Source organism: Rhinolophus ferrumequinum, chromosome 14 (assembly GCF_004115265.2).
Source record: "Rhinolophus ferrumequinum isolate MPI-CBG mRhiFer1 chromosome 14, mRhiFer1_v1.p, whole genome shotgun sequence".
In the NCBI taxonomy this organism is placed as follows: Eukaryota; Metazoa; Chordata; class Mammalia; order Chiroptera; family Rhinolophidae; genus Rhinolophus; species Rhinolophus ferrumequinum.
In genome coordinates, this window is record NC_046297.1 from 36768743 (window position 1) to 36840831 (window position 72089).

Genomic DNA, 72089 nt, shown 5'->3' on the forward strand with positions numbered 1-72089 from the left:
AAGCATTTGGGGAAAGTCTGAAAACAAATTTATGTATCAACCCACGTATAGCTACATACCCCATGCAATCCTGTAAAATAGGGCACAAAATGGTGTCATAAACATAAATACATATAAGACGTTGAATTTCTATAAAGAGATTGCATATTTTGAATCTTCTCTTCAAGAACTATTTTAAACAATATGTATTACAAGGGGGTAGTATGTTGGCTGGTAGACATTTTGTTAAAACACGAGAAAAATCAGCATTTTGAAAGTGACTGCTCAGCATCACAGTACTTATTGGATACAAAGACCTTTTTAGTTCATATTTTATTTAGTTCATATCAGATCTAAGAAAAGAAGGGAAAGTTAATTCAAAGTCATAGACTGATACTATCTTCTTTGGTCCAAGAAAAGAAGGATGCTAAGTTTACTGACATCAATATACAGGGTCTGGACGGATACTACATCAACATGGCTTGTTCTTACGGCACTTGGGCCTGCTCCTTTAAATACCCATGTTCTGTTACACATGCATGCACACACACTTATGGCATGTTTCTCCTCCTCGATATAAACCAATAAATTCTCTGTTCAACTGGATGGTTGGAACTTTTTTGTTGACATTTTAAAGAAATTATCAAAATTCTTCAAATTAATCCCAATATGAATATTTACTATACAAAAAAAGTAACTAATACGGAGTAAAGCTATTAATTATTTATTTCATTTTTAGGTAGGACAAGGGTTGGAGAGTACAATACAGTTCAAATAAAGTAGCTACCTGGCTTGACACAAAATAGGTACTTTCTAAAGGCAGAAAATTATTATAAATATTTAAAACAAATGGCAAAACATCTTGCAAGTTTTATAGATTTGCATTTAAAATTACAGTTCATAAGAAATCATGCTTTTCTTCTACATTAATACTAAAGTAATTGCATTTTGGCTTAAATTACAACTGGTAATTATTCATTGGTATATGAACATAATATTATTTCTATATTTAGATTAAAATTGTACAATATTAGAAAGCTTAAAAAATAAATTGCCAACAAAAATATGAATTCATATACATTTCTGACATTAAGGAATTACTATAATTACTATGTATGGAATGCCAAACATGGCAATATATCCAAGTTACAGGATAGTTACGGTGAAATAATAAAATATATTTTCAAATTAATGACTTAGTAAATTTGTTCATTTTAATAAAAGAAAACATCTCCATTATGACAAATTCCATGGGGTTCTGAATGTGCAGTTCTTGTTGCTGTGCCCTTTTTTTGGAACAGGTGACTTTAATCCAATCCCCGTTTCTGGATACAACTACACTGTGATAAAATTTTAGGGGAGTAAACATTGTTATTGAAAATAAGATCTGTAAACATATTCTTCATACAAAAATGTGAGCCTGTTCTGTTGCAATGCTAGACTTACCAAAGTAAGTTTTACACATGTGCAAATGTGTCATGGCTAGGAAAAGGATTTTAATGATCAGATTTTTCTTCTTTGCTTAAGTAGGGTGGTTGGAATGGATTCAGCATAAGACTAAGCAGATCATAAGTTTGCTCCAATTACTCCTTTTCAGTATGTCTTGTGTCACACATTTGAACTACATATTAGATACATGCAGTAAAAAGAGCTTTTGGCAGACTGGAAAGCCCCCAGAATCTCTCCATTGTGGCTCGGAGCTGGTAATTTTAAGGTAACTGATTTCTGGAATGTGCTGCTATTATAGAGTTCCTCAAGTCTCAGTGATGTCAAGAAGGAGCCCAACAGGTTGGTTCAGTTATGCTTTATTTCTTTTCATGCACTCATCTAATAAACAGTATGTAGATCTGATTCTAGCAGAAAAATCAACAGGCTGCCTGAGAAAATATATTACTTGCTGTTTCCTTTACTTGATTGGAGTTTTAAGCATTAAAGACTAGAAAGTACTGGAAAATCCAACAATGACTTTGTATTAGGCATTTCCTTGTGATTTTAGGTGCATCCCTCCCCCACTCCCAAAATTTATACATAAATGGTATTTGTTAAATTGCAAACTAAATAACTTGATATCTAAATGAACAAAAGGAGAAATAAGCTACAATTTGGTCATACTTATTATTGAACATAAAATTGCTTTCAGTTGGTGATGTCAGATATAGGCAGTGTTTTCATTTTACAATATACCTGTACTCCTGAAAACCCTTCAGTTAGTCACTGCTTACATAGTTTCTGCCATGTTTAAATTATGATATTTGGCATAACAGCTCTGATTAGAGGGTGATGTATATACCCCTCAATGACCTCTATGCACTGGCCGACTTTATCCCCTTTAAATGCTATAAATGAGGAATGTTTATGCTAAGTGTTATCAGCAGTCAGTAATACTACAGTGCTAGTCAAAGGCTATATATTTGTATGAAACTCCAAAATTAAACTTCCATTTAACAGGAAATAGGATGGTAAAGAAGAATTTGGATAACTCGTTACATTACTTACAAAGTAAATGTCCATGCATCAAAAGGGAATAATTCCAAAATGTTAAAGCTCATTATCTTCTCAAGTCCTTTGGTCTTCAAAAATTTGAAGAGTCATTAAATGAAACTTCCTGTTTTTTTCCAAAGGGCATGATACTGCTATGTACCTTTACCTAAATATTACAATGATTAATGGACTGCTCTCATGGATGCATTGTCTAAATGTGAAAAGTCTGCATTCTTAATGTTTACCACAAATCCAATGCAGTTGATGATCAGTCTGAAGGTCAGTCAGTTCTTCAATAGTTCTCCAGCTACACTGGCAGGCATATGCCCGTGTGCCTTTCTTCTTTACCAACTTAATTTTTAATTTGTGGAATTCTGGCATGTTGTTCCTATTAGTGAAAATATGAATGTTTTAGAATAGTGGCTTTGTGCAGTGCTTAATGACAAAAAAAAAAAAAAGTTCTAATTGTTTTATTTTCCTATCTTTACAACATCTGAACACTAAACAACCTTGATCCCCTCTCACAAACAATAAAAGAGATGCTTCTGAGTTCTTTCTGATGGTATTTCCTCGGTATCCAGTCTTTTTTAATGTTAATTCTCTAGGTCTGTTTATTAAGGCTGTTTAGAACACAAGAGCTAAAAGGCTGAAGAATTATTGATTTGTCTTATCAGAGGTGACATAATAGAGAACAGAGTGGAAAGGATGGTGGTTCATCTCCTAACTCAGATATTCACTATACCATATTCTAAAAGCCTGTATTATTGGCAAATGGAGGGCATATAAGAGATATAAAAATAATACGCTTCGATAGATTAACTATAGAATTTTTACATTAATAGAGAAAAAGTGCCTTTTATTTCTATATGTTGAACTGAAACTATAGCTTTCATTTGTTTCAATGTTTATTTACTTATAGTATCAGCAACAAATAAATGCCTATCCTACATTAAATGACAATAATGTTAAAATAACTGAATCAATGAGCAGGACCATCACAAAAATTATAACTATCTGACTTGATGCATTTATTAAAAACTAGAGAAGTTAAAGTTTAATAGAAAGTCAATTATGATTTTCATGATAATCCATGTACTGAATTCATGTAACTATTCCATGGCAGAAAATGAAACAATTCAAAATGAAATGATGAAAAAATTGCAAAGTAAAATGACGAAATACAGTATAAATATTTAAAAAGATATATATAGTCCTATTGTTACTTTTTATCACTGCAATAGAAGGCAGGCTATAAAGTGCCCTCTGGTGGCCAATGGACACCACATTCAGTATCATATTGTACAAAACCCAGGTACAATTTAGAAAGTTAGAACCTAACAAAACCTGAGAGATTTTCTAGGCCAACTGTCTGATTTCGGGAAAATGAGACTTTGACCAGTTAAGTGACTTAGCTAAGGTTACAGGGAAGAAATGAATCATCCAAGTTTTATCAGAAAGAAAAAAACTCCACAAAAACTAAAGTGTTTTAATGAAAACTAAATTGTTAGATGAAGGAAAAATGATCTTTATTCAACCTGCAATATATTTTGACAAAATTTACCATCTGATACCTGATTAAATAATGAGAGATTTTAAGAGTAGGAATCATGAACAGCCAAGGAACTAATTAATACATTTCAAATGCTTTTTAAGCAGCACATATCTTAGAAGCTTAGAAAATAAAATAATTTCATTATTTCCCATAAAAAAAAGATTTAATAGAAAAATAAAAGCATTTAATTTAGCTATTATGGCAGGATATAGATTAGTCAAATATAGATTATGCATCTTTTAGAAAGTTCTAGAACTTGTGAAAGTTAGGATACACTTATTTCCCCCATTTATAAAATAAGGACAATAAAACAAACAACAGCATGGCGTTTCACTGTATAATGTGCAGACTGAAAACAAATGGCTCCCCATGTTCTGCTGGGCATTCAATGGCACTCTGCAAACCTTTTAACTCGCTTTCAGTCACCTACTTCTGGTTTCCCTCTGTGATTTTTTCCCTTCCCTCCTCAAGTGTTTCATCTACCCTCCACTCATTTACTTTCAGCAGACCACATCCTCACTCAAAAAGCCAGGCCATCAGAAGTGAAAGGCCTTCCATCTCCTAGCTTTCTCTAAGAAAGCATCAATATCTTACCTCCTTTCACCCAGTTACAGAGGATGAAACTCTTCTTCCTATCCAAGGGCTCACTTTCCATCAGAACTCCAGGCCCCAAAGCCTCCAGGACCTCGTTACTCACACACTTCCCCTCCCATATTTCCCTTACCCCTGACAACAATAAACATCAGTGTACCTCCTATCTTAACTAAATGATCCCTTAACTCTGCATTCACTGACAGGCTTCCAAGTTGCCGGATTCCTGGGTCATATCATCCAATCTCATGGTTTCAACTACCACGTTACAGATTACATTTCCTACCAGAACTTAAGAGCCAGTTTTAGCAGCTCCCATAAATGAACATGAGTATAGCCTCTTCCTTCAAATCTGTTCATCAGTTCCCTCTATCAAAGGGACAATACCGTTGCCCATCAATGTAAACACAAAACCCAGGATACAGCCTAGACGATGTCTGTCTCTCACCTTTCACAGCCAGGACTACCTCTAAAATATTACTCAAATCCATCTACTCCTCTCTACCCTCCTCACTGCCATAATTCAGGTCCTCATTTGTTCCCACTGGATTATCATAACATCCTTCAATAATCCCCATGATAAAAAAATCACCTCTATTCAGATTGCTGTCTTGGTTAAAAAATAAAAATAAAAGCCTTCAGTGGTTATCCACAACCTGAAAAATGAAGTCCAAATTCCTCAGTATGTCTTTCCTGGCTCTGCACTTTTAATCTTTGTCTCCTACTTAATTCACCTCTTGCCATCTTCTGCCTTTGTATCCAACACTTTCCAACAGCACACACTACTTGTAAGTCCTCAAACATGCCACGTGTTTCACTTGTGTCTTTAAAAATACTTCCTAAAAGAATACCAGTGACCATCTTATTTGCCAGGCAACTCCTAGTTATTATTCAAGAGTCTGAGGCCTCCCCTCATACCTCAGGGTGAGTGTATACACCTTGTCCTGTGATACTCCTCTTTCTTTAACTTACCTCCACTGTCACATTTATCACATTATATTATCACATGATGTTGCTCCCTCTCAAAACTGCATTACTTGAGAGTAGAAACTGGGTCCTATTCAGCTTGTGAGCCCAATATCTAAGAATGCCACAGATTAATGTGCTGAATAATGTCTGTTTGATTAAAGGAAACACTAATAAGCTCTACAAAATAAAAAATATCACATTAATGATTTCTATCCTATGATTGTAACAGCCTTTTTATTGGTCCATTCTCTTACTTCCCAAGTATTTCTAAGTATCTTGAGGGCTGAAACAATATTTTCTACTGATATAATTACTTGTTATTATTGCTTTAAAAATATTGTATTTAGTATACTATAGAAAGACACATAATAAATGTTATTTATTTTTAATAGTATAATAAATCTTCTAATTCTCAGTTTTATCTAAAAGTAACATAATATTTTTTTTAAAATCAGGCTACCACTGAAATCAAATGATGTCCTTGATAACTCTTAGACACTGCAAGTTCCTCATTACCACTAAATCACCAGTGAGTTTACTTAATGCCTGTGCTCACCCCAGTTTTGATATTACATGCATTCTATTATCCTATACTAGTTTTCTAAAAATTGATGGCTTATTTTAGTGACATATGGGGGTTATTAATCACTTATTAGATTAACTAGAAGACAGTGTCTAGCAGAGGATTTAGAAAAGTCAGAAAAGGCAAAACAGACCTGAAACTAACAGCTGACTTTTTTCAACTATGGAATTAAAATGGGCTAACCTGACCTGGAATTTTGGGACTGTACTAGACTTTATTTTGAATGGGGACTGTGAAACCTCTTGAATTTTAATTTTTCCATGTATTTGTACATTTCAATTTTTGTGAGGTGCGTGTATGTGCGTGTATGTGTGTGTGTGTGTGTGTAGAAGATTCAAAGTTTTCATAAGATTTTTAAAGTAGTTCTTGATGTGAAAAAGTTTAAAAACTATTACATTAGAGGAGACTCCCAGGGATTTACACGAGAAATGGCTGCTAGAAGAGATGTGGAAGAAAGACTCACCCTTTTCTTTATGCTACTGGAGATGCTACAATATATTCTGATTACTTGTGTCTGAAATATAGTCTTTGTTTAGGCACAGGTTTAGGGATCCAAAAATGCACGATATATGCACAATTAATTTCTAGCTCTAAATTTTTATTTAAAAATGTGAATGCATCATTTTATTTTTATAACTTATAATACTTAAAAAAATTAGTAGGTATTCAGAAAATGTGTAAGAATGTACAAATTGTAAAAGTATGAGTAAGACGATCCTGACCACAAGGAGGGAGGCAGACATATAAACCAACCTAAGATTTTCAATCTTATATTACAGTGAGTATTAAAATAGGTATGAAGTACTGTGGACACATTGGAAAGAATGAATTTACTTCCAAGTTGAGAATGGTGAGGAAATTATGGAAGATGCATAATAAATTGTTCCCTGAGGGACAGGTCGGGTTTTAGGTAGATAAAATGGTGAAAAGGTGTCCCAGAAGGTAGACAGCTTGCACAAAGTCACAGGGAATGGGAATGGGAGTATTAATTTTGATGTAGCTAAAAACCTGTGATGGTGAAAAGTATATTGTGGAAAGACAAAGCTGGACAATAAATAGATAGGGGCTGGATTGTGGAGGGTAAAAATGCCATACTAAGAAATTTGCACATGATTCTGTAAGCAGAAGGGTTTTAGGCAGGAGATGAGATACTTATAGTTTGCTTAATTCTCAGCAAGGAAGGGTGGCCTGAAAGAAGAGACTGTGGGCAAAAACTCAGTGAGGAAGCTATTTCTGTACTGTTGTCCAGAAGTAACATGTCCTTACCCAGGCTGACAGCAGACAGAACGAAAGGGGGCGATGGATGAGACAAATATCGGAGAGGTAGAGGCCACACATTTTGCATTTTGGCCAAGTCCACCAAGAGACATTATAGCAAGACGAGAAATATAAAGTTGTACTTGGTACATTTTTCACAGAGTGAAATTCTTTAGAAACATACCTGAAAAATAGATAATCGCATGATTTGTCCCACATATAGTCATTGTAGCTTACCACCCAGAAATCACACGATATACAACGCAGAGGTCACATGCTCTGTTCAGAGAAAAAGAACTGTACATTAAAGATTATCAGTATGTTTAATTATAAAAATATGGTGATTTATTCATAGGATATACTACATATTACATATTACAGAGCAAACAACAGAAAAGTAAAGATTAATCTGACTATAAATTTTCATAATAAAGGACTGATTATATGTCTGAACTTTCATGTTAAATTTCTGCACAAACCCATTTTACTACTATCTTACACACTGATACATATACAAGGTTGGACAATTAAGTTTGTGAACTCATCCTAGAAAAAGTGCTACATAACTCATTGCTGAATATCACTATGGTCACCTTCGAAGTATCCCCTTGGGAAGCTATGTACCGATGCCAGCAACCTAGTTCACCCTTCAAAGCAACTTTGGAACTCTTTTTCTGGGATGGCCATCAGAGCTGTTGTCGCATTACCCTTGATGTCCTGAATGCCATCAAAATGTCTTTCTTTCAATATTTCCTTTCTCTTCGGGTGAAAAAAAAAGAAGTTATTGGGGGCCAGATCAGGTGAGTAGGGAGGGTGTTCCAATATATTATTGTTTACTGGCTAAAAACTCCATCACAGACAGTGAGTGCTATGAGCTAGTGCATTCTCATGATGGCAAGAGCCATGAATTGTCGGCAAAAAGTTCAGGTCGTCTAACTTTTTCACGCAGCATTTTTAGTATTTCCAAATAGTAACTTGCCTAACTGTCCAGTGGTACAAACTCATAATGAATAATCCCTCTGGTACCAAAAAAGGTTAGCAACATCGTTGCACAAGTTCTCGAATTTAATTGTCGTATGCACACATGTACATTGGACCAATATAAAAGAAACACAATAAATGTATAGTTCTTTTAGTTTAATGGTTTTCAAATTGTTCCTGAGGAGATCTTCACTTAAGCTAACTTCTTTAAGTTGCTTCCCTTCCTATTGAAATTTTCAAAGATGCCGCTATCACAGAATTTGCCACGTTATATTGAAATGAATGTCTCCCCTTTAAGTAACTTAAGTGCTGGTACACTATCTTATTTGTTTCTGTTTCCCCACTATCTGGCATTTCACTCACTTAAAAAAATATTTACTGAAAGCCTACTCTGTGCTAGTGAGATTTCTGTCCTTATGGAGCTTCAAATTCTAATGAGAAAAGAATAAATACTCATCACAACGTTAGAAGATGAAAAGTGCTTCAAATGAAATAAGGAGTAAATAAAATTTGGAGTACTAGAAGGAGTGGGTTGCAATTCTAAATAGTGGCCTGCATAGTCCTCTCTGAGAAGGTATATCTGAGCAGTTTAAATGGAAGTGGTAGCTGGTAAAGGCAGTGGGGTTAAGAAAAGGTTTTATTTAAGAAAGGAGGGAAAAAAGCATGTTTATATATTGATGGAAAAGATGTAGTGACAGGCAAAATGCTGATGCTGCAGGAAAGAAAGAGGGCAGAATTGCTAGAGTTATGCTTAGCGTGTAACGGGTACTTAATGAATATCTGAGGAACTGAAATGCCAAGTAATTCTCAAAACTCATATACGACATAGGGACTTTAAGAGTAAAATGATACTATATGGCAATAATTATGAATTGCTGCTACAATTTGATTTGCATAATAATTGTGATTACTTTAAAGAAACCTCTATTGTTTGAAGTATTTAAAACTAGAATCAATATAGATATATTTGATCATCTAAACATTAAAAGGAAATAAGAGTTTTTAAGATACGCAAACCAAAGTGAAAAGACCAGTAACAGAGTGGAAGAAAACATCACAACAAATAAATAAAAAACTTAAAACATATTTTCAATCTCACTAATGCAGGTATTATAGTAGTTAAGAGTGTAGACTCAGAACATAGATTGCCTAGCTTCAACGGATTCCACTATTTACTAACTGTGTAACTGTAGTCCAGTAACTCAAGTTCTCTGACTCAGTTTCCCTATATGTAAAATGGGGATACTAACGATACTTACACATCTCATAGAATAATTATTATGAGGACCTAATGAGTTAATATTGGTGAAGTGTTTATAATTGTGCCTAGCTCCTAGTGTTTGTTAAAAGGTAAAATATAAATAATTAAAATTTATAGCAACCACGAAAATAAATTTTTTTACCAATTAAGTTAGCAAAAATTAGCACTCTTAGACATTTCTGGAAGGTATATGAATTGCTATAACCTTTGGGGGAAAATCTTGGCATTATTTTAAAGTTAAAATTATCCCTAGCTGTTCCATTAGCAATCCTATTTTGGGGAAGCATATAAATAAAAGTACCAAATAAGCATATATTTCAAGAATTTCTACTGCAATATTGTTGAAGTGACAAAAACAAGATACCAGTTGGATATCTACCAAAAAGCGAAAAGACTGAGTAATATACAGTACATTTATACTATGGAATATTAGGCAGCTGATAAAGAGAATTAATTTACCCACTGACCTAGCGGATGGCCAAAGCAAGGTGCACTGTAACATATATAGCATGTTTCTATTTTGTAAAAGCAACCAAAAAAAAAAAAAAATCCTATATGGTGTTTATAAGGTAAGAACATGGAGAAAAACACGGAAGGTTACTGCATACTCATGTACTATGCAGCTCACACTGGTTGTCTCACGAATGGTGGGAATGGAGGGGAGGGAAGGAGATTATCTTTCTCTTTATACATTTTTCAAGTTTGCTTTTATTTTTTTCAATAAGGATATAATCTTTTGACAATTAAAAAATAATAAAATAAAACCCACACTTAGATTTTTTTTTTACCACGTATTTCCCTTAAAATTCAGATATGGTAACTTGAAAATTGCAATATTTTTTTTGGCCTAAAGTTTCCTTTGAGAATGCTTTCTAATTGTAAAATTATTATTAATCATAACAATAACTAAACATTCAAATCTATATGTTTCGTAAGCAATTCCATATTTTCTTTCAAACGGTTAGCAATTTATGATGTATCATATACATATGGAAATTCAACACAATTATATTCGTACACATTTGTACTTGAATTTGAATGTACAAATCAGGAAATGCAAAATGATGGTTCCCAAAGCTGCCATAACTTGCTTTCTCATGCATATGTAGGTTATTAATGATTGCACAGAGTGTAACTTTAATGCCTTAATACATATGTGCAATTGGCTGAATTTATTGCTGTTGTGGAACAATAAGTTTGAATTTTCCTGACATTTTGTATGTGTAAAATCTCAACCATGTTAAATACAGCCTTTTAATTTAATTTAAAATTTAGTAGTTTATTCAAATCTATTCACACTCACCACATTTTCCTACAAACACTGTCCTTTGAGAAAATAAAACTAACTTACAGCTAAGAAATCACTCTGCTGCTACGATTCACTCTCTTAGATCATAATTAGTACCAGTCTATAGAATAATCCAGTCTTAGAAGTAGTTAAAAAATAATTAGGAGAGTAAAATTCAATTTGGCTTGAAAATAACACCTTGGTTTTATCTATACCTTATTAATTGCCAACACGCTTCTTACTACTCTTTTTGCCTTTCCACCAGCTGGGCAAAAGACTCAAATCTTTATACTCTAAAGTCATTCAGCATTACTCCCAAATCAGAACTCCACCCGGGAATCAAACAAAAACACACGGAAAACAAGCAGAATAGACTCAATTTCCATTGTGCCCTGGTCATGTAAATCATGCTTATGTTCAGGGTTTTAAAACTATTTTCTCTTCCATAACTATGTACTATATAGAGCATAGCCGAAATTCATGATTCCAATAAAGATAAACTGTCAGATATCTTTCTCCAAAATGGAGGGCATAGAATATGAAGGTGGTCACCACCAGCTTTGTCCCCTTGTTCGGCTAATAAATGGAATCTTTACTATTTTAAAGATGTTTATGGTGGGAATGCCCAAAATCCAGCCCAATATAGTCTGTGCCCAGACCCTACCCTGAGGTTCTCAGCTAACTCCTGTCAGATCTACACAGTGACTAGGGTAATCTTAATGTTTGGACAGTTGGAAAATAACAGCAGCTGCAGCAGCAAAAACAGCAAAGATTTTCCCCTACATTAGATTTTCTAATACATTATTATATGGCCTTCTGCAAATTGGTATGCTAGAAGGAATAATGGAGTAGGAATCAAGTTCCACATTTGAGTCCTTGCTTTGTTAATAATATCGTGACCTTGGGTAAGGCACATTACTTGGGAATCATTCTTAACAGCATTCTCTCCTACCTTCCATAGCCATTTAATTCACTGAATTCTGTCAATTCTAGATTCTAAATAGCTCAAATGTAACACCTTTTCCCTACAGCCACTGCCTCTACTCAGATCACAGCTATTATCATCATCTCTTTGCTGGACCACTGTAATTACTGCCCGCTGATTCATCTCTCTGGGTCCTCTCCTGTCTTGTCCCTCCAACTTCCAATCTATTTTCCATTTAGCAGCCAAAATGACTTTCTTTAGAAACACAAATATGATTAGGTCACTCCATTTGCTAAAAACAAACAAATAAACCACCAGTGGCTTCCATTGCATATATGACATACTTTTTCTAAAATCCTCCAGAGAGCTATAGGACTTCAAACCAAACGTCCCTTGACTACCTCTCTGGCCCCATCCAGAGCCATTCTTTCCCCCACTCATTATGCTCCAGCTTACCCGAATGGTCTCTGCTTCTCCAACACTCTTTCCCAGCGAAGGATCACCTCATATGGCATGCCCTCTGACTCCAATGGTCCCCTCTCATTGCTTAACTCCTACTCACTTTTCATATTGTAGTCTGATTAAATGTTACTTGCTGAGGGAAGCATTCTCTAACCCTTAACATGAGCTTGGGTGCCAATTATCTATGTTTATAACACTTTCCCTTCACATTACATATTATGTGGAAATTAAATACTTATTTGTAGAATTATCTGTTTAGTCTCTCTCCTCAGACTAAAAGCTCATTGAGGGCAGGTAAGCGTTCAGATATTTGTTCACCACAATGTGTTTGTTCACTCAAAACTTAGGACCCAGCAAGCAGGTGCTTAATTCACATGTGTTTGATGAGTTTAACAACCAGTGCCTCAATTTCCTCATTTACAAAATGGAATTAAAAATTCTTGCTTTATCTCCATCTTGTTTTTGCTTTTTTTTTCCTGTGAAGCAGGTGAACCAATATGCGTATATAAAAAGTGCTCTAGACCGTATAAAGTACTTCACACATAAAATGTTTTAAATGTACATGAACAGGTATGTGCTTATCTTTCTGTGGGTGTAGATCTGTGTCTAAAAAATGGCAGCTGATGACTAGTATCTTTGTAATGGGTGAGGAAGAAGAAATCTGTGAATGCAAACATTTACTTGTGCACATATATGCAAATGGTATATGTTTTCTGCTTTTGTAGCTGTGCAGAAGGTAGGAATGGGGTTTGATGGATTTTGGCATTCTCATTGGTCAATATTATGTAACAGGACCCTCAAGCTGAAAAACAGGCCATTCTTTTGTCCACTGAAATTTCACCTGGAACAAGACTCTGCTATTCTGGAACCAAATCAAAGAACATGTAAAAAACTATATAAAGAAAATCTTAATGAAATATTTACTTTTTGGAAGTAAAACAATATATTATCTTAAAGACCATTTTTAAAATCAAAAGATACCTGTAAGTAAACACTAACATACAAATTCTGAGATAAAATGAAAAAGTAGTAGCAGGATATAGGATTCCTACTGCTGAAATATAACATAATCATTTCCTTGGAAATGGAAATGACTATGACAGTCAGTTCCACTGAGTTGACACAAATAGTCAGGATTGACAGTAAGCAGACTGTATTCTTCTTAAAGGGCAGTTAGTACTTCTAATTCTCTGTATAGGCAGTCCTCAATGCATGATGACTGAAGCACTATCAATTCTCACAACCCATATAGCAGGCAGCACCCAATGGACTGCTACTGTGTTTCCCCGAAAATAAGACCTAGCCAGACAATCAACTCTAATGCGTCTTTTGGAGCAAAAATTAATATAAGACCTGGTATTATATTATATATTAGACTTGGTCTCATATTATAATAAAATATAAATTTTATTATATTAATTTTTGCTCCAAAAGACGCAGTAGAGCTGATTGTGGGGCTAGGTCTTATTTTCGGGGAAACACGGTTTTAGCCTGTCTGCTGCCTGGTGTTCCTGGTACAGGCTTCCCCAGACCCCATTTCCTTTTGTTCTTACAGTCCTTCTTTCCAGGTTTCCTAGAATCTAGACCAGCACAACATCAACTCTTCAACAATGTCTTTTTTAGATCCCACTTCTATTATTCAATATAACAGTTATCCCTCCTGAAATGTGGTCAACATGTAATCATATCTTAGTCTTTTCTTTCCTAAAAAATTATCAGAAATAGAAAGTGTTTTAAGAATAACTAGACAAAAAACAATAATCTAGGTAAGTAGGCCTCTGCAAAGATAGAATCAAATGTACCAGGACAACAGAAAGATTTGCTTAAAACCAATCTGTTTCCCCATATTATGACAATGACATACAATATGCTAGGAGTACGAGGCCAATATGGGCTTTGGATAGGTACCATCAGGACCAAAGGACTGCCTTAAAGAGGTACTGCGTGAGACAGTGAGTATAAGAAAGGGTGGGGAAGGGATAAAGAAAGGAGGGTTTCTGGTTTTTAAATACGTAAAATCAAGCGACTATGCTTGAAAACTTTTTGGGTACTGCAGATCTGCAGCTTTTCATGCTGTTTGGCCAAGTTAGTGTGGGTACATATCATGTAGCTGCATGGCCACATTGCTTTACCTGTCTTAGCCACTGGCTTCCACTACCTGGAAGGAAAAATGACAAAGTAGAAGCTCATTCTCCTGGTGTCCTGTGGAAGCCAAGCTGGGACTGGAGTGATCCAGGCACTTCAAGTGGGGCTTAGAAAAGGGCATCAACATAATGAACAACATGTACTCAACATCATAGCTTTAAATAGCTATCATCCAAGAGTAACAAACATTTCCGTAAAGTGTTCTTGGGTTGGCTAATAAAATACTCCTCATTATGAAACAGATTAATGACAAAATGATAAGAACTATGTTGTAACAGGGTATCAATTTGGAAAAACCTAATCAGAAGGTATATTTCTGATATCCTACCTCTGTGAAGTAGTTGTTCCAACCCCACACGGAACAGTGCTTCCACCAAGGTATACTGGGCTGCAACTAGACATGTTCAACAGATGGGAGAAAAATGAAATTATAAGAAAGAAATATGAGAAGTTAATTTGGCCTCGTTGACTCGATAGTCTTGTAATCAAATTGTATATTTTCCTGAGCAAGGCAACTATTTTAAAGAGGTATTTATTCCAGGATCACTGTTTTATTGGACATAACCTGTACATTTAGGAACACTCAAGGAGTTAAAATGAGTCACAGAAAAATCTGCTTGCCAAATAATGTAAGGGACAAAGTAAATACTAAAGAATATAACAGAACATTAATTTTGAGAAACTGTTCACATTTACCTTTTTTTTTTTCCACATGGCAGAAAATTATTTACAATAGCAATAATCTCCCGTTCAAGTTCCTTTACACTAAGAGGTCACAGACCATAAGAACACTAAAGATATTGCTATTGGTCTTTCTCCTGAGTCAACCAGTGCTTTGTTGTAAAATGTCACTGTTGTTTAAGTGGTAATAAAATCAACTAGACTATGCTCACAGTGTTTGCTCACTAGTGTGTATAACTCACCAGAGCAATGTCAGCTTACCTTTTACCAAGGTCTTGAATGGAAGCTCTGACAGATGTGTTACCTGAAGATTTAGATTTTAATTTCTGTTAAAAAAACAAAAGGCCAAGAGTAACTTAGACAATTGTAACATGAAAACTAATATTCTTTATTTTATAATAATATTTTTTAAATGACGTAAACAAAAATTCTGTATCATTTTAAAGTTTCTGAAATAAAAACAATGATCAAAACGTTTTAAAGGCAAAAGGGAAGTAGACCTCCCTGAGGTATTTGCAAATTATTCTTTTAGTATAGGAAATTGATATACTGCTATTATTAGCATGCTAAGATTTAGAGTCACTTTATAACTCTTCAGTTAATACTAGAGTTTAACGATTTAATATGAAGGACCTTCTATTTAAACTTCATACTGGAAAAATTCAATTGAGGAGGAAAAAAACCTGACTCATTTTTAAAGGCTGTGAATTGTACTCACCTGAACTAAAAATAAACTAACCAAACTCCTGGGTAACTTCAGGAATATTAATTTTGATCAAATGGAAAGGTATCAACCAATAGGCATTCAAGGAAAATGTACAGCTACATAGTCACAACCATACAGTAGTTCCTATATGGTTACATAACATGATCATCATAACAGGCATTTATTAAGTGTTAACTGGTATATGGTACCAAACAATATAAACCAACCCACATACTAGGACCACCGCCAAAGAGGGGAAGTGAGATGGAGAAAAGGCAATTTAAACTATGCAGAGACATTCCTTCATTCTTCCTAGTAGGTGAGGAAATTTAAGGAGGCAAAAATATTTCATTTTACTATTTCTCTTAACTCTTTTATTTGATATTAAGCAGAACTGGAAAAACTTTTGGTGCATGTCTGAAAAAGAATAATTGCATGATTTTCTATTTTTCGGAGCATGTTTCATGTACCATCCAGGTTCACACTTATGACTCGAAGCTAGCATATTGTGATATTTATTGTGTTTCTGGGCTTTCCCGTGTGGGTCTGAGAGCAGTTCAGAAACATAACAGAGTGGGTGAGCATCAGGGGAAGGAGCAGTACTCTTAGCATGATGTGGCCTCTGAGGACAAGGTGGGCATGGACCAGCCATTCACAGACACGTTTCCTCATCCAATCAATGTTTTACAAAGACCTGTTCTCCTTCAGAAGTTTATTTGGGTTGCTTTCCCTCTTGCAGGCTGGAAAATTAGATATAACTGAAAAAAGGAGCATATAGAAGAAGTACACAAAAGTTTATTTCTTCATGATACTACTTCTATTTCAAATTTGTGTATCTAAAAGTCAAGCCAGAGAAGTATTTCCTTCTGCTGAAATATTTTAAGATGAACAGTGCCCCACATACAGATATGCATCCTGTAGTACTTAATAATTACTCAGATGATCAATGAATCGCATCATATAGTTGCTCTATTAAATTAGCATTACTAGTCAGCATTTATGACGCATTCTTTTCCGCAGAGTATTCAACACCATTGCCATTGTGTTGACAGGTTAAGCAACTAGGCTATCAGCTTATTAATTTATCTCAGATGAATTAAATACAATTAAATGTAGAGACAAAAAAGATATTAAGATCTGTATTACTAATTTTATTTTTCATCTGTCTCACAAAAATATAAGTGGCCCACATCCATATCCTTAACACCACCACTGCCTCGTGATTTTCATTCCACTGTCGTGTTTTAATTTTCCCCTACCTTTAAAGAAACCTTTGGTATTATATTTATTTCTTAGATTTTTTTCTTTCTTTGTGGTCCTTGTAACTTAGACTCCCATGTGGTCTTTCTTTTAAACATAACAATATATTTTGCAATCACCAAAATGGTAAAAATTAAAGTATATAAATTCTCAGACACTGCTGGTAAGAATATAAATGATACAGCACTTTGAAAACACTTTGGCAATGGGTAGAAAAGTTTAAAATGAGCACACCTTATTAAACCTTAGCAATTCCTCTTCAAGGTTTTATAAATCCTAGAGAAACTCCTGTAGATGGGCAAAGAAGACATCTAAAGATACCTGAAGAAGCATTGTTTGTAAGAGCAATAACTGGGCACAACCTAAATGTCCATCACCAGAGTGGATAATAAACTGTGGTAGAGTTACATGAGCTATTATACATCAATGAAAATTGTTTATGTTTACATACATATGTAATAAAAGTATAAAAGTATGGATAGAAAGAACAGTGATTACCTCTGGGAAGAAAGGCAGTAGAGTAGGATTTGGGGAGTTCTTAAACCATGATTTTTATGTCTTTAAAAAAATCCAGAGAAGCAAATATGGCAAAATTAATATATATGTTCAATATGAGTGGTAAATATGTAGGGGGCTGTTATATTATTTTATGAGCTTTTATAAAGTTGATACAGATACATAAGCATTTAAAAATTAAAATATTAACAATTTTCTCACGGTTCATGGAATAACAGCAATGGCATTGCATCTGAAATGCTAAGCACATTCCTATAATGAAAACTGTTTTCGGTCTTTTAGAAAAGTGTTCTTAGAGTCTACAAATAAATACAGACCAACTTCAACTATGAGTTGACATTTGTTCTAACAGTTTTTTAATTTCGCATTCTTGCTGAGAAATGAATAACCAAACACATGGTGAGAATTTCTAATATTTCTTCTACAACTCTAAGTGGAATAATTTATTTAAATGATTATATTTCTCAGAATGCAAAGGACTATAGATACTTGTGCATTTTATAAGTTTTCAGACTATTCTAAACATGTCTTGCAATAATGAAAAAAATTATCGCACATTTATAACACTTGACTTACAAAGGGTTTTTTATCAAAGTTGGGCTCTTCAAATATTTCATTAATAAGACTGTCAAGATCATCTTCTTTTTAAACGTTTCTGTTGATCTGAAAAACAAACAAAACAGCTGAAGCTTAAGAGCAGATAAAGTCAGGCAGTATCAGAAGAGTTTTGTTTAAATAAAGTATATTATTACAGTTGGTAATAGAATGATAAACGTGATGTTAATTAATTTTTTCCTGCTATGGACATAACCTAAGTTTGCTGAGAGAAAATATAGTTTATCAATTACAAATTCACACATGTACTTTATCATTACATACTTAAGATGTTTAAAGCAATACATTATATTCAAGAGAAAGCTGGGCATGTACTTTTTTAACATCAACCACTATAAAAAGAATATAAAATATGTACAATTTTAAGTAGAACCTGAGAATTATAAACAAAGATAATTTTAATGTCTTTCTAATTTTTTCCCTAAGAGTTTCATTGTTAAGTTACACTAAATCTTTTTACTAGAGGAGCCAAATATACTCAAGTGATCAATACAAACAAAGAAAGAGCAATTATTTGTTTGATAATATTTTCACTACCTTTCTAACTTCTGCAGGTAAAGCCATCACAGGATTATTGATACAAACTGTTACTGCATGGAACTTCTATTTAATAGCTAACATTTACCGAATACTTACAATATAGATGAAGAAACAGAGACAGAGAGATTCAGAAACTCATTCAAGTTCATACAACTAGTGAGAGAAGCTTGGAATTGAATCTAAGGCAGTCTGTACACTCAACACATTACACTCTTTAGAGTTTATGTTACAGATGCTGTAAATCAACTTCATAACTTTATTGGACCATTTGATTATATGGCCCTTGTTATTGCTTGGAGTAAGATAATTAATCTGATGTAAGAAAATCCAGAGACTGCTGCCTTAGAGTGAATGCTTGATTCCATCTATTTGCAGGGTTTGCCTCTTCAGTTGTTCCCTTTTATCCTTAACGTCTTCCACTCTGTACTGACTTCTTCCCTTGATTTATAAGCATGCTTAAGACTTTGCTTTTCGAAGAAACACTCCAAAAAGACCCTCTTGAATCTGTCACCCTCTCTTACTTACTACTGAAGAGCAGTCTATATTCATTATTTCTACTTCCTTACAAGTATATTGGATTTAGCATCAGCTGGTAACCTGGATGAAGGTTTCTCAACCTTGGAACTACTGACATTTAGGGCCAGATAATTCTTTGGAACGTGTGTGGGGAAGAGGAGAGGGCCACTGTGCACTGTAGGGTGTTTTACTGTGTCCCTGATTTCTACCCACTAGATGCCAGTAACACATCCTTCCCTAGATGTGACAATCCAAAATGTCAAGACATTGCCAAATGCCTCCTGAGTGGTAAAATCATCACTGGTTGAGAACTACTGACCTAGTTTAAATTAGTTAACCTCTTTGAACCTCAAACATTTTATCTGTAAAAAGGAGATCTAGACAACTCTTTAAAACTTCTTGCAGGTGTAATATTTTATTTCTGGACTCTACATCCCTCAACTATAGTGAAACTCTTCTCTCAAAGATCACTACTGACCTAATCACCACACTCAATGGTCTTTCTGATTTCCAATCCTTTTTAATCTTTCAGAAGCATCTGACATTGTTGGATACTAACTCCTTTTATGACAGCAGGTTGCTAAGATGTCTTGAAATTTTCTCCTCCTTTGGTTTTCATGATATACTCTCTGGGTTCTGCTCTCATATAATTTCACAATTTCAAGAATCAGATGCATTCAAACTTTACCAACATAATCGGTACCTTTAGGGATCCATACTGTCAGCCTGCATAAGATTTTGGTCTGTTATTAGATCACACAATTTCACGGTGACTACACTTGTCTATGCTTTGCTAGAGAAATGACAAAAAAAAGCCATCATTTCATTAAGAACTTATTGAAATTTTAAAGAACAGGGTAATATATTTTTATTTTTCTGGTCTTTTGATACTGTAATATAAGAATCTTAATCGAAGGTTAATAAACATGTATTGGTTCTATCTGTACCTTTGCTTCTTATAGTCTAATCTTGATTTAATATATAGTTTTTTCAAAATAAAAGGTATATTCTAAAAAAAAGAAATACAAACACTTGAAACCCACAATTAAATGTGAAAGGTACATATAAAAACTTAAATCAAGATCTACAATGTTCTGATGGAATTGGAAATATGACCTTGGGCAAGTTAAGTCTTTCTTAAGTCTTGGTTTAGGTCAATGAAATGGGATGGCAGTGTTCACCTCACAGGGTTGCGGAGATTAAATGAAATACCATATATAAAGCATGTAGCACATACAAAAGACTCAATAAATGTTAGCTATTATTATAGCTATTACCTAGGAGGTTATGGTATTATCTGTAAACATTCCCATCTGTATCATCCTGAACCACTTTATTACTATTGCACTTCAAACTGCATCAGTCTTTTTAAAAATTAATCCCATATTTCTCTTTATTATTTTGAACACTTCAAAAAATTGCATATGTTTTGACCACTTACATTAGCAATTGTTCCTGGTATCCAGATGTAACATGGTCATTTATTATTTGCAGAACTATCACTTTAAGAGACAATTTCAGTATGTTAACTCTTATAAGGAAAAGATACAGGCTACATCACTATACAATAATCAGCAGGCAGTCTCCTGTTAATAAATTCATAACATAAATAGGTTTCTAACTTTTAAATATCAGTTTTGGCTCAGGACAAAATTTTAATATTTGACATTATATACCAGGTAGGGGCTGTATTTGGTATTCGGTTTAGGGTCTTTGTAGCTGTTTTTTGCATAATTTATCTTTACAACTACAGTACCAAATGAAAACTTTTAACACATGACTGGTTTGCTACAACTTTTATAAATGTATTACCGAAAAATCTGATGTAGTAAGGTGGGATGGGGTGCTAGAAGCATTATGGATGGATTTTAGTAGTACAATAACAGGCTATGGAGAGAGGCATAAAAGGACCTGTGCTTGAAGAGGATCCATCTTAGCAGCCCTTTCCATTTTAAGCTGCCTGATGGAAGATATCCCAACCCTCTGCACTAGTAGTTCTAAGATGAACAGGCTCTGGAAGGCTCTTTGATAAACTGTCTCCATTCCTTAAAGGAACGAATAAAAGAGTAATAGAAATCTCAAGGTAACATTGCTGTGGGACTGGGATAGTAGGAATGCCGGAATGAGTATCTAAGGGTGTCCAGCATAAAGATAATAATCTACAAATTAATGAGTGTTATTTGCATAAATATCCCATCAAATGAGCATTAGCCCATTAAAAGTAGTCACTGTAGTTGGCTCTACATTTATTTTTCAGAATGCTGCCCAGTACTCAATTAATTTTTAGAACTTGTTTCTGAACTTTAGAATCTTTTCAATCTATTTTTGTTCTGAGGGTGAATTTTTGTAAACAAATAAACGTCATTAGAGGTAAGTCTGGTAGATTGGGTAACAACAAAGTTGAGTAATATTTCTGGGAAATCATACACATGCGCACCAAAACAAAGACTACAGATGCAGCCATAAATTAACAAGAACGCCTTTCTTGGGTTGTTCCAAAGCTACCTCTGTGTAATTCTACAAACGTTTCCAACAGGTTCTAGAAAGTTACTATAGAGGGTCCCAAATTATCACTTTGAAAGGCAATTTTCATTATGACGCAAAATTCTGTTTGTTTTTGGGATTGTGGGGAGAATTATAATTACAGTATCAAAAAAATGACAAATTCGAAAGGTAATTTTTCGGATCAAAACCCAAAAGACTTAAGAAATTTCCCCAAATTCTTTGAGCTAAAGAAAAACAAAATCAGCTAATGATGACAATAGAACGGAATCGTTTACTTCAAAAGTTGGTCCAAGGATTACTCTATTTCGGGAATGGGGTCAGAGGCAATAGGTTGAGGTTCTCTGTACCGGTACTTCACAGGGGGTACAGAACCGCCCTCGCGGCTCAGGAGAGCGCGCCTAAACGGCACCGCTGTCTCCTCACCTCCTTCAGGACCCTCTAGGCTCTGTCTGGTTGAGGCCTTCAGGTTCTCAGAGGCGGGTCAGCTTTCCGGGACTTGCCCGGGGGCGGAGTCGGGCCTCGGTCAGAGATACACCAGAATCCTCGTGGACACGGAGTTGAGGTGTGGGCGGCCCCGGGACTCGGGAACTGAGGGTCTGGGCCCTAACAGGGAGAAGAGCTGGAGATTTCCGACGGAGGGTAGGCTTTAGGGCTTGGAGCAGGCTTTACCAGAACAGCCCACCCCTCCCGTCCGTTAACCTGAGATTCTCTTTCGCCTCGGCTCGGTTCCAGTCGTTGCTGAGGATGCCGCCGCCGCCGCTGCTGCAGCCTCTGGACCGCTCGACCTTGCCTAGGCAGAATGGGTCTGGTCTGCAAAGCTTGGACTCGACCTCATCCAAGAGCTCGTCCAAACCCTTCGCCATCTTGAGTCGTTACGTTCCCCTCCCCTCCAGTTACCAGGGGCAACGCGAGAACCCGCCGCGCGCGCCCTCAGCTACGTCCACCGGTGCGCATGCGCGCTCCTTCCCGAGGCGTCCGCGAGGACTGCGCTGACAGCACTCGTGCAAAAGGGTGCTGTGGGTCGGCGAGGTCTCGTGGCGCAGGGGTCCTCGCAGGGCCGGAGGTCGGAGCTGTTCCTTCCTGAGCGACGTCAGGACACTTGGCTTTTCGTCGTTCCAGGTTGCCTGACGCATTTTGGTCCCATCTTCCCCTTCTGGTTGTAACTACAATCACACTACTCCTTAGCTCCTTTATCCACTCCTCTTCCGGCTCCATTGGGGTCCTTTTGTATTCTAGCCGTTTATATAAACTCCTTAAATGATCTGTGGGAAAGTTGAGAACTCTCTCCAAAATGAAAACAAGTATCTGCAAAAGCCTTAACTTCTCGTAGTCGGCAGGATTCGAACCTGCGCGGGGAGACCCCAATGGATTTCTAGTCCATCGCCTTAACCACTCGGCCACGACTACTCCTGATGATGGTTTTCACAGTAAAATCTATATAGACTATATACACAAGTGTCTACAGTAACATACTATGGATCGGGAGAAAAATATTGCAACGTTGTCAGATAAGAGAATAATTTCAGATTTTTGAAAGGACTCAGAGCATATCACGTCCAACTTTTTTTTTCCATCAGAAAAACTGATATAGTCAAAATTTTGAAGTTAGAATTAGAAAACAGAAGAAAGGGAGTAAAATCCAGTACTACTGTACACCTGCTTGTGTTTTGAAGGAATTATTTCCTGGAGGGAATCTGGAACCTTGAGGCGCCTGATCAGCCTTGGGTTTCCTTGCGTTGATCCCAGCTCCATTCCCCGTCTTGGCTCTTAGACGAACAGCTCCCAGAATTCTTTTTTTGTTTTCATCCGCTGGGCACTATAATGCTATTACCAACCAATTTAAATTTATTATGCAGGGTCATACTGTCCCACCGTTCCATAAGAGCTCGGCTTTGAAAAGTGTAATGCGTGATAAAAATGTAAGGTGTTGTCATCTAATGGCATTCCTATAGATGCTATGCACGGTGTAACCTGAACTTTGAATACTTCTAAAGTGGGATAGCAAAGAGTTTGGTACTTTTGGAAATTGGAGACAGTTTGACCCAGATGATTTAGTAACTTCATTTATTTGGTTTGTTTTTGGTCAAAATATTTTTAATGTCCCTGAAGAGCAGCGTGCTGTGTTGTGCTGGAGCGAATGTTACCTGTTCGTTAGAGCTCACCTTTAAATTTTCACGAATTTTGGGAACCAGCTGTTAAATTCAACCATTATTAAAAATTAAATTATATAAACTTTAAAATTAAATTAACTATATTAAAAACAAAAATAATACTCAAAAATCATTATGGTCTAGTTATGTCACTACATTTTACTATAACTTACACTGTTGATGTTATTTACATCTATTGTATCTAAAACACTATACAATGGGTTGTTCTTAACTTCCCATTCAGTGATGTCACTTGGGTAGCTTGAAATCAGCCTTTGTGGATGTATTTACACCAGAGAAATTGTGAATGCTACAAAATATGGCTTTTTCTCCCTAAGAGTTGCATATGAAACATTTACCAGCACATCACTAATGTTACCATCAGACCAACCTTGAATATTCCCTGCAAGGTAACACTCCTTATCTGTAGGGCTCCTCTGTTTATTCTCCCCGCAGCTTTGTTTTAATGATTAAAATCCTGGCATGTTGTATTTCTCACTCAATTAAAACTTTTTTTTTTTTCCTCCAAGTTGCCTCGCAGGGTGATTGTATTTGGAATTGTCCTCCAGCCGAGAGACAGGAATAAGCTATTTGATATCGAAGTTGCCTTTGCAACATGGTTCCAGGGGGAGCAATGCATCATTGCCATCCAGTTTAACTGGCTTAAATTAATGATTTGATTTTTCTTTAGAAAAGATGAAATCTAAGATGGTATGTGCCAGTGTAAGTGACTGTTGAACAACACAGGGGTTTAGGGGTGCAGACCTCTGTGCAGTCAAAATCCTCTGTAAATTTTGACTTACCTAAAACTTAGTTGTTCTTTCGTATCCGCAGAGGATTACTTCCAGGACCCCCTATAGATACCCAAATCAGTGGATGCTCAAGTCCCCCAATATAAAATGGTGTAGGTAGAGTAATGCATACAGGTGGCCAATTGCAACTGCAACTCCCAACCATGGATGGAAACAGTACAGGTATTTCTTGAAAAAAATCCCTGCTTAAGTGGGCCAGTTAAGTTCAAACCACGTTGTTTAAGGGTAAACTGTAGTTGAAAGAATCAATTTGCATGTAGATTTGCATAAAGTGAAAAGATAAAAAAGGAAATGTTTCTAGTTGTGTGTTTTGTTTGTATGAATATTAGAAAAAAAATGGAGCTTATTTCCTTCTTCTTCCACTCCCATTCCCATTTTAAGAAAATACCATATATACATCATCCAGAGGTTGGTGTTTTCAGAATTTTGTTTATAGCTCATCGAACTCTCCATTGGTCTCTTGACTTTAGTCGTGTTGTATTTCTGCTGTGTGTTAGAGAGAGAAAAGTCTGTGCCTACAAAGAAAATGCCACATATCACATATGTGTATGGCTGTGTGATAAACTGTAAAACTGATAGCTAGTGCACTATTAAAAATCTCCAGATGTCAGGAGTAATACCAGTTGTGCTTTGGTAGACTCTAAACAATGGAAGTGTAAGTATGTGATATGTATACAGAAGATTCTGCATTCATGAAAATCACATTAGAAATAATTTTTAAAACTATATTACAGTACTCCCCCAAATTATCTGTGGGGATATGTTCCAAGACCCCTAATGGATTCTTGAAACTGCAGATAGTACTGAACCTTATATATACTATATTTTTTGCTATGCATACATATCTATGATTTCGGACAACTAAGTTCATGAACTTGTTGCAACGATGTTGCTAACCTTTCGATATCAGAGGGATTATTCATTATGAATTTGTACCAACTAGACAAATAGTTAACCAAGTTTACTATTTGGAAGTGCTGAAAAGGCTGGATGAAAAGTTAGACGACCTGAACTTTCCGCCAACAAGTCATGGCTCTTGCATCATGACAATGCACCAGCTCACATGGCACTGTCTGTGAGGGAGTTTTTAGCCAGTAAACAAGTAACTGTATTGGAACACCCTCCCTACTCACCTGATCTAGCCTCCAATGACTTGTTTCTTTACCTGAAGATATAGGAAATATTGAAAGAAAGACATTTTGATGACATTCAGGACATCAAGGGTAATAGATGATAGCTCTGATGGCTATTCCAGAAAAAGTTTTAAAATTGCTTTGAAGGGTGGACTAGGTGTTGGCATCAGTGCATAGCTTCCCAAGGGGAGTACTTCAAAGGTGACTATAGTGATATTCAGCAATGAGTTATGTAGCACTTTTCTCGGATGAGTTCACAAATTTAATTGTCCAACCTCATATGATAAAGTTTAATTTATAAATTAGGCACAGCAAGAGATTAACAACAATAATAAATTAGTTATAATTATAACAATATACTGTAATAAAAGTTATGTGACTATGATCTCTCTCTATTTCTCAAAATATCTTATTGTACTGTACTCACCCTTCTTCTTGTGAAGATATGAGGTGATAAAATGCCTTGCTGAGTTGAGAACTTTCACGTTTTCACATAGAGGAAGCACTTTATGGCTTCTTTTTACTTGAATACAAGCACTGCTATACCACGACAGTCAAAGTCAATTGATAACTGAGACAGCTGCTAAGTGACTACTGGTGGGTAGTGTTTACAGTGTGGATATGCTGGACAAAGGGATGATTCACATCCTGGGTGGACAGAGCCAGTTGGCCTGAGGTTTCATCACACTACTCAGAACAGTGTGCAGTTTAAACCTTATGAATTATTATTTATTTCTGGAATTTTCCATTTAATAGTTTTGGACCACGGTTGACTGCAGGTAATGAAACCATGGAAAGTGAAACTGGATAAGGGGAAACTACTGTATATATTCCTTTGGTATTTTCTTTTTGTTTTCCAAAGTGAGGAATCTTTATCTCCATAGTTGTTAATATGTGTAGACGATAATGTGAGTCTTTGTCGCCTGTCTTTACCAGTCTTGGAAAGCATGCGGAGCATCAGATGTTTCATAAAGGAGTTTAACCAAAGTGTTTTCAAATGATACAATTATTAAACATGATAAAAAGGGTCATGTTATGTACTATTACATTTACTTAGTATTCCAAGGAAGTATTTTAGAGAAAGCGTATCCAAAATAAGAAACAAAGCCCTGTTGGCTCTTCCAAGTAACTGAAGAATGCTTCGAGCCTGCCTTCTTGCTAGCACCATTCTAAATGAGTTAGAGGTGGTGATACAGCTGGTTTTATTGTTCCTTAGAGCTCCAGGCCAACCCCTTTAGTTAGAAGGCGTTTTATAATCCTTCTTGCTCGTCACAGAATGAATTACAAGGCCTCTTTGAATTCTCAGGTACTTGGGTTTAATTTTCCGGACCCTGCTTTTCTCCACACACATCACGCAGACCCTCTAAATAAACAGGCACTGCTGAGTTGTGACAGTGGTGTGAGGGGAGACATCCTCCCAGAACAGTTGCCAGCCTCCCAGCAGCTGATGCTATGGAAGAAATGGAACAGCATTGAGGCAGCTCTGGTTCTTTTAAGTAGTTCCTGAGTGAGGCCCCAATGTCATGTAGGTAAATTCAGTCCAGAACATGCAGAATCTTTATTGGAATTTGTACATTCATCTCTCACAGCTGTGGAGAGTTTAGACTAATCACAACTCTCACTGGGATATTATCATCTTCATAATTTGAAAAAGGATCAGGAGCCTGCAGGCTTGGAACATCTTGAGAAAACTCTGGCCCTGAAATATATCATCACACGTGGGGGACACCACTTGCGGCATCATCGCAGAGAGCTTAAAAATGCTGAAATCCAGTATTTCTCTGGCATGATTTCAAATAGTCTGAGAAACCTGAGAACATTTTTCTTTTTTTTTTAACTGCAAAACAGATTCTTTCTTCTTCCATCAACCCTGTTGCTGTCAATGTGTCCAATGTTAGGTGCCAGAAATGAGCATAGCCTTTTAATGATAACAATGCCAAGGTTAACACAGTCGCCAGGGGTTCTCTCAAGAATCTGTTAGGGTGTATTTTGATCCGCAGACACGTTCCAAAGGCGTGCACCTCCTTAGTCTTTCTAGCCTCAGTACATTTCTCTTCAGCAGCCTGGATAAAATCTGTCACTTTTGCTAGAACTTCTCATGCTTTGGGGCCCCTTGGACACGATTTTTCATTGACCCCATGTGTCCATATGGTAGGGATAGGTTCAAAGTTGGTATTTGGGAAGCAGCCTCTCACAGCACAGAGGCCTAGTGAACTATAGTCATTTGTTCAAAAGGCCAGTATTCACAGATGTGCTATCTGAGTGTAATACAATTTTTGACCCCACCCAAATGGATATTTTCACCATCCACATAGCAACCAACAAACAGATAAGCTTGAGGAGACAAGTGCTAGTGTATGTCTCTCAAACCAGTCAAACCTCTGAGGAGTCAGTAATCCAGCTCTTTTTTGAGGCTTTGTCATTAAAATGTTCCTTTCATTTCTACAGTTCTGTGAATATAGTTCCCTCTTCCCTTTTCCTTTTCTCATATTATTTTTTGCTTCATGATTTTACCTTCAGAAAGTTAAACCTGATTCAAGGAAAAAAAAGAATCATTTTGGGGACTATGGTGTGTGTGTGTGTGTGTGTGTGTGTGTGTGTGTGTGTGTGTGTGTAGGAATTTCAGCTAAGTATTATAATAAAAGCAAAGTGAGGACCAAATTGGCAGAAGCAATTGGAAATGTCTCACAATCTTGGGCTTAGGCTCAGTGCCTATCAGTCTTCCATTCCCTCGATTGGCCATGTTGCCTCATAGGGAAGAATCCAGGGTTTTAAGTAGATAAGTTTGCTCTATTTCCTTGGTCACATTTCCATACGTCAACCACTTTTTATGGCTTTAAAAATGATACCTCTAGATTTCTGAAATCTGAAAGCTCTCGACCTACACAAAAAGCTCATGGAAGTCCCTAAGGATAAAGCCAACAGAGCTATCTTTCTTACAATGAACTTCCCAAGGAATATATAGGGGATGGAAAGGACTTTAGTGATTATGTATAACTCTTTTTCATTTTACAGATGAAGCAATCATGGCTAGAGAAGTGAAACAATTTAGAAATTCTTTGATTATTAAGAGATTTTCATTGCAACCATTCATTACATTGTCTTACTTCATTATCATGTTGGTTATTCTTGATAAGATTATTTCTAATGGCCATAAGTTTGATGATATAAATTTAATGTCAGATTGCCACATTTTGGAATCCTTTCGTGACTGGATTGACATACCAATTAAAAGGTAGCTCATCTCATCAAGTTTTTAAAATCTCTGTCTATATCACTGTAATGTTCCCATAGCCCTAGTGATTATGTCTAGACCTCATATTACATATAAACATGATTGAACAATAGAGTGAATGTTTTAAAAAAAATTTATTATAGTAAAAGACACATTTGGTATGAATCCCCCTCAAAATACTCCCCCTCGCTTTGAGCACACTTATCCCATCATTCTTGCCACTTTCTGAAGCAGTTCTGGAAGTCCTTTTTCATGAATGTCTTTAATTGTGCTTTCTTAACTGCCTCGATGTCCTGAATCATTCTGACTTTGGGGAAGAGCCAGAAGTCGCACGGTGCCAGATCTGTTGAATAAGGTGGATGAGGACACACCGTAATGTTTTTATTTGACAGAAATTGTCGTATACCAGAAGCGATGTATGACACGGAGCGTTGTCATGATAGAGGATGATTTATGGCACACTTTAAAACACACCTTCTCTCAACCATAGCTCACACCCGACTGACTGCACTGAATAAGTTGAAACTTGTCACACACTGTTACTAAGGTTTGATGTGCTACTTCCTGTATTGAAGATCCTTGCCTTTCCGTTGTTTGGTACTCAGCAGTAGCATTTACCATATTTTGTGGTCCCAAATGGAAAGGCTCCAGGTTACACATCACTTCTGGTATGGCAATTTCTGTCAAATAAAAATTATGTGTCCTCATCTACCTTATTCACCATATCTGGCACCGTGTGACTTCTGGCTCTTTCCCAAAGTCAAAATGACCATTAAAGGTAAACATTTTGAATCGATTCAGGACATTGAGGCAGCTATGACAGCACAACTGAAGACACTCATGAAAGAGGAGTTCCAGAACTGCTTCAGAAATTGGCAAGAATGGTGGAATAAATGTGTTTGAAGTGAGGGGGAATAATTTGAGGGGAATGAATGGCAATGTGTGTTTTACTGTGATACTTTTTTTTTTAAATTTCAACATTCACTGTAATTTTTGATCACAGTCATATAACGACAGGGACTGTTACTGATGTATATTTGTTTCTTCTATAGTGCCTAGGAAGAGAGGGAGAAGTATATCTTTTGAGAATATCTACATTGAAATTCTATTGTGATACTACTATTGGGGGCAGAGAACCCCCATTGTATTGTAACAGTGAGGCTGATTCTATGACCTGTGAGTTGGAAGCCTGTAGAGATGGTAAGTTCTAACTAATATGGGTGCAGTATGGTTTTTCAAGCAAAAGAAGCTCTTGGCTGAAGGAGAATGAGTTTCCCTGAGCACGCAGGGAGGTCTCAGTTCTGGGAGAGGCTGTGGGGCTACAGAAGAGGGCCAGAGCAGCATGTGAGCTCCAGAATAACAAGGCCTGGGTTCATTTCTGGGTTCATGCCCTCAGTGCTGGCATGTGACTGGCTTGTGAATGAATGCCCAGATTCCTTCCATAACAGGAGAAGCATATTTTCTGGCCTTTTGTTTTTTTATTCTGAAACCAACATCATCTCAGACTATAGGCAGCCAGGTCCTACAAGACATTATCATTTACTGGCAGAATGTCACTGATTGCTTTGTCAGTTCCTGTTTGCCCTACTTGCTGTGGGTACTGAAATATTCTACCTACAGGATGAACCCCACCAGCCCCGAGGTTAACCCAGGATTTTCTCATTCTTCTCCATCATGGTTGGATCTGGATCGATCTGGATGGCCTAAGTCTGGTATCCAATGAACAAAGAGCAACATTGCTGTCTTCACCATGAACCCCAAGGATGGACTTCAACTCTACCTTTAGATTGAACTCCACTTCTGTTCTTGGGCTGAAACTGTGTCCAAACCCCCAAATCTTGTCCAGGCTGAAGTAGTTTCCTAAGGCTGCCAATAATAAATTGCCATAAACTTGGTGTCTTAAAATAACAGAAATGGATTCTTTCAGTTCTGGAGGCCAGAAATCTGAAATGAAGATGTAGGCAGGACCACACTCCTTCTGAAGGCTCCAAGGGACCTCCTTGCCTCTTTCAACTTCTAGTGACTATTAACATTCCTTGGCTTGTAGTCTCATCACTCTAATCTCTGCCTCCGTCTTCACATTCGCTTCTCCTCTGTATGTCATCTCAGTGTGTTCATCTTATAAGGATAAATGTGATTGCGCTTCGGGCCCACCTAGATTATCTAGGATAAATGTTTCTTTTCAAGATCCTTAACTTAATCACATGGGCAAAGGCCCTTTCCCCAAATGATGTAACAGTCCAGGGATTTGACATGGATATCTTTTCATAGGGTAATATCTTAGCTTGTCACTAGGGCCCTGACAAACTCTGGGCCTGTGCTGGTCCCTCTTCCTGGGAGATCAGCTCCTTTGTTTCTCTTGGTTCTGGCTAAGGATATGTTTTAACATGATGAGTCTGTCTGGAATCAAATTCTGTCACCCACTTGACTATGAGTATCTCCATAGCTCACACATTCTTACTGACTTCCCAGGCCTCCATTTCCAGCCACTTGGGTATAAGTGTCAGGCTGTAACTGTAGTGGTTTCCATCCTCTTGTCAGCCTGGCCTTGAGGTCTCAGCATCCCTCATGGCAATGATTGTGTTGTCAGGTATAGTGTTCTTGTATCTATAATACAATTTATTGGATACCTACCATATTCTGAGCTCTTTATGTAACTTATTTAATGTCACAGCTGAAGAAATTGGGACAGAGACAAACTTGCTTGCATAAGGTCATACAACGTGAGTTTTGAAATTGGGTCTAACTGTAAAACTCATATTCATTTTACCATGCCATTCTATATTTTATATGTTTTCAATATTTATCTGAAGGTTATCTTCTCTCTTCCATCTCATTAAAACAAAACGAAACAAAACACAAACAAAACAAAAAAACTGAGGTGGGGGTAGGAACTGGCTTTAATTTGACTTTCTAATTATTTGTAAGGACTTGGCAGACAAATGTACTCAACTGATAACTTAATTCTTAAATTCTTGTCTGTGGAAGATCTTTCCAGCCCAGGATCTTTGAGTGCATATAAGTTTACACTAATCTTGCCAGTTTGTATTATTTTATAGTTATTGCAATTCCCCACTATGTGCAGAATCTGTCTATACTCTTAATATTCTCATTCTCCAGCAACCATCCTTCATTCAGAGAAGAAGGGATGCAAGTGTGAAGGAAAATGCCAAGTTCAGTCAGCCAGGAAAAGTTTAAAAGTTATATTCCAAGGAAGAAGTCATGCAATGAATTTACACACTGGCCTCTGATTGAAATCTAGACCAATATCCATGCTTCTAAGTATAGTTAGACTAAAAACCTTAGAACCAACAGCGATTTGTCACTTGGCCTTGCTAGCTTTGGTTTTATTTTTAGCTGTTACTGTATTATGGTCTTGGATGAGACATTGACCCTTCTTGTTTTTCAGTCTCCTTATGTGTAACTGTGGCTAGTAAATACTTATGTTTTCCACACTTTCTATAGTATAATAAACTAAAATAAATTTTTAAAAAGATAGCTTTCTTAATCTAAAAGAAACATAATTTAATGAAAGGCAATGCACTAATGGTGGTGAGCACATGGCTTTAGAACTCATAGGGCCCGAGTTTCAAACTCACTTCCCCTATTTACTAGCTTGAGTTTCAAACTAGTGGTTGGAGGCATTATTTATCTTCTCTGACTGTCAGTTTCTCCATCTATTAAAAAAATAGGTTAGTAATACAGTACATATCTTGCAGGAATGTTGTGAGGGCTGAATGAGAGCCCAAGCTGGCGGCAGCCAAAGTATGGAGCTACTGAGAGAGCCAGACTGGCCTCTAATGATGACCCTGAGAGCAAAAGACCATCCTTGCTTCCTCGCACCTCTCTGGGCTTGTCTAAAATTTTCTCTCCAAAGTAAGGATGCTGCTTTGTAACAGATAGACTACTGGACCAAGCAGAGAGGAGTTAATTTCATTACTTTAAAACAAACCCAAACATCAAAGATGACTTTGTCTGATCCCTGAGGAGGGGATGCAAGATGGAAGTTAAGCCTCCTGATAATAAGGAAGTAGGTAGGCAAGTCACAAAGGGCACGTGAGGGATCCTTCTTGAGGGCAGAGAGAACAGGTGAATGATGTTCCAGTGTAGATTAAGTCAGAGAAAACATACCTGTTGCACAAAACCCTTTTTGTTGAATCCTACCACCCCAGTTCACACTGTTGTCCCTTATGGAAATCTGTAAATATCCTCCAACTGGTTTCCCTGCCCCCTGTATACATACATTCCTGGCAATCTTCTTAGAGCTCAGGCTTTCAGGTTTTTTGTCCATGACTCACAGTGAGAAATACATTTTAGAAGACAGGACAGTATACACATATGTGTCTCTACTATTTCTCTCACTCACTCTCCCCCCCCTTATCTATCTATCTATCTATCTATCTATCTATCTATCTATCTATCTATCATCTATCTACCTGTATGTTATCTATGTAAAGTGAAACAAAAGTTTTATGAAATTGTATTTTAATGTATGTGAGATGCATTCTGATGTTTTCTGTTTTATTCTATTCTATCCTTTTATTTGAAAAAAAAAGTGCTGGTCAAAACCTACTTAAATAGATTCCATGACCCATTTAAATAGATTCCAGGAGGAGGAGGAGGAGAAGGAGGAGTGACACACAGTTTGAAGTATTCTGTTCTTAAAGCATTGCTCTGATTTTGTCCTTAGTTTCTTAGTAAATCTCTGACGGCCTTCCTTTGCCTTCCACATGAAGTTCAAATTCCTTAGTTGGAAGGCTCCTAGTTCCCCCTCAGATCCATTTCCTTGGCAAGAGGCAGCAATAGTGGGGGCTTTGGAGTCAGACAGGTCAAAATTGAAGGCTGTTCTGTGGCACTTACCAGTGCTGTGGCCTTGGACAAGTTAACTTAATTTTTTAGATCCCTGCATTCTCACCTGGATGGGAGAAACATTTTTCTGAGGATGCAGGAGTCCAGTTCTTTTCTGTTGCCTTTCAGAGGAGACAATTCCTTCTAGCCCTTCCAAACAGTCTTGTCACCCTATCTTCCAATTAACCACATATGAATAATATTCCTGGTTGCTTGTCTGCAACTGCTGGGAGTACTTGTCTTCTTAAACTTCATTTCAGCCAGAAACTTATTTTTTGACATCCTCTTGTTTGACATCTTGTTTTGGATGCTGAATTTTGAACAAAATAATTCAAGATGGTGATGTAGAGAGAAGCTGATTGCTGGCTCTTCCCAAAATCTGCCTTTAGGGACCACATATTGAGCATTTAAAATTTAAACACTGTAGCAGCAGCCTAACTTGAGATTTCAGTCCTAAGACAGACAGACCCTCACCATTACTGAGATGGATGGTGTAATAATTAAACTACTATTTAGTGCAATCACTTTTACCTGAAGGTTCCAAAGCCTTGAGAACATCTGGTGGCAATTTGTAGTTAACACAACGTTATTTTGCATTTATTAAGTGTTGATAGTGCACTAAATGTTGTAGAGAATACAATCCCTGTTCAGAGGTCAAGGGAGAGGGCAAATATGTCCACCTCCCTCCCGCCAAAAAGATAAAGCTTTTATAATAGTTAAGGAGTTTTCCTTAAAACCCCTTCTATCTAAGTTAGTTGAAACTTTATGATTTTGTAAAAAGCTGTCATTTTTATAAAACTTCTGCAGTTTGCAAAATGTTTTTACATGGATTATCTAATTTAATCTTCGCTTTAGCCTTGCTGCATTGTGATTTAGTCAGCAACAAGCAACAGAAAACCTGACTCAAAATGCATTCAATAATAAGGAAAGTTACACTTGTCTTAACTCTAAACCCTGGAGTGCAGTGGTCGTGGCTATTAATCCAGCAGGTTGGTGAGGACTCAGGTAATTCTCTCTCTTTCTACTCCATCATCTAGAGCATCAGCTCCAGCGAAGGCTATTGCCCCTCATGGTAGTAAGAATTTTGTCAGTAGCACTGGGACTACCCACATCATTATTCATGTCTAGTTCAAAAGAGAATAATCTCTCACCTAATCATGGAAGAGAAGTCCTTCTCTTCTTCTGATTAGTCATTTTAGGTAATGTATCCACCCCATGGGGGTGAAGTGGTGACCTACATTGACCTACTGGCTTGGGTTCCTGAACTAATTACTGGCTAGGAAGGGTGTGATTACTGTGTTTGGCATAGACCTATTAGGATCCACTCCTGGAGATGGGCATGGAGCTAGTTCCTCTGGGTCACATGAAGGGGATGGAAGAAAGAACAAAGTCAGGAAATAAGAAGAGGGAAATGGGTGCTGGTAGCATTCAACAGGGTTTACTCCAAATATTTGGTGCTAATTTACAGAGGAAAACCCAGGGCTTATGGAAGCTGAATGACTGCCAATGATCTTACAGTTAAGTGGATGGCCAAAAGTAGACTTCTAATTACAAATCTGTTGTCTACCTTAGCAGTAGAACCAACCCACGACAACAAAAAGCAGAGGTTTGTCTGCAGTACCTCCCTTTCCTCCTCCTCCCACATCCTCTTTCCTTTACATTTTAGTAAAAAAGTACTTACTGCCATTGTTGTGTCATCCCAGTCATAGATAGTGAATGCTCTCAGCTAGGAATGCCTGAGGTCTTTCCAGGACCTACCAGTATTACTCATAGGGAGCCAGCCCTCACAGACATTTACCCAAGCTGGGGCAATGTTGTGGCTGGATCAGCCCTTGTGATTATTATTATTATTGCAGGATGCACTCCAGCAAAATCATCAGGGAACTTTGAAGATCAAGATTTATTACTCATGCATCCTGGAGGGTACATGGCACACCTAAAGGCCACACAGTGAAGTTGAGGGGAGAAGGAGAGGCGGAGTGAGAGAAAGAGAGGGAGAGAGAGAAGAAGAGAATAGAGAGAGAGAGAGAGAGAGAGAGAGAGAGAGAGAGAGAGAGAGAGAGAGCGACCTAGGGCTGTGCCTTTGTTAGGATCAAAGGGTGGCATGTATTAGGTTGGTGCAAAAGTAACTGCAGTTTTTTGCAATAATTTTTAACCTTTTAAACTGCAATTATGTTTGCCTAACCTAATATGTTTAGGGTTTTGCAGGTTCACTCTTTATTGGCTAAGTTAAAGCGTAAAAGTGGAAATTAGGGTGTGGAAAAGGGAGATGTGGTCAATTGTTTAGGTTATCTAGGGCTTTCTGAAAGAAGGGACTTCATGGATGGGGGCAGCCTAATTCCTTATCTGGTTGTTTTGCTGGTAGCTGTGATTTACAGCTGGCAATATGTTTATTCAAGATGGATGACTTTTGAAATGGATGCCTCAACAATCAAAAGCTTAATGTGAGGCATTTACACTACAGGCATGAAGATAATCAGTTTCCTCACTGTCATGAACCCAAGAAACTTGGGCATATTATTTTGTTTTCTTGGGCTTTCATTTTTCAACGAGGGCCTTAGAACTGTTATGGCACTTGCTAAGAACTCAAAGTTTCCTGAATTTCACAGCTTTCCATTTCCCCTGGAGCCTCTGTTTATCTGTGGTTTTAGACTCTTTTGCTAAATACACATGGTAAGATACGTATTTGTATAATGACCCAATGCATATGTGTGCACACATACTCCTGAATTAAAAGTTTCATTGAATAATATTTATCCTTAGTACAGAATGTAATGCACTCTTCTACTATAGTCTGCTATAGTCTATTTTATATTTTATTCTATCTCAATTTATTTTATTTTTAAATTCTATCCTATCTTATTTTATTTTTAAAAATTCTGGAAGAAAATGGACTACATTGATTTCCTGACCCTTCCATGGATCTCAACCCCTATTAAAGCTTTCAGGGTCGAACTTCAACTAAATTTTTGGGCCCTAGTTGGCAAGTCTGCATTTGCCCAATCTCCTCATCCACTACCTTACACACAGTAAAATCTTATATTTCAAACAATCTTACATTTCATCAATCTTACACTTCATCTCTTGGGATCCTGGCTTCTGCTTTTTCCTGTGACAATTGGTTAGTAAGATACACTAACATTTAGCTCACCACTGTGCTAACAATCTTTATTCTGCCCAGCCCTCCCTGGCCCAAGCTTTTATGAAATTCAGTGGTTAGATCTGGTTAAGTCCTTATAGGGCCGTTAGTCACAGTTGGGTCTCTTTTTTTTTGGTAGCACTATGGCTTATTAAGCTCTGCCTTAGTACAGGCATTGGGGCTTTCCCATGGTGCTCTTGATATATAAAACCCAGATGTTCTGCCAGTGCTTTTTGAGCAACGACACCAGGAAATTGACAGCTAAGTGGATGTTGTACACAAGCCCATCAGCTGTCATTTTCACGTGGCCAACTGCCACTGCTGGACACAGCACATTCTTTACCTGGAACTTGATGGTGGATTTCACTTCACTGACTTTGGCCACCCTGTTCACATTGTGGGTCAGCCAGGAAGGGAACTTGTCAGGCTTTTTCAGGCCTGGGCCCAGGATTTATGGGATCTGCTTGATCAAGAGACTCTGAAGCCCAAAAGCCATCTACTTCTTGGCCGGCTTTTTGACCAGTTTCTTATTCTTGTTGAATTTCTTCAGTGCCTCAATGTCCATGTGGGAGACATCCACAGCCTGGGCTTCGAATGCTGCTGGTTCCCCAGAACACATACGAAGAACTTGGGGTGGGGTGTGGCTTTAAGCCTGATGGTGCCCGAGAAGCATTTGTCCTTCTGAGGGTCATAGTTCTTCAAGTTGATTGGCAGCTCTACCATCTCCAAAACCTTCCAGCGCTTGCACTGGTTTCCCTGCAGGACTTCCCGCACTGCCTCATAGAGGGTGTCGGGGAAGTCTGCTGCTCATGTTGCCTCGCGCTTGGAAAACCAGAAAAGCGGGTCTCTCTTGACTTTTGATAGCCATAAATAATAAATAAGACTGAAAGTATTCTTTTTTGGAACAGAGATAAAAGACTAGACTAGATCATTAAAAAAGTGAGCCACTTCTTTCCTCAGATTTCTGTACAATCAGATTCTCTCATCTCTTTCTATCTGTCCCCCTCCATTCCGGCCTCTTCTGCATCTTTTCCTCTGCTCAGAGTGAGGTGCTAAACCTCGTTACCATGAATGTTTGATGTTTGCTCTGCCTATAGAACTGTAGCTCTGCCCAGAATTCCTGCAGAAATGCTAGATTCATGCAGGTTCACCAGCGACTTTCACTCTCAGAAATCAAGTCCAGTCTAGCTATTTGTAAGTACATAAATCATTTTAGGGAAGGTGAAAGTTCATCTGGCCCAATATTTCTCCTCTGTTTTTGGTTTATCTTAATTCCATTTTGCTATTTTTTCACCACACCCTCAATCTTCTCTGTCTCCAAAAGAAGCATAACTGCCCCTCCTCAACTTTTATAAACTCTGTTAGCACCACTTTCTTCAATAACTAATTCCATATGTTGCATACATGAGCTCCATCAGGATCCTTTCTCCCCTCTCTGCTCTCTCATTTTTGCATGGCATCACTCAGTGTTTGAATCATTACAAATAAAAGGAGAAAACACTCTCCAATTCCACACCAGCAGTACCTTCTGTATGGTGTGTTCCGTGTGTTTCATCATTTAAAAGGTTTTGTGGAAGTTTTTCTAACCCAGTGAGAAACACTGCAGTGGGAAGTTATATACTGTTAGGAAGCTGCATTAAGGTGTTTGCCATGCCTCACAGGCACGGAACTCTGTGGATGTGGTCAGCCTGTAGAAGCTGTGCCAAGGTTCATGAAAGGAAGAGTGATGCATGGTGAGTATTTTTTCACAGTACCAATTTCTTCCTCCCTGCCCCTGCCCAATATTTAAAGATGTAATTGGATTTGCTCCACAGGTTCAAATGACTGCCTCTTTCTAAACACTGGCCTTATATGTGCTGACATCCATTGTTGGAGGCACTTGTAAGCCAAAGGCGACTCGATAGATCCTATGTCTCTCATTGACCCCATAGTGCATTATTTAAGGGGGTTCTTTTGTTGACTCCATAATATAGTATTCAAGTAATAAGCTGATGCCAGTCTGCCTAAATAAAATATCCAAGCTCTGCTACTTATTCACTGTGGATCTTGGGGAAGTTATTTAAACTTTCTGTGCCCAGTTTCCTCATCTGTAAAATGGAGTTCATAAACTACTCTCCTGAGAATTAAATCAGTTCATGCATGAGAGTGCCTAGCACATAAGTAACAACCCAATATATACAGGCTATTATTATTTGGCATTTCTGTGTTCTAGCTCCATTCTCCAAAACCCTACCCTAGGAACACTTCCATGAATGGATAGTTAGTAGAGTTCTACTAGATCACATTGGTCCTTGGAACTGTATTCTTTCCTTTTTCCTTTTTTTAAATTTTTATCTCTGGTTTTACTTTGCAAACTTCTGAGATCTTACATTTATAAATAGTATGGACATAAGATTTTTGCATTTGGAGCTCTTCTAAGGGGCATGGTGACTCCCAGCAGAGAAAACAAGAGATTTTCAGACATGTCTGTGTCTCCCCAGGGAAACAGCAGTGTCACTTCCCCACTTGACTTCAAGGAATGAGTAGGAACCAGTCCCATCCAGTTTTTCCTGCCTAATTATCCCTATTACCTTCTCTGTCTCAGCTATTCCTTTGGTATTTATTAATTATTCTGTAACAGGCCTTTAAGGTATGTCTTTTCTTTATGCAATTTAGCTAAAATCACATTGTGGGGCAACACTAATTCTAATGATACTGGCAGGTGCTATTGCTTGACTTTCTAAGCTCTTTCTATACCTAATTTTTAGTTTGTATTGGTAATTTCATGAATGGTGTAATTACTTTCTTATATCTTTCCCTGGGTTAACAGCCATTTTTATTTTTTAGGCAAGTGAGCTTCAGATAAAGGCTGTTGTTTGACAGTACTGAACACAAAGTTAACTGAATCTTTTACTAAATTGGCAACTTAATTGAATGAATTAATTCATTTATTAGTTCCTTCAGTCAACTTTCTTGAATAGTTGGTCAGTTATCATATAGATAGAGCCTGCAACAGTTTCACTTCCCCCCAACCCCATGCAAACACATAAATTGCTGTGGTTCTCTTTAAGCAGTGCTTGTTCTCAAAACCCTGCACTGGAGATGTTTTCAGGTAACATTACATAGGTTGTCTTTGCATGTCTTCCATGTGTGAATCAGTCCAGAAGAATAACAGATTTGTACGAACTACCAGGTTGTTTCTGTCTTGAATCACTTACCAAATGGCTTTGACCTTGAAGGGTAAACTCAGCATTGGTTTGTGTCCTTTCTTTATCACCAAGTGGATCAACCACCTATTCTATAGGGACTTGGGGGCAAGAGAACTCTCAGTGGCTGGCTTATTTCTCAGCCTTGGTCTAGTGTGGCAGTGCTTGTCAGTAACTCAGTTCTTATAGTTACAGGGTCTGTCTCTTAGTTTTATAGGCCTCAAAATTTATTTTATTAATTTCCAGGCAGTAATAATAACTAGTACATAATCCTTAAAGTGTGGAGGCATAGCTCTAAGTACTTTAGATATGTTACTCTACTTAATGCTTTCAACAGCCCTATGACATAAGTTCTATTATTACATCCACTTTATAGATGAGGAAATAAAAATGTCTCAGAAGGATGAGGTTCTTGCCTGAGGTCCCACAGCAAGTAAATGGTGATATACAAGTCCCAGAGCTTGTGAGGGTAGAGCCAGGATTTAAACTCAAGCAGCCTGGCTGTGGAGTCATAACTACTATACCAAGGGACTGACTTAACTCCTGCTGAAACCAGAATGGAAATTGATTTATTTACAGAGATGTAATAAACATGATAATAAATGTAGGTTATTTTCTCTGGTCACTCCCTCCCAGCGAGCAAATTCACTTGAAAGCCCAAATCATGATCAATTATTCCTAGCTGAGCATAAAACCACAACAAAGACATTAAAAAATTCATCAGATTGGACAGGTGGGAAACCAGGAAACATCATTGCTCCCTCTGAGCTCCAGCTTTCTTTTTCAGAAACACATTCATGTTTGGAGACGAGAGGTGATGCCTAGGTCTTGCTTTACAAAGTCTTAGGGTAGTGCCAAGAGTCTGGGGCACCATTACCAGCTCCACCCTGGGAAACAATCAGAGAGGGAGCCAAGATGACGTGCTGAGAGAACAGAGAACAATGTGTCATGTGTGGGAAGGCTCCAAGCATGCTATGGGGAGGCATTCTGGAAGAATTTCCTGAACTGGAGTCCAGTGTTTGCCATGACTTTTATGTGCCTCTGGTATGGGTGTCCTGGGAAGAGCTAAAGGAGCTACCAAGGAGGAGACTTGATTTTGAGGACTGTGAGGAAGTTGCACGGATCACCCTTCCTTCTTCTAGGGATGTGCTTAGAACTCTGGCAGTGGTCCCAGAATCAGACTATCTTCTATCTTGGGTGGATCAGAGTCACAATAACACTCCTTACTCTCAAATTCCTTTTTAAAAAACTTTTATTTTGAAATAATTATAGATTCAATAGATTCATAAGAAGTTGTAAAAATAGTACAGAGGGGTCCTTTGCTCAGTTTCCTTGGGTGATAACATTTTACCAAACTACAGTATAATATCAATCCACATTGGTACAATCCACAGAACTTTTTCAGATTTCACTAATTTTATATATACTTATTTGTGTGTGTGTAAATTTTTCTGTGCAGTTTTATTGCATGTATGTGTAAACACCACTGTAATCAAGATACAGCACTCTTCTATCACCACAAAGATCCTTGAATTTCTTTTAAAGAGGAAAAATTAACTCCTGAAGGGCACTCGTAGCTTATGCTGCTACAACATAATTGAGCAGGTTAGAGTTTCCTTTATATCCTTTACATTTTATTAATATTTTTGTGTGAATACATCTTATTCATATCTGAGGACCTAACAACACTTGGATCTTTTTGACAGGATTGGTAAGTCAAGTTGCTGCCATTTTCAACACACCCTTAGGTCAGCTACCTGAGGAGGCGGGAAATTGGCTTGTGTTGTTTAGCCCAGCACCCAGTACCTAGAACAGGACCTCGGACCCAAGCAGACACACAATAAACATTTCTGAAATGAATTAACTCATGCTATTTGGATTCTTACTACTAATGCTGTCAGTGAGGGGGCCTCCACCAGCCCTGTATACTTCTATTCTAGCTCCTTGACTGACCTCGATTTGGGGTCTGTTTCAATCATAGAAATTTTATTACACTGTTATTTAATGAATTATTGCCTATAATGGACAACTATGCACTTTTAACATTTTTTTAAAACATTACTTCCATTAAAAATTGTTTGGTTTAGAGTAAATGTGTTTGACAAATATACAATGGATACAGCTCGTGCCTGCCCTCTCCCTCCACATCTGCCTGCTAGACTTTTTCTTCTGGTAGCTCTTCATTTCATTGGGCTAAAACACCTACCAACTTGTTGATATTCATGTCCCCTCCAACCCTCCAAATATAAGTTCTCATGAAAATCACATTAACAGAGCAGTGGAGCAAATTACATTTTTTTTTCTTTTTGAGTCCCAACTGTTTGAGTTTCATTTTATCTGCTGCATAACTCTTGTTACGGTGATGCACATCCAATCACTGGCCACATAGATTGGAGCTTTTTTTAATGACTGGACTAGGGTTGTTTCATGGTTATTGAGTCCCAGTGTGAGAAATTGTTAGTTACAAAGGGAAACCTCAGGTGGAAAGTGATAGAGTGAGGAGGGGGTGAAAAGCCAGGATGGAAAATAACCAAGCAGAAGGTCAGATATTTTCTTTGACTACTGAGATAGACACCTGACTCCTCTCACTGATACTGAAAATTCAGGCAATTCATTCATGTGCCAACAAAGTATAGGCCTCAGATGTCCAAATGGACATTGGTTAAACTGCCATTTGAGCTAGCTTTTCTTTCCAATATTCTCAGATTGGACAGCAGCATTACCTTTTCCTGCTCTAATGTTTGATATTTATTTGAAATTCTTTATGCTATTAATATGTTAATTCCTCTGACACAGTCTCCATAGTGTCTGGACTCTTGAAAGTAAGTGTCTAAATGGTATCCTGACTTCAGAAACCACCTCTCCTTGCTTATACTCCCATCCATACTGCCAATTATTTCCAGTTTAGCCATAAAAAATCCGTGCTTTAACAAGGAACCTATGGCTTACGACTGGATCAAGTCAAGTCAAAACAGCTCTTGTCTTTAACCTGACCCCTCTATCCCTGTGTCCTTGAGGACTGTACACTCCTTTGATGGCCCCCTTCACACAACATCTAACTCTTATTAATATATACAACAAGGACGCACACAATAGGTAGTGATTAAACTCATAGTATTAATTTTCTAAGCATGCCATAACAAAGTATACAAACTTGGTGGCTTAAAACAACAGAAATTTATTCTCTCCCATTTCTGGAGGCCAAAAGTCTGAAATCAAGGTGTCAGCAGGCTCAGGCTCTGAAGGCTCTAGGGAAGAATAGTTCCTTACCTCTTTCAGCTTTTGGGGGCTCCATGTGTTTCTTGGTTTGTGGCTGTATAAATCCAATCTCTGTTGCTGTCTTCACATGGACTTCTCTTGTCCCTGTGTTTCCCCTGGGTGTCTCTTATTAAGATACTTGTCGTTGGATTTAGGGTCCACCTAGGTAATCCAAGATGATCTCATCTTGAAATCCTTAATTACATCTGTAAAGACCCTTTTCCCAAATAAGATCACATTCACAGGTTCCAGGGGCTATGATGTGGACATGAGGTGTGATCAAACAACACGGTGGACTGTTTAAATAAAAAAAAAATTATTACAGTAAAAGACATGTTGCCATAATCTCCATCAAAATACTCCCTACTCCCCCCCCACCCTTCTCTTTGAACACACTTATCCCATAGTTCTTGATACTTTCTGAAGCAGTTTCTGGAAGTCCTCTTTTGTAAGTGCCTTTGTGCTGTCATGGCTGCCTGGATGTCTTGAATCATTTTGACTTTGGGGAAGAGCCAGAAGTCACATGGTGTCAGGTCTGGTGAATAAGATGGATGAGGAACACACTATAATGTTTTATTTGACAGAAATTGCCATACCAGAAGCTATGTGTGACATAGAATCTTTTCGTTGTGATCACAAATACGGTGACTGCTTCTGAAAAGTGCCATCCAATGGAAAGACAAGGATTTTCAATATGGGAAGCGGCACGTTGAACCTTAATAACAGTGTGTGACAAGTTTCAACTTGTTCAGTGCAGTCAGTCGGGTGTGAGCTATGGTTGAGAGAAGGTGTGTTTTAAAGTGTGCCGTAAATCATCCTCTATCATGGACAACGCTCCGTGTCACACATTGCTTCTGGGTATACGGAAATTTCTGTCAAATAAAAACATTGTGGTGTGTCCTCATCTACCTTATTCACTGTATCTGGCTCTGTGCGACTTCTGGCTCTTCTCCAAAATCAAAATGATTGAAGACATCGAGGCAGCCATGACAGTGCAACTAAAGACACTCACAAAAGGGGGCTTCCAGAACTGCTTCAGAAAGTGGCAAGAATGATGGGATAAGTGTGTTCCAAGTGAAGGGGAGTATTTTGAGGGGGATTAATGGCGATGTGTCTTTTACTGTAATAATTTTTAAAAATTGAAACATTCATTGTATTTTTCGATCACACCTCATGTATCTTTTTGGGAACCACCATTTAACTTGTTATGATAATTAAACAGTCAAACACAAAGAGCATGATTTTGAGATATCAATCAATGTTATTAAAATATTAGTAACAATTTGGACAAAAATATAAAACATGCTTATTAAATTTGTGGTTAAGATAAATCTGGGTTGGATAGTTATTCACCTGAAAGCAGAAGCAAAAATCTTTTATAGGTTATAAGAATGAGCAAAATTAGAAAAGTGGACTTTTACTTTGTACGCATCTCTTACTTTACTTCTCACAGAGTTCTGCCCTCCCATTTGACTGGTGCCTAGCATATCTGTTGCATAATGATTAAGGGAAGAAACATGAAGTCTCAAATGTGGTTCAAATAATTAGCAGTACAGGTACAGACTAGATGGACACCCAATTGTGGGGTCAGAGCCCCAGAGAAGCAGTTTCCCAGGCTCTCGGCCTCACGTGAGGGGTGCTGGCTCAGGTAGTAGATGGCCGTCACCTGTGGCTAGCTGGCTGTCAGCTGTAACCAGTGAGCCATTGGCCACTAATATAACTGCCATGGCTTTGCTAGCAAAATGGGGGCTAACAAGAGATGGTGGCTGAGCTAGCAAGCGCAGAGTGTGGGATTGCGGATTGCAGAGAGGCGGATTGCAGCTAGCAAATGGGGAGTCGGTCTGTTTGCAGAAAAGCAGACAGCACGTCACACATCATGTGAATCCAGCCTCCAGTGAGACTATAGTGGTATGACTCTCCTATCTATGGTCCGTGGGTGTTCCTTTTTGGCCTCACCGTGTTCCTGTGTTCTTATGTGGGGAACGGGACCAGAGACCCCTCATGACACCCTGCCTGACACCAACCTTTTAAGAATTTTTGTGGAGAATTATTCAGGGCCTTTCAAGCTCAAAATAACTCAATAGTGTGACATGGCTACTAAAAATGTCACACAATGTTGGGGTGCATTATTTGAAGTCCAGGAGTCCAGCTCATAGAGAGAAATAATCTTTTATAATTGCACAAGCTAGAACATGTGAAAAGTCTATAGACCCACAAAAGATAAGGACCCTTTTATTTCTTATGCAGCCAGTTCCATTCTTAATCAGCTGATGATTCCTTTTAGAGAAGGAGATTCTTGTTGCCCTCTTATCATGGTGATTTGTGAGCACCCAGGAAAAGGAAGTCAATGATGAAAGTTGAAGGAAGTGGAGTTAATCACTTGTTATCAGCTGACTCATATTTTCATAAATGCTTAAAGACATATTGACCTATTACTTACTCTGGTTGAACATAAAGGGAAGTGCCGACTGTGGGCTCTATTACTAAATCAAGCAATCCTCAGTAGCTGTGATAGTCAGTTTATTGTGTCAACTATAGTCCTCAGTCAATTAAAATCTAATCTCAGTGTTGCTATGAAGGTATTTTGTAGATGTGATTAAGTCCATATCAGTTGACTTTAAGTAAGGGAGATTATCCTAGATAATCTGAGTGGGCCTGATTCAACCCCTTGAAAGTTCTTAAAGCAGGTCTGAAAAAATTTTGCCTTAGGGCAGCACTTTCAGCTGTGCATCCTGCCCTTCCCAACGGCCTGTCCTGCGGAGTTAGGATGTGCCTCACCAGCCCCACCGTCTTGTAAGCCAACTCCTTGCAACATATCTCTTAATAATATCTTCTACTGGTTTTGTTTCCCTGGTTGAACTCTGGCCAACACAGTGATTTCCAGGATCCCTGGTAGTGGGCTGAGTGGCTGGAGAGGGACCTGGAAGGCAGTAGAGTGTTTATCAGTCTTCTTTAAACTTGAATGCAATATGAATTACCTGCAGATCTTTCGAGTTAATAGGTCTGAGTGTATGCAGGTTATGTCAGTGCTGCCCATGGATTGTGGTTTGAGTAGCAGGGATGTATTCAAGTAGTTCTCAAACTCAGGCTGCACAATAGAATCATTGTAATGCAGGGTCTCACCTCCCGCTCCCTGCGCAAGAACGAGGCAAAAAGGAACACCAACTGAGCCATAGATAGGGAAGTCATACCACTATATTCTTGCTGGTGGTTGGGTTGGAGACAAAGGAAGCAGGAGCCACAATCTGCCGTCTGCTTCTTTGCCAACCAACCAACCCCTTGCTAACTACAATCTGCTGTCCACTTCTCTGCCAACCAACGAACCAACCCCCGTGCCAGCGTAGCCACGGCAGTTATGTTAGTGGCTAATGGTTAACCGGTAACAGCTGATGGCCACCCACCCACAGCAGATGGCCATCTGATTACAGCTGACGGCCATCTAATAATTGAGCCAGCACCTTTGCATGTGAGGCCGAGAGCCTGGAAACTGCTCTCTGAGACTCTGTCCCCACAATCATCTAAAGAGCATTTTAAAAATGCAAATGCCTGGGCTACACCTCTAAAGATTATAATTTAATTGGTCTGTTTTAAAGTACAATCAAGAGTATAAGAAGCAAGAGTGTGGGTGAATGGTTCTCAAAGTGCAGTCCCCAGACTTGTAGCATCAGCATCACCTGGGAACTTGTTAGAAATGCAAATGACCAGATCTCATGGCCAGGTGTACTTAATCTGAAACTTTGGGATTTGGCCCAAGCAATCTAATGATTCTGATGCCCACGAATATTTGAGAACCACTGGTGCAAGTGATAAGATTTTGGGTTCTATAGTCAGACTTCCTTCTTGAGCAGGCAGCTTAAGCTCACTATACCTATTTTTCACATTTGTAAAGCAGGAATAGCAGTAATAGTTAGGTTAAAGTGTTAGGGTAATCCATGTCAGCTATTCTGTGCTGTTAGAGCTAGAACAAGGAGTTGATCCGAGATTATTATGGGAGAAAGCTGTGGTTTCAAATGCCAGGAGAGCATGGGTAAGTGCTTGTTGGACGGAGTCCCAGAGAGCAGTTTCCAGGCTTTCGGCCTCACGTGGGAAAGGTTCTGGCTCAATTATTAGATGGCCATCAGCTGTAATCAGATGGCTATCCACTGTGGCTGGATGGCCATCAGCTGTTACCGGTTAGCCATTAGCCACTAATATAAATGCCATGGCTATGCTGTCAGGGGGTTGGTTTGGTTGGTTGGTTGGCAGAGAAGTGGATGGTGGATTGCAGTTAGCAAGGGGTTGGTTGGTTGATAGAGAAGCGGATTGGCAGATCGCAGCTCCTGCTTCTGTGTCTCCAACCTAGCTGCCAGCGAGAATATAGTGTTATGACTCCCCTATCTATGGCTCCATTGGTATTCCTTTTTGGCCTCACCATATCCTGCGTTCGTGTGCAGGGAGTGGGACCAGAGACCCTGCATGACATGGTGCAGTGAGCAGGGTATGGTGCCGCCAAACTCTCCAAAGGGCGGTGGAGCAGTTTGTGTATATGAACACTCGTTCTCAGGAAGCCCGTGAGGAGTGGGCACCGGGAAAAGGAAATGTGATCTGCCTGGGAGAAACGTGACCTCTCGGTGAATTGAGCTGAGCCTCCAGATGGCATGCTGCCCTATTGGCTAAAGTAAGCATTGTCTTCCTTTTGGTGGTCTGCTACTGCCGTGGGCTCCTAGAGTTGTGGACATTTTACATCGAGGATACACCGAATGGGACACCAGTCACGGCAAACAGGATTCCTGCCAGGTAGGAATCATGTCTGACTCTGGGCAGAAGGACATATGGCCCCCACACAGTTTGTGGTACCCAGTAGCCACTATTCTCAGGATTTGGACCCCCGAAGAGGGGTGGGAGGACATGGATGGCTCTCCGGCCAACGTGGAGAGGGCCCTGAAGGTTCTAGCTGAGCGGTTGTCAGAGGAGGCGAAGGGTACAGCCGGCTGCGTGGGCTGGATATTCCTCACCGCATTGCGTTGTAACGTGGAAGACGAGATTAATGAAATAGTTCAGGTGCGGGACCAGCAGTCCTGGTGGGAGGCACTGGAAGTTGGGTTAGAGGAGGAGCCCCACAGTGGAGACTCTGAGGCTGAGGCTGACTACTTGAGTGGAGACAATATAGCTCCCAACCCGCACACCAGGCCCATCGTGCAGCAAATGTAAAGCATGAGCAACCTTTGGGCCCTGGGGGCGTTGCTACCAGCAACCCAGCTATGACTGAGTTCACAACCTACACCCCTTACACTCCCACTGAGTTGCAGGAGCTGGGGAGGCAGTGCCCACATCACCCTGGAGAGCCAATCTTGGCTTGGCTGCTGCATTTATGGGATAAGGGGGCAGACAGCATTCTCTGCTCCCCAGGCGAGATGGAAAAGCTAGCCTTCGTGACTGCATCCATCCCTGTGACAAAGATTATAGAACTGCCATAGGTTGGCCCATGACAAGGGCAACCACACTCTAATGGAGTGGCTCAGCACTGCAGTGCGCACAGTATAGGGAGAGCCTGGCAAGCTGCCAGACACTGAGTAAATGGCAGTCATATACGGAACTTACTCAACTCATCCCTGAAATGGGTATGACACATGCTGTGTTCAACCCTAATTGCGGGGGCTGGATGATGAGCATTTTACAGCCAACATGAGAGATCTGGTTTTGGATACCGTCCCTGCAAGTACTTTTGGATCCTTGGTTTCCATTCTCATGCCCTGTGTGGGGTGGTGTATCCATGAAGTTACCACTGCCATGGCTACCGTGGCGGATGTTGAAAACCATCAGCGAGGGAAGTTCAGACAGGAGGTCCGAGAAGTCAAGACCTGGAAACCCAAATCAAAAGTAAGGGGGTGAGGTCGCGGGCCTCAGAGAGTAGCATGCACACTGATGTGGAGTGATCTCGTGGCAGCAGGGGTTGATCAGGAAAAAATAGCCCGACAACCCAATACACTCTTGTTGGACTTTGGAAACAGCTGCGTCCGGAACAGCAATTCCGGCGAAGCATAAAAGAGAAGTCCGGGAAAGCGCGACCTGTGTCCCTCCAGGACTTAATGGGGCCGCTTGAGGCCGACTCCTTTCAGCTTGATTAGGGGTGGGACCAAGGTACCCAGTCAGAGAGGATGAGCCGGGACCAGAGGCCCCACGTGGAATTGTCCATACATTGGTCCCCTTCTAATGTGCAGAGTGTTTTGGCCCTAGTTGACACTGGCGCACACTGCAGTCTTGTTTATGGGAACCTAGAACTGTTCCCCAGACCAGCAATCTGCACTGATGGCTGTAGGGGAAACACTGTGACGGTAAAAGCTGTTTCCTTACCACTGGGTATAGGAAGGCTTCTCCCCGCCCCTCCCCCCCCCCCCCCCCCCCCGCCCCGTACCTACAAGGAGTATGTCTCCCCCGTTCCGGAGTATATTCTAGGAGTGGCCTCAGTTTACAGACATCAGTCGGAGAGTTCCGTCTCCAGATCCCGGTGGTAAAAGCATGCTCACCACCCTCCTCAAGTGTTGCCACAGCCCCGGCTTGTGGTTACAGTGCGACAGTACCGTCTGCCAGGAGGACAGGAGGAGATTGGTTGTACAATTTTGGAATTGGAGAAGGAACATATTGTGAGGTCGATGCACAGTTCCTTTAACTCCCCAGTATGGCCTGTCTAGAAGCCAGGGGGGACCTGGCCAATGACTGTGGACTATAGGGAGTTAGATAAGGTGACACCACCTTTGCACGCTATGGTGCCTTCAATTCATGATTTGATGGATCGTCTGACTGTCCGCCTGAGAACATATCACTATGTAGTGGACTTGGCAATTGCGTTTTTCTCCATTGACATTGCACCTGAGTGTCAAGAGCAGTTCGCTTTTTCTTGGGACAGGAGACAATGGACTTTTCAAGTCCTTCCACAGCGATACTTGTACAGCCCCACTATCTGCTGTGGGCTTGTAGCCCAGGACTTGGCACAGTGGAATCACCTGCCCTCTGTGGTCCTGTTTCACTATGTTGATGACATATTAGTAACATCTGATTCTCTTTCAGATTTAGAGCAAGTAGCTCCCTCTCTTCTCCGTCACCAGAAGTCACGCGGCTGGGCGGTGAACGAGAAAAAGGTCCAAGGCCCTGGCTTATCTGTCAAGTTATTGGGTGTTGTGTGGTCGGGTAAGACAAAGGTCATACCTGAGGCGATTATTGATAAAATACAAGCATTTCCCTGGCCGACCATGGTCTCCCAACTGCAGACGTCTTTAGGTCTGCCGGTGTATTGGTGGGTGTTTGTACCCCATTTAGCACAAATGGCAAGGCCCTTGTATAACATGATAAAGTAGGGGGCCTCATGGGATTGGACAGAGGCTATAGAGCAAGCGCTTGTTGCCAGAAAACGGGCAGTGCTGCAGGCACAGGCTCTGCAAGTGGTAGACACTGGTCGCCCATTTGAACTTGATGTTCATGTAACCCAAGAGGGGTACAGTTAGGGCCTCTGGCAATAGCAGGAGCGTCTTTGGTTCCCAGTGGGATTTTGGTCCCAATTGTGGAAAGGAGCAGAAGTTCGCTGCATTCTAATAGAGAAACAGCTGGCTGCTGTGTACGCAGCCCTAGTGGCCACAGAAGCCATCACAGGGACGGCATGGATGTTGGTTCGAACAACCTATCCCATCCAGGGGTGGGTCCGTACGTTGACCCAGGGACCTAAAACAGGGGTGGCACAGACTATTACCCTTGCCAAGTGGGGTGCTTACTTGGAGCAATGTAGCACCCTTAGTTCAAGCCCTTTGATCACAGAGCTACAGTATGTCTTGGGGCCTGTGGAGCTTGTAGCCAGGCTGAGCCAAGTGCTCTGCCTAGCGGGGAGGACTTGGAGCCCTCACCCTACAAAGAAAGACAGCCCCAGTACCTTAAGATGCCTGGTATACTGATGGCTCTAGCCGGGGAGCTGCAGCTGCTTGGATGACTATTGATGTGCAGCCCAAAACAGACACCATTTGGTTTGATACTGGGATGGGCCAGAGTAGCCTGTGGGCTGAGCTACAGGCCGTGTGGATGATAATCAGCCATGAGTCTGGGATCCTAGTTATTTGTATTGACAGCGGGGAGGTTTCTGGGGCCTAACCTTGTGGCTCCCTACGTGCAAACACCAAAACTTGTTGGTAGGACACCGTCCACTGCGGAGTCAGGCCACATTGCAGGACCTCTGGGACCTAGGGCAGAGAAAGGAGGTGACCCTAATGCATGCCACAGGTCACTCCCCCTTAGTGTCCCCAGGTAATGATAAAGCAGATGCCCTAGCATGGGTCCAATGGTTAGAATGGGCCCCTGCCACTAATGTGGCCCATTGGCTGCATAAAAAATTGCAGCCCGCATGTGGCAGGTGAACAGACACTGGGGCCTGCCTTTGAAATGGCAGGAGATAGCAAATGTCTCCTATGACTGTGTCGTCTGTGCCCAGGACAGCCCCCAATGGCGGAGGCTCCCCTGGGAGACACAGCAGATTACGTGAGGGAGGGTGCCCCTCACTCCTTGGCATGTAGATTACATTGGACCCCTGCCTAAGGCCCGCAGTGCAATGTATGTGTTCACAGCAGTGGACACTGTTACGGGGTTGATGTTTGCTTGGCCGTGTCTGGCTGCAGATCAGTGGCATACAGTGATCACTTTTACACACTGTGGGCCCTCTAAGGGTGCCCCCAAATCATTGAAAGTGAAAGGGATACTCATTTTACAGGGCAAGAAGTGCAGCGCTGGGCTGCCAGGATGGATGTACAATGGTTGTTTCATACCCCGTATAAACCACAAGCAGCTGGCATGATTGAATGCTACAATGGACTTTTGAAGCAAGGCCTCTGGGTGTCAAAACTCTTTCCCATGATGCGTGACTGGGCCTCGCGTCTGGGGGACGTCTTGAGAATCCTGAATGAGAGACCACGGAAGGGAGAGCGTACCAGTAGAAGCTCTGTTACATCGAAAGGCCGCTCCCATTCAGTTACAGTTTACCGCAAGTGAGACTCTGTTAAAGCCAGGTTATGGTACAAATGGAAACATTTTGCTGCCTGCACCCACTTTCTTGAAAGCCGGGGAATGGCAGCAATGGACTTGGCCCTGTTGGGTCAAAAGCCCCCACTGTCAGTAGTTGGGCCTGATAGCCCCATGGGGGGCTGGTTTGACCCATGATTTGCAAGTGACGCCAGGGGTGGTGGCCAAGTGGCTACCGCAAGTGACTGTAGTATACGGAGGTCCCGATGCCGGAATGATTTTGCTGGGAACCTATGTGCTCTCACTATGGCCTATTATGGCGTCCTCTGTTCTGTTATGTGTTGAAACTACGAAAGGGACCCCAAACACTGCCATAAAGATCTGGTACCACAAACCAGGAAAGGTGCCGGTGCCATTGACCCTACTTTCCCAGGACAAAAAACTGTCATATATCCCCCCAGATGGAAGGGATTTTCCATTGTTGGTTCCTGTGACTACTATTTCTTTCTGCCCGTAGGTGTCTATAGGCTAATATGACACAGGGTACCTCATGGAAGATGCTTGTCATGTAGATTGTGAGATAAGACCCTGGGGGGTAGAGTGTGGGGATAGAGGCCCAGAGAGCAGTTTCCAGGCTGTAGGCCTCACCTGGAAAGGTGCTGGCTCGGTTATTAGATGGCCATCAGCTGTAATCAGATGGCCGCCCACTGTGGCTGGGTGGCCATCAGCTGTTACTAGTTAGCCGTTAGCCACTAATATAACTGCCATGGCTACACTGGCAAGGGGGTTGGTTGTTTGGCAGAGAAGCAGACGGTGGATTGCAGTTAACAAGTGTGGATTGTGGTTAGCAATCGCGGTTTGCAAGTGGATTGTGGATTGTGTGATCCTACTTCCTGTGTCTCCCCGGCCACCAGCAAGACAGGTACAGGAGCACTCCTTGTTGGGGTACTGGCGGATATTTACTTTGTGTCTCGACCAGCTGCCATCGAGAATATTGTGGTATGAACCCCCTGTCCATGGCTCCATTGTTGTTCCTTTTTGGCCTCACCATATCCAGCGTTCTTGTGCGGGGAGTGGGAGCTGAGTCCCTGCATGACACAGGGTCTGGTAGGACAAAGGTGGAGATTGGGAAGGTGTGTGGGGAGGGCTAGAAAGTGAGCTGGTGTGGGGCCAACAGGAGGGAAATGCCTAGACCCAGGTTTAAGGATTCTTGATATAGCAAACTCACCAGCCCAAACTCTGGCCATTCTGAGGCATATCTCGTGCAAGAGCTGCTCCAAAGTCCCAGGCAAAGCCAGGACTAGAACTCTTGTCTGTTTTCCTAGGGTCAGTGGTGGGAGGCAGAAGTGGATGTAACTTCAGTGAATCCTGCCTCTCCACTTCCTGCTTGCCCTTTCATCCCCAGCATTTTTAAAGTTCCAAACAGATTTCTGGGTTCCCTGTCTTGGACCAAAGTACCTTGAATGTAAGCACATTTAGTACTCTGCTAAGAACTCAAGAGGATGGTGAAACTAAGATAGAAATAGCTGTGTCTGAAGTGGTTGCCATGAATTGGGAATAGATAGGTGTAAGTCCTCTGGCCTTGAAGCAAGGGGCTGCCAGGAAGTGAAGACCATTCTCTCTTGGAATGTGAGAAGTTCAAGAAAATCTGCTGCTCTATCTGCGGGCTTGGCACCCTCAGAGAATGGATGAAAGTAAACCTCCCTCTTGACCTTTAACATTTTTTGTTTTTCTGTATTACAGCATTGGATTGTTGCCATACTCCTTCCTCTTTGTCCTTTCCTTCCCCTTTTCCATCCTTCCTTCTTTTTGATGAAAAAGAAGGGTGAGCTGGCCAATAATCTGATTTCATGAAATCTGCCATAATGTTTGAGAAAATGTGAACGTTACATCCCAGACCTAATTAATTAAAAATCATATATAATGTTAAATTAGTAAAATGTACTTGTTATGGAAACATGTACTTGTATTTGTTTGTGTGAAAAAACCTATTTCAGCTTTGAGGAGCAACCACACCTTACTGTGGGTTGTAGATAAACAGCAAAACACTGGACATCATATATGCCTGTGCAATGAAATGATCCAGAAGCTGACAGTCGGGCTCTGAGAAAAGATGAAATGAATTAGAGGTCCTGAGCTTGACAAGGTGAAAGGGACCTCCTAATTGTCTTTAAGTGGTCGAAGATGATCAATTCGCAAGAAGAGTATTTTAGGGAATTTAAGAAGGCACAGGAGAGTCAGTATTTTTAAGGTACTCTTAAAAGAGCATTTATTGGCTGGTGGGCTTGACTTCTAATATTTAGCTAGTAGATTACATTTACATTTATTGATTAGTAGCTCGAAATAAAGTACCAAATTCTTTGTATCCACTGAAATTTCTAGAATTTCCCCCAGAAAAGCTGGAAGCTGAGTTTTATGAATGGTATCTTGAGTCAGTACCCTGGAATCAGATAGACTAGGTTCAAATTCACATACAAATGTGCTTGATCCCAGACACAAGTTACTTCTCTGAACCTCAGTTTTCTCATCTTTGAAATGAGGGTCATTATGGGAATTAAATGAGGTAATAACGTATGTGAATGTGGTTTGTAAAGTGCTATTCAGATACTCATTATTTTTCCTAAGAAATTCTCTCCCAAAAGAACCCCAGTCAGTTTTCTTCCGTGGGGTTTATAGCTGCCCAACAGGAAACCTATGAACATCTTTGCCCCCCCCCAAACTGTGGAAAGGCTGGTTGTTTCCCTTTGTTGTCCTGCCTCTTTGCCATCAAGCAGGACATTCCAGCCAGCAGCTCACCTTTAACACTTGAGGGATGAGTCAGGCATCCTGCATTCTCCAGGGAACAAATACCAAACTCTCCAAGTTGTTCTCTTGAAGAATCCCTCACTTGGCATAAGATAGGGGTGGGGTGAGGTACCAATTTCTCCTTGTCCATGGTGGGGAGGACTCTTGGGACACCAACAGCTCTCCCACTATCTCCTGGCTTCTTCCTCTCCTAATGAATTCTTACATTGCTTTTTATAGAGTCAGGAGGCAAGTGATGGGCTCCTTTTGGAAAAACAATTTTTTTTTACCCCCTTGCAAATTCTGCAGGAATGTTCTTGGTATATATTTTCTAAGCTTTGGGGCATGGCCCAAACTTAGAGATGGGAAAATCCCCATCTGAATGTCCTGCTTCACCAGGGTAAGGTTAAGTGTATACAAAGATGATGCTTCTGCTGCTCCTGGATACCCAGAGGCCCCTGAACCACAGGCCTCTGGACCTCCCTTCTTGTACATGCTCCAGACTCCTTAATACAAATCTTAAGGTTCTCTGTTCCAACTAACCCCAAACCAAGTTGTTGTTAGACAAAGCCAATGTGGTTCAAGGAAATTATTAAATCATATGCAAAACCGATGCAGTCAACCTTCCCAGAGTTATCTGCAGGTTGAAAGAGAAGGAAAATTCACAAGGGAAAAAAATCCAAGGAGAATTTCAGTATAGAGTTTTTAGCGTATGAAACCGACATTATGTCCTTTTGTGGCCACCCTGTCTGTACTGCAGGCAAGGAGGAAGGAGCTCTTAAGAATATATGAGGCACTGTGTTTCTCTCTTTAAAAGAGGAGTTCTCTTTTACTTTCCCCCTGTAGTTTGAAGTGCTTCTCCCTTCTGTTGACACTGGGTTGCCACCAGTGTGACTTAGAGGTATACTCTGGAAGCTTGTAACCGGGATGGCATATGTACCAAAATGATACCCAGTTTGAATGGTATGTGGAATAAAACCTAAACCATACCACGTAATTATTCTCTCAGCACGGTTTAGAAAGTCATTGGCATTCGAATCTTCCCTTCCTTCAACCTCTTCTTAAAATGACCAGTAGGGGGCACTGCAGGGTGAGATTACCAGCAGTACCCCCATTTCCCTACCCACAAAAAGTTATTGGAACATGAAGCATGGACTACATAATACACCTATTTTAGTAACAATAGTACACGTTTAGCTACAATAATACTAGCTGAGAGATTGGTTATCTATACATTTAAGGTCTCAGTTGCTCTTGGGAGATGATTAGCTAAAGAAGGAAGTTTTAGCTTGAGGGATATGGGATACATTCTGACTTGGTATTGGGACATGAAGCACTGAGCCTTTATGATTGTCCCTGGAAGAATGGTTCAGACACACCACTGTGGGACCATGGTGCATTTGGCTAGGGCACTGAAGAAGGATCTGGCAGCCTTAGATTGTAGGATGTGAGGGAGCCAGAGATGTGAAAGCTGAGTTTTAAAATCCCAGAAAGCACCTGTCTTCTATGCCTGACTTTATTGGATACTGTGAACTCGAGCAATTGAACTTAAAGCCAGCAGCGAGTTTATTATAAAATCAAATGAAGGGACACATAGTTCTTTTTATCAAGGAAGGGAAATTGAGGTAGCCGTAGAGAGTAAAGAGAAAACAAACCATAGATTTTAAGAGTCACAGATAGTAAAACAAAAAATCAAGGCAGATTTTGAAATTGGGGCTTTTAAAATTTAAACCAAAATTATTTTTCAATTGGGAGTACATTTAGGCGATTCAAATAAAAAAGTACAAAGAGGTTGAAGAAAAGAAGTCTTCCACCCCTTTCTACCAGGCACCCCTCCCCATGGCTTTCTGGAGATGTTTTATTTATACATACAAATTATGTATCATCCTGGTGTTATATTTTAATATGATTAAAACTTGGAGATAATTGTTTTTTAGCCCTAAAGTGTTTCCTCATTCTTTTTATTTTTTTTTATTAGTTTCAGGTGCACAAGACAAAATAATACTTAGATGTTTATCTTTATATCCCTCACATTGTGTGAACCCCCTGCCCCCCATCCACTAACCCTCTGACATCTAATTTCATAGCAATTACATTTCCACTGTCTCTATTCCTAATGCTGTACTCCGCTTCTTGTAAGGACACACACACACACACACACACACACACACACGTACATATATATGCATACATATACATACAAACTTGTAGTTGACATTAATTATTGTTCAGCTTCAGCTTCAGGTGTACAATGCAGTGATCAGCATCTACATCATTCCAGAAGTGGTCTCCCTAGTGAGACAAGTGTCCATCGGATACCCTACAAAATCTTTACAACATTATTGATTACATTCTCCCAATTAATTTTCAGAACCCTGTGGCCATCTTGTGGTTACTGATTGTTTTCTAATCCCCTCACCTTCCCCCTTATCACCACTCCCCCTCCCATCTAGCAACCCTCAGTTTTTCCTCTGTCTCCAAAACAGTTTCTGATTAGTTCATTCACTTATTCTTTTCTTTAGGTGCCACATATAAGTGAGATCATACGGTATTTGTCTTTCTCTGTCTGACTTATTTCACTTAGCATAATGTTCTCTAGGTCCATCCATGTTGTTGCAAATGGTGATTTCTTTCTTCTTTATGGCTGCGTAATACTCCATTGTATAAATGTACCACAGTTTCTTAATCCAGTCATCTACCAATGGGCATTTTGGTTGTTTCCATGTCTTGGCTATTGTGTATAGTGCTGCAATAAACATAGGAGTGCATTAAGTTTTTTTTTTTATTTAAATTTATTGGGGTGACAATTGTTATTAAAATTACATAGATTTCAGGTGTGCAATTCTATATCACATCATCCATAAATTACATTGTGTGTTCACCACCCAGAGTCAGTTCTCCTTCCATCACCGTATATTTGATCCCCCTTACCCTCATCTCCCACCCCCAACCCCTTTACCCTCTGGTAACCGCTAAATTACGTTCCCCAGATTAATTTTCAAACCCCGTGGCCATCCTGTGGTCACCGACTGCCCTTCAATCCCTTCACCCGCCCCCCCCCCCGCCCATCTAGCAAACCTCAGTTTTTCCTCCGAAGGGTGTGGGTTATTGTTAAGCTGCATTAAGTTTTTTGAATTAGAGTTTTGGATTTCTCCGGATAGATACCTAGGAGTGGAATTGCTGGATCATAAGGTAGTTCCATTTTCAGATTTTTGAGATACCTCCATACTGTTTTACATAGTGGCTGCACCAATCTGCAATCCCACCAACAGTGCACAAGCGTTCCCTTTTCTCCATATCCGTGCCAGCACTTGTTTGTTGATTTATTGATGATAGCCATTTTGACTGGGGTGAGGTGGTATCTCATTGTGGTTTTTATTTGCATTTCTCTGATGGTTAGTGAGGTTGAGCATTTCTTCATGTCTGTTTGCCATCTGTATGTCCTTTTTAGAAAAATGTCTCTTCATGTCCTCTGCCCATTTTTTATTGGGTTGTTTGTTTTTTTGGAGTTGAGTTGAGTGAGATTTTTAATAAATTTGTGATATTAACCCCTTACCGAATAAACCATTGGCAAATATCTTTTCCCATTCAGTAGGGTCCCTTTTTGTTTTATTGATGACTTCGTTTGCTGTGAAAAAACTTTTCAGTTTGATGTAATCCCACATGTTTTTTTTTTCTCTTACTTCCCTTGCGCGAGGAGATTTATCAGTAAAAACCTTACTCCGGGTAATGTCTGTGAAGTTTCTCCCTATATTTTCTTCTAGGAATTTTATGGTTTCAGATATTTCATTTAAGTCTTTAAGCAATTTTGAATTTATTTTTGTACATGGTGTAAGGAGGTGGTCCAGCTTCATTTTTTTGCACGTGTCTGTCCAGGTCTCCCAGCACCATTTATTGAATAGACTGTCTTTACCCCATCGTACATTCTTGCTTCCCTTGTCGTAGATTAAATGGCCTATAGGCATGAATTTATTTCTGGACTCTCTATTCTGTTCCATTGATCTATGTGTCTGTTTTTAAGCCAGTACCATGCTGTTTTGATTACTGTAGCCTTGTAGTATAATTTGAAGTCAGGTATTGTTATACCTCCCACTTTGTTCTTATTTCTCAAGATTGCTGAGGCTATCTGAGGTCTTTTATGGTCCCATATAAATTTTAGGATTATATGTTCTATTTCTGTGAAAAACGTCATTGGTAGTTTGATAGGAATTGTGTTGAATATGTATATTGCTTTAGGAAGTATGGACATTTTGACTATATTAATTCTTCCTATCCATGAACATGGTATGTGTTTCCATCTATTTGTATCTTCTTTCATTCCTTTCTTCAGTGTCTTATAATTTTCTGAGTACAGATCTTTTACTTCTTTGGTTAAATTTATTCCCAGGTATTTTATAGTCTTTGAAGCAATTGTAAATGGAATTTTTTTTAAATTTCTCCTTCTGATGTTTTATTATTGGTATATACAAATGCAACTGATTTCTGAATATTAATTTTGTATCCTGCTACTTTGCTAAATTCATCTATCAGCTCTAATAGTTTCTTGGTGGAGTCTTTAGGGTTCTCTATATATAGTATCATGTCATCTGCATACAATGACAATTTTACTTCCTGTTTACCGATTTGGATGCCTTTTATTTCTTTTTCTTTTCTGATTGCTGTGGCTAGAACTTCCAGCACTATGTTGAATAGAAGTGGAGAAAGTGGGCAACCTTGCCTTGTTCCTGATCTTAGGGGGAATGATTTTCCCCATTGAGTATGATATTAGCTGTGGGTTTATCACATATGGCCTTTATTATTATGTTGAGATATGATCCCTCTATTCCCACTTTCTTAAGGGTTTTTATCATAAATGGCTGTTGGATTTTATCAAATGCTTTTTCTGCATCTATTGATATGATCCTGTGATTTTTATTTTTCATTTTGTTAATGTGGTGTATCACATTAATTGATTTGTGGATGTTGAACCACACTTGCATACCAGGGATGAATCCCACTTGATCATGGTGTATGAGCTTTTTAATGTATTGCTGAATTCTGTTCGCTAATATTTTGTTGAGGATTTTTGCATCTATGTTCATTAGAGATATCAGCCTGTAGTTTTCTTTTTTTGTGGTGTCTTTGTCTGATTTTTGATGGTGGCTTCGTAAAAAGTGTTTGGGAGTCTTCCCTCCTTCTGGATTTTTTGGAAGAACTTGAGGAGAATAGGTGATAATTCTTTTTTGAACGTTTTGTACAATTCACCTGTAAAGCCATCTGGTCTAGGGCTTTTGTTTGTTGGGAGATTGTTGATTACTGATTCAATTTCCCTGGTGGTAATCAGTCTATTCAGGTTTTCTGTTTCTTCTTGAGTTAACTTTGGAAGGTTTTATGCCTCTAGAAAATTGTCCATTTCTTCCAGATTGTCAAATTTGTTGGCATATAGTTGCTCATAGTAATTTCTTAAAACTTTTTGTATTTCTGCGGTGTCTGTCGTCACTTCTCCTCTTTCATTTCTGATTTTATTAATTTGGGTCCTCTCTCTCTTTTTCTTAATGAGTCTGGATAAAGGTTTGTCGATTTTGTTTATCTTTTCTAAGAACCAACTCTTGCATTCATTGATCTTTTGTATTGTTTTTCTGGTTTCTATTTCATTTATTTCTGCTCTGATCTTTATTATCTCCTTCCTTGTACTCCCTTTGGGCTTATTTAGCTGTTCTTTTTCCAGATCCCTTAAGTGTGAAGATAAACTGTTGATTAGTGATTTTTTTTTTTTGTTTGTTTCTTTAGGTAGGCCTGCAATGCTATGTATTTCCCTCTTAGGACTGCTTTCGCGGCATCCCATAGATTTTGGGTCGTCGTGTTTTCATTTTCGTTTGTCTCGAGATATCTTTTGATTCCTTCCTTGATCTCCTGGTTGACCCATTCATTATTTAGTAACGTGTTATTCAGACTCCATGAATTGGTGTGTCTTCCAGTTTTCTTTCCTGTAGTTCATTTCTAATTTCGTAGCACTGTGGTCAGAGAAGACAATTGGTATGATTTCAATTTTCTTAAATTTATCAAGATTTGTTTTGTGGCCTAACATTTGGTCTAATTTGGAAAATGTTCCATGTGTGCTTGAGAAAAACACATCAGGGTGAAATGCTCTGAAAATATCGATTAAATCCAAGTGGTCTAATGTGTCATTTAAGGCTGTTGTTTCCATATTGATTTTCTGTCTGGAAGACCTGTCCCTTGTTGTCAGAAGTGTGTTGAAATCTCCTACTTTGATAGTGTTACTGTTGATCTGTGTCTTTACATCAGTCAATATCTGTTTTATATATTTAGGTGCTCCTATGTTGGGTGCATAGATGTTTACTAGGGTTATGTCCTCTTGTTGGATCGATCCCTTTATTATTATATAGTGCCCATCTTTGTCTTTTAATATGTTCTTCATTTTAAAGTCTACTTTGTCAGATATAAGTATTGCAACTCCAGCTTTTTTCTCATTTCCATCTGCTTGAAATATCTTACTCCAACCCTTCACTTTCAGCCTTTGTGTGTCTTTTGATCTGACGTGAGTCTCTTATATACAGCATATACAAAGGTCTTGCTTTCTTATCCACTCAGCCACCCTATGTCTCTTGAATGGAGCATTTAATCTGTTTACATTTAAAGTGATTTAAAGTGATTATTGATAGGTACATAGTTATTGCCATTTTCAAATTTGTAGTTAGATTGTTTTGATCTTTCTTCTATTTACAGAAGTCCTTTTAGCATTTCTTGCAATGCTGGCTTGGTGGTAATAAATTCCTTTACCTTATTCTTTTCTGGGAAGCTCTTTATCTCTCCATCAACTTTAAATGATAGCCTTGCTGGATAAATCAATCTAGGTTGTAGGCCTTTGTTTTCCATCACTTTGGGTATCTCCTGACACTCCCTCCTGGCCTTCAATGTTTCTGTAGAAAAGTCATTTGATAGTCTTATGGGAGTTCCCTTGTATGTAACCGTCTGTCTTTCTCTTGCTGCTTTTAGGATTCTCTCTTTGTCTTTAATCTTTGCCATTTTAACTATAATGTGTTTTGGTGTGGACCTGTTTGGGTTTATCCTGGTTGGAACTCTCTGCACTTCTTGGGCTTGTATGTTAGTTTCCTTCATCAGGTTAAGGAAGTTTTCGGACATTATTACTTCAAATATGTCCTCAATACCTTGCTTCCTCTCTTCACATTCTGGTATTCCTATGATGCGCATGTTGTTGCGCTTGATGTTATCCCAGAGGTCTCTTAAACCATCTTCATTGTTTTTTATTCTTTTTTCTTTCTGTTGTTCTGTTTGGGTGATCTCTGCTAACTGGTCTTCTAAGTCGCTGATTCGATCCTCTGCTTCATCTAACCTGCTGTTAATTCCTTCAACAGCAGGTTAATTCTTTATGTCAGTAATTGTGTTCTTTATTTCTAACTGGTTGCTCATTATGCTTTCTCTATCCTTCTTTATGTTGTCTCTAATCTCCTTAAACATTCTTATCATCAGTGTTCTGAACTCTGTCTCTGATAGGTTGGTTACCTCTGTTTCATTTGGTTCTATTTCTGGAGGTTTCTTCTGTTTTTTATTTGGGACATGTTTCTTTGTTTCCCCATTCTGGCTGACTCTCTGTTTTTGGTTTGATGTATTAGGTAGATTCCCTAGAGTTCTTAGTTCTTGTTGGGTTATCTTATGTAGTATGTGTCCTTTATATTTGACTGGCACTACTTCATTCTTCTCCTCTGCATGTGCTCCAAAGGTGACTCTTGCATTGTGTATATTGTCCTGTTGAAGAAGATCTTTAATTGCTTTTCGCATGTGAGTAGGTAGGGTTAACTCCTAGGCTTACTAGTTGTGAGACTTCGCTCTGCCCACCGTAGGGTGTTCTGCTGCGTGAGGGTTGACTGCTTAAATGAGGTTTGGCCTCTATGGGCTCTAGTGCCTGTAGAGAATTCCCTCTGGATGTGTCACTTGTAGGTCAAACCTGATAGTACTCTGGTTTGGTCTGGAGTTGGCCTCTGGGTGTGTTGAATCTTGTGCCTCTTAAGCTGGGCCCTGGTAGGGCAATTTCAGAACAAAGCAAATCACCAAGCACAACAACAACAACAACAACAAAGAAAAAATCAAATAATTCACATGTAAAAACAACCGACAACACACACTCAACACAGGCAAAGATATCAAAGATATGAAGACAAAACAAAACAAAAAACAAAAAAGAAAACAAAAAAACAAAACAAAACAAAACAAAAAAGCAGCACCAGTCTTGGCTTAAGCCCATCAAGTAATCTCCAGGTTGCCCTCTGCTGTACCAAAGAGTCCTTTGTGTATTGTGCAGGCAGAGCCGGTCACCTGGTGCCCAGAGTCATGTTGGGACTGCAGATTTAGATGCGTGGGGCTGAGGGATCTGGGTGATAGTTTCTACAAAGTCAGTGCAGTTTCTACCCTTGCCTGCACCTATGCGCACTGAGAGTAGCACCACCAGCCCTGTGTCCAGTTCTCCTAAGTATTAGGGCACTTCTTCCGTGTGTGTGTGTGTGTGCGCACGCGGGTGTGTGTGTGTGTGTGTGTGTGTGTGTGTGTGTGTGTGTGGGCTGTGGGGATTTCTGAGCTGCTGAAAGCCCAGAGCTGCATCTGCTGCCTACTGCTGATCCCTGGGTGTGCTTCCGCAGTTGTAATTCCCCTGCCCTAGGCAGGCAAGAAAGGGTGGGGGCTGGGGATGGAGGGGTTTTCTCTCTCCCAGCCCAGCCGTGTCACACTACTCCAGCAGGCCAGAATAGGTGGTGGATGGGGGTGGAGGAGCCTCTTTTCTCCTAGCCCAGCAAAAATCACACTCTTCCCAGCTTCTTCCCTGGGTCAGAGCTGCACGCCAGTCTTCCCATAGCCTGAGCACTAAGGCTTCTCTGTAATCTGACATTACTCCTCAATTCAGGGGACAGTTTAAATCTCTGGAAGGGCAGGGATTGGATTGGAAGAGCGGAGGGAAGGGCCCAGGTATGGAGTTTGTGTCCTTTGTCTGACCTAGGGCCCAACTGGCTGCTCCTTTGGCAGGAGAGATCAACTGTGGGACGCAGGGAATGAGCCCACCTCCTGGCTATTGTGTTCTCTGTTCCATCCTGGGATCCCCTGCATCTCTGCAGCTGTGGTTGCCCACGGTGTTTCCACCGCTGCAGATGCGGGCCGCGTCTCCACTCCGCTCTCTTCCCTCTTCCCCTGCTTGCCCAATTTGCCCACCTTCAAGTAATCCTTGCATGAGTCTCTTAGCTGTTCTGCGTGATGAGCAGAGAGTCCTTTGATGGGTTATAGATGTCCCGTTTGTGATAAGATCCGGAGGAGAACTCAAAAAGTGTGCCCCGCTGCCGCCATTCCTATGATGTCACTCCCTCATTCTTTTTATTGCTGTAAAGTATTCTACTGTTCATGGATAGACATCTGGGTTGTTTTCAGTTATGCCCTACTACAGATGAGGATTTGTTAGACATCTTTGGGCAGGAAGTTGAGCTCAAAGGCTCTCCACAGCAGCCAATTTAATATCATGTTGCCTCAAGAGGGCTACCACAGATAGGGTGCATTCACAGGGGGAGACAAGGACCCCAAAAGATCTTTATATACCTACCAATCCAAGGTTGTAAAAGTTTATGAATCTATGACTTCAGCTCTAATCCAAGATCATTGATAATCTTTTTAAATTTTACTTATGTGATCTTGATGTACAGATTCCAAGGAAATTTCTGATTTTCATCTTGTTACTTTTTTTCTCTGGGCCTCAGTTTATTCATCTGTCAAATCAGAAAACTGGACTATAAAATATTTTCAAACTTTTTCTTAAACTACAGTACTTTTATTTTTTTAAAACCAGAAATTTAGGAGGAACTCTAATAAATGTTCCAGATAAAAGCAAGAGATGGTATGATTTCATAGTTTCTTCATTATTTATTGGTAAATAGTGTTCTGTGGAGCTCATGAAGTACCCCTGAGAAGCTGTGGGGATCTATGAAAAGTTGGATGAAAAGAAACAGATACCATCTTGAAGACTTTCTGTTCATGTCTATGACAACATACTAATAATGGCTAGTTACCTTGACTCATAGGGGCTTAGGATTCTGTTGAGATCCTGCCAGCTACTAGCTTCTATGTAAATTATGATATTAGATAGACTGCCTGGAAGGGAAAAGGCCAGAGACCTAGAACATAAAAAGTAGGTCTGGGTGGTGGTGGTGGTGGTGGTGAAGCAGGTGGGAAGGAAAGAAAGAAAAGGTGAGAACTGGGAAAATGAAGAAGAGAAGACATTCATATGTCCTTTGGATTCATGCATTGAGCAGTATCTTTTGTGAGCTGATTCCTGAATGTGGGAGGCTCTAAGAGAAAAAGGGCCATACACAGGAAGCAGAGAGATTAAGAGATGCTTACATTTTTTTGTGATTTTTGAAACATGACAACATTTAGATGTTGATATTTTTCAGTAACATAAATAATGTCATCTCTGGACTTTAGGAAGGTTGGAAAAATTCTAAACATGGTATGGTTAAATAGCCTGGCAGAAGCACAGTTCAATCTTATTCCATCTTCCAGAGGAGGAATCATGATGAGGGAGTGTCTTTGTCATGTGGAAGGCAGATTGAAACCTTAAAGGCTAGTCTGGAGATTTGGCACATTATCCTCTTAGGAACATCCCCTGTGGGTCTGAAGTGTTCGGGGAAATTTAGCTGTGGCAGGCCAAGTTCAGTTGAGATTTTAGCCCTAAAAACACTCCACAGTGAATCTTGTGGCCCTGGCCCATTAAATGATAACAGAAGAATCAGAAAAGAGATTTTGATGTCTAAAGTCCCCAAGAAGCCTCATTTTCCTCCCCAATCATAGGAAATTGTCCCCCACATCCAAGTTAAGAAAGACTCTCAGCATTGATAAGCGAAGTATTTATCCCTTTTAAAAAACGTACGAAATGTAAATGAATATGATGTAATAATAAAATCATTGCTCTATGCACTCATAATTTTTAATATTATGCTACCGTGTTTCCCCGAAAATAAGACCTAGTTGGACAATCAGCTCTAATGCACCTTTTGGAGCAAAAATTAATAAAAGACCCGGTCTTATTTTACTATAATATAAGACCAGGTCTCATATAATATGAGACCTGGTCTTATATTAAGTTTTGCTCCAAAAGACGCATTAGAGCTGATTGTCTGGTTAGGTCTTATTTTCAGGGAAACACGGTAGCAGTGTCACCTCTTCCCCATTCCTATAAGGTTTACTATCTCAGAGTTTGTATCTGAGTTTAATGTAAGTCATAAGAGGCAATGGGATGTGCAAGGTGTGTGTGTGTGTGTGTGTGTGTGTGTGTGTGTGTATGTATGTGTGTGTGTTTGTGGTATATAGCAGGCAAAAAGGAGTTATGGCTTCAAAACTTTATTTAGGGTTTACTGAGTTTATAAAGACAGCAGTGACAAAGCTTAATGGTCCAAATATTCAATCTCTCTTGACTTTTAAATCATGTGAGATTACAGGAAATATTGGGATTCCTGTTTATTTATTTTTTTTAAATATCAGGAAAATTTTGTGGATCTTCAAAGTAGGAATCAAAATCTGTTTTCTGCACTGTCTGCCATCAACTAGAAGCCATCCTATCCAAGGAATCCTTCATCACAGTGCAGGGAATTTCTGAAGTCTTTTTTTTTTTTTCCCTCTTGTAGAGAGTACGGTGTTTCCCCCAAAATAAACCTAGCCAGATAATCAGCTCTAATGCAACTTTTGGAGCAAAAATTAATATAAGACCCGGAATTATATTATATTATATTAATTATATTATATATGATCTGGTCTTATATTATATATATAAAATAAGACCCGGTCTTATATTAATTTTTGCTCCAAAAGATGCAGTAGAGCTGATTGTCTGGCTAGGTCTTATTTTTGGAAACATGGTATATGCATGGGTCCTGTTTTCTTATTCATTCAGCTACCCTATGTGTTTTGATGGGAGCATTTAAGCCATTTACATTTAAAGTGATTATTGATAGCAACATAGTTATTGTCATTTCATTCATATTTTTAATCTTCGTTTGTTTGTTTTCTCCTTTCTTCTGCTTAAAGCAGTCCTTTTAACATTTATTGTATTACTGTCTTGTTGATAATAAATTCCTTTAGCTTTTTCTTGTCTGGGAAGCTCTTTATCTCTTCTTCAATTTTCAATGATAGCCTTGCTGGGTAGAGTAGTCTTAGTTGTAGGCCCTTGCTTTTTATCACTTTGAATTTCCTGCCACTCCTTTCTGGCCTGCAAAGTTTTGGTTGAGAAATCTGCTGATAGTCTTATGGGAGCTCCCTTGGAAGTAACTAGTTGTTTTTCTTTTGCTGCTTTTAGGATTCTCTTTGTCTTTAACCTTTGCCATTCTAATTATAATGTGTCTTGGTGTGGATCTGTTTGGGTTCATCTTGTTTGGGACTCTCTGTACTTCCTCGGCTTGTATGTCTGTTTCCTTTGCCAGATGAGGGAAGTTTTCAGCCATTATTTCTTCAAATAGGTTCTAAATCCCTTGCTCCCTCTCTTCTCTTTCTGGTACTCCTACAGTGTGAATGTTATTATGCTTGATGTCCCACAGGTACCTTAAATTATCTTTGTTTTTTAAATATTTTTTCTTTTTCTTGTTCTGATTGTTTTCTGCTACATTGTCTTCTAAATCGCTGATTTGATCCGCTGTTTCATCTAATCTGCTGTTGATTCCTTCTAGTGTATTCTTCATTTTAGTTATCGTATTCTCTATTCCTGACTGGTTCTCTTTTATGGTTTCTGTGTCCTTCTTTATGCTTACTATCTTTTTGTTGAAATTCTCACTAAGTTCCTTAAACATTCTTATAACAGTGTTTTAAACTCTTGTCTCTGGTAGGTTGATTGCCTCCATTTCATTTAGTTCTATTTCTGTAGGTTTCTTCTGTTCTTTTTATTTGGGACGTGTTTCTTTGTTTCCTCATTCTTGCTGCCTCTCTGTATTTGCTCCTACGTATTAGTAGCTCTCCTATGTCTCTCAGTCTTTGCTGGATGATCTTATGTAGTATGTATCCTGTGTGGTCCAGTGGTGCAGTCTCTCTGATCACCTGTGTGTGTTCCAGGAGTGTCCCTTGTGTATCTTGTGTGTATTCTCCTCTTATAGTTGAGTCTTAATTGCTTTTGGTGCATCAATGTGTAGGATTGACTCCCAGGCTGACTGACTGTGAGGACTGGCTACACCAACAGTATATGAACAGCTGTGTAGGGACTGACCCCTCAGAAGAGGTTTCACCCCTATGGGCTCTTGTGCCTGTTGAGATGCCCCTTTGGTTGTCCTGTTTGTGGGATTAATCGGGTAGTACTCTGGTATAGTCTGAAGTCGGCCTCTGGGTGTGTTGTTTCTGGTGTCTCTTGGTAGGTGCTCTCATGCAGGTCAATTTCATGCTTGCCTATGACCAGCCAGGAGCTACCTGGTAGGAGCTACAAAGCTATATGTGATTGGTTACTGCCTTTGCTGGACCTGGAGGCATGTGGGGGTGTCCTTGCTCTGAATCGAGGCTGACTGCTACTGGCCTTGGGACAGCTTAGCAAAAGGCCCAAGGTCCTCTAGGCCTGTTGCCACTTGCCAGCTGTAAGTCTCAGCCATTGAAAAAGCCTCCTTAGATGCTTGGGCCGAACTGGTTGAGCTGGTGTTGAGAGTGCTTCTGGTGATGCAGCACTAGCTGGGCAGGGCAGGGTCTCAGGGAGTCACGAGGCATAGCCAGTGGTTTTTACAAGGTTAATACAGATTCGGTTCTTGTGCCAGTGCCTGGCCTGTGACCACTTCACAAAACACCATGAGAACACTGCAGCCAGCCACTGCTCGCCTCGGGTCTGCAGATCCCCGAGAGCCATACAAGAGAGGCTGTGGCACAAGTGGATCACTGCCCACTGTCAAAATTTCCCTAGGCTGAAGTCTTTTGATTGAAATGAGTTTGCATAGACAAATGACAGGTAGCAAGAAAATACAGGAGGTGAACTTGCTCTGAAAGGTCATAGATTGAAAAATTAGCCTTTGAACTCAAGATTAGGGAACTGAAAAGTCCAAGGGTAAGAGTATGATCTTCTCAGGCTATAAATGGGTCTGCCGACCAAGAAAGAGCTTGTTGCTACTGAACACAGAGGGGTAGGTTTAGTGAGAATCTTACCACTCTCATTGGAAATCTGGTTCAAACTTGTTACTAATGTTGGGTCAATGATATCATTTCTGTACAACAAAGAGAAAATACTGTTGTTGAAGAGACACAGTCATATGGTCTGTCAAATTAATTGCCGCATTTGAGAAGTGTTTTAGAATGGTTATAATAATTTTGAATAAGCAAATCAAGTATTTTTTTGACCTGATCCCTGTTGAATTATGTCTCTTGACCATTGGCAAGGATTAGTATCCAACTGTGGGTGATAAAGGAAATAATTCACACCCCATCAAATCTTTATGAACAGAGAAGATAGTAAGTTTTTTTTATTTTCCCTGAGGAGATGGATACAAGGTGTGATCACAAAATACAGTGAATGTTTAAATAAAAATTTATTCCAGTAAAAGACACATTGCCATTAATTCTCCTTAAAATACTCCCCCTTGCTTCAAACACACTTTCCCCATTGTTCTTGCCACTTTCTGAGGCAGTTTTGGAAGTCCTCTTTTGTGACTGTCTTTACTTCATCCTCCATCATGATAACGCTCCATGTCACACATTGCTTTTTGTATGGCAATTTTTGTCAAATAAAAACATTATAGTGTATTTTCATTGACCATATTCATCAGATCTGGCACTATGCAACTTCTGGCTCTTCCCCAGTCAAAATGACCATGAAAGAAAATGTTTTGAATTGATTCAGGACATCGAGGCAGCCACGACATGCAACTAAAGACACTCACAAAAGAGGACTTCCAGAACTGCTTTAGAAAGTGGCAAGAATGATAGCATAAGTTTGTTAAAAGCGAAGGGGAATATTTTGAGGACAATTAATGGCAATCTGTCTTTTTCTGTAATAATGTTTTTTTAATTCAAACATGTACCGTATTTTTTGATCACAGCTCGTGTATATGAGGTTGGAAAATTAAGTTCATGAACTTGTTGCAACGATGTTGCTAACCTTTTTTGATATCAGAGGGATCATTCATTATGAATTTATACCAACTGGACAAACAGTTAACCAAGTTTACTATTTGGAAGTGCTGAAAAGGCTGCATGAAAAATTTAAACAACCTGAACTTTTTGTGGCTCTTGCATCACGACAATGCACCAGCTCACATGACACTGTCTGTTAGAGAGTTTTTAGTCAGTAAACAAATAACAATATTGGAACACACTCCCTACTCACTTGATCTGGCCCCCAACGACTTTTTTCTTTACCGGAAGATAAAGGAAATATTGAAAGGAAGATATTTTGATGACATTCAGGACATCAAGGGTAGTACGATTACAGCTCTGATGGCCATTACAGAAAAAGAGTTCCAAAATTTCTTTGAAGGCTGGACTAGGCACTGGCATCGGTGTATAGCTTCCCAAGGGGAGTACTTCAAAGGTGACTGTAGTGATATTCAGCAATGAGGTATGTAGCACTTTTTCTAGGATGAGTTCCTGAAGTTAATTGTCCAACCTTGTCTCTCTCTCTCTCTCTCTCTCTCTCTCTCTCACACACACACACAGACATAATTTATTTATTTACTTAAAAAAATCTTATCCCCTCTGATTCTCTCAGGTGTGATGCTTTGGTCAGAGTGAACACTATTAAGTGTGATTGACAAAATGATGTCCTAGCTTTCACTTAAGATATGAAAAGAAGTTGTGGTAATAAACAGTATTACAAAAGGGATGTGGATTTTAAAAGGACATAGAGAACTTTGAGAGTGTTTATAGGAGAGGAAAGCATATCCTGGAAATACTAGAAAAAAAGATCTGGACCAATTTGATGTCACTGAGGTATCTTGTCATCCCTGGGCTGTGTGATTGTGGTAAGGGTGCTTAAACTCTCAGTACTTTAGTTTTCTCACCTGTAAAACCAGAAGAAAAGCACATGTGCAATATAGGGTTGTTTCAAGAATTACCTTACATATTATAACTTGGAACAATGATAGGCAATAGTAATTATTCAACAAATGTTAATGATTTGTGTTTGTCTGATGTTTCCAAATAATTAAATTATCACTCTCATTAAAGATGTTGGGGGAAAGGATGAGCTTCTCTCCTACCCCAAAACATAAAATATTTGACTAACATACTTTAAATATAACATTCTTTTAACTTTAGAGAGATTTTAGTGAATCTTCCAGCATTGTCATTCACAGATGTGGAGTCTGTCATACATTCCCCCACTTCAGCTTTATTGATTTCTCTCAATCTCTTTGGGACATAGGTCTTTGGTGCTCTCCGGGAGGGAAGTAAGACCTGAGAGGCAGTGTTGCCTAGTGAAAGCCCTGAACGTGGAGCAGACATCTGTTTCCAGTTCTGCCTCTGCTATTTACTGGCCTGGTGAGTCATGGGAGTCACTTAGCTTCTTATATATCAATTGGTACTTAGTGAAGTGGATGTGAAAAAAATTTTATAGGGATTTTAAGAAAAAGTGTGTATGGGATTATAATGAAATAAGATTGGTAATGTAGCAAGTGTAACTTTTTATACATGCAAAAGAGTATTGTCTCATAGTTTAGTGGTTACCAGAGGGTAAGAGGGCAAGGGGTTGGTAGATGAGGGTAAAGGGAATCAAATATATGGTGATGGAAAGAGAACTGACTCTGGGTGGTGA

At 39.4% G+C, this 72089-nt stretch overlaps 1 protein-coding gene, 1 non-coding gene and 1 pseudogene across 2 annotated transcripts; all 3 read right to left on the minus strand.

Moving 5' to 3' along the window:
- Positions 1–2659: 2659 nt before the first annotated feature.
- Positions 2660–22731, minus strand: CFAP418 (cilia and flagella associated protein 418). Its single transcript, XM_033126090.1, is given in 8 exon segments — positions 2660–2848; positions 7597–7681; positions 7684–7691; positions 14803–14868; positions 15417–15481; positions 18214–18284; positions 18287–18300; positions 22513–22731. Coding segments are annotated over 8 exon segments (627 nt in total). The 5' UTR covers positions 22677–22731; the 3' UTR covers positions 2660–2694.
- Positions 22732–23138: 407 nt separating this feature from the next.
- TRNAS-AGA (transfer RNA serine (anticodon AGA)) lies at positions 23139–23220 on the minus strand. The gene has a single exon. It is a non-coding gene; the product is annotated as a tRNA-Ser (tRNA).
- Positions 23221–37293: 14073 nt separating this feature from the next.
- Positions 37294–55484, minus strand: LOC117033714 (60S ribosomal protein L10a-like; annotated as a pseudogene).
- Between the last annotated feature and the right edge of the window lie 16605 nt (positions 55485–72089).